Source organism: Lissotriton helveticus, chromosome 5_1 (genome assembly GCF_964261635.1).
Source record: "Lissotriton helveticus chromosome 5_1, aLisHel1.1, whole genome shotgun sequence".
In the NCBI taxonomy this organism is placed as follows: Eukaryota; Metazoa; Chordata; class Amphibia; order Caudata; family Salamandridae; genus Lissotriton; species Lissotriton helveticus.
Window position 1 is genome coordinate 832,548,765 of NC_136065.1, and position 72,089 is coordinate 832,620,853.

At 43.7% G+C, this 72,089-nt stretch overlaps 1 long non-coding RNA gene across 1 annotated transcript; it reads left to right on the forward strand.

Moving 5' to 3' along the window:
• Positions 1 to 30,662: 30,662 nt before the first annotated feature.
• On the forward strand, positions 30,663 to 36,325 carry LOC144754940 (uncharacterized). The gene is made up of 4 exons (XR_013594809.1): positions 30,663 to 30,819; positions 32,612 to 32,665; positions 34,778 to 34,831; positions 36,048 to 36,325. It is a non-coding gene; the product is annotated as an uncharacterized LOC144754940 (long non-coding RNA).
• Positions 36,326 to 72,089: the final 35,764 nt, after the last annotated feature.

Below are 72,089 nucleotides of genomic sequence, written 5' to 3' on the forward strand. Positions count from 1 at the left end.
CTCCGAGTTTGATTACCTGGGTATCCGCCTAAATGATTCTCTTTCCTGGAACCCGCATATCCAAAAAATGCTACTCGGTCACAAAAGGGTGGGAGGTGCTTTACTTAAGGAACAACGTTCCTCCACAAGCAAACCTATAGCCCCAGTTGTGGAAATATATAAAGCCAGAGGGGTCAGCGCTGCCCTATATGGGGCGGAGCTGTGGGGTACCTGCAACCTGGATGTATTAGCAAAATCGGAGAGCAAATTTTTGAAAGCTCTGATGGCTTTCCTGTGGAGTACACCTACCGTACCAGTGCTACTGGATCTAGGCTGCAGATCAATCAAGGACCAAGCGCAACTCCGCCCCCTGCTCCTTTGGGCCCGGCTGTGGTGGGTGCCTGAATTAGCCCCTTATGCGGAAGCGCTATCACAGGTTATGGCCATGGTAGGCTGGTCCAGGATTAAATGGTTGAGGGATGTTAAATGGCTACTAGCGGAGCTAGGGATAGGTGAAGCATGGGCTTTGAGAACCGCTCCACCCAAAGCCATGATTAAGAAGTTGTACTGGAACTGGGTTTCCTCCAAACTACATTCAGATTCATGTCATTGTAACTCCACTGTAGCTTTTGTGAGGATTAAAGATGCGGTGGCTTATGAACCCTATCTAGACATCATTTCCATCCCTTTTGACCGTGCCCTGTATTTTAAGTTTAGAGTGGGGACTCTTCCAGTAGGTGAACTAGTTGCCCGCTGGAAACCGTCCTACCAGTCTTCCCCGTTCTGCGCGCGTTGTCCCACCCGAGTAGAGTCGGTAGCCCACATTCTTTTTGAATGTCCGGATTACTGTGCACCCAGGAGCCGCTGGCTAAAACCCTTATGTAGACTCTTAGGCACCCGCCAACACAAAGTGGCGCTGCGTATTTTAATGTCTGATACATCCACCTTGATTGTTTGCGCTGTGTCAACATTTTTAAAGTGGTCATGGTTGATTCGTGCAAGAAGGCTTTCTCTGTCAATTTAATTCTGTTTTAACTGTTTTAATACTTTCCTTCCTGTCCTTTTTAGTGTAAATAGAATGCGATCGTTATAAATGTTGTGTTTTTTATTTGTTGTACACGCTTTTATGATATTTTTATATCGAAATAAAGCCTATCAATCAATCAACTAAATATAACATCCCTGAAACCTGTGGGTTTTTTCAGTGAATTTCTAAGGTTTTTTAAATACTAATTTCTAACTATAACGTCCCTGAAACCTATGTTTTTTTCTGTGAATTTCAAAGGTTTTTTTAATGTTAATTTCTAACTATAACGTCCCTGAAACCTATGCTTTTTTCTGTGAATTTCAAAGGTTTTTTAAATGCTAATTTCTAAATATACCTACATAGGTAGGACATGTGCAGAAAGAGGAAGAAAGGCGCAGAAAGAAGCAATAGAAGTGCGGAAAGAGGCAACAGAAGTCCAGAAAGAGGAAGAAAGGTGTATAAAGAAGCAAGAGATGTGCACAAAGAACCAACAGAGGTGCAGAAAGAGGCCGACTTTGACTGTACCTTACAACAGACTCATACAAAGTAGCATAATCACTAATCCATCTCCCAAGATGTCTTAAGCCTCACTTTTCTCTTGACATTTCAATATTCATTGACTGCTCAGAATGTTAGACCTATCAAATATAAAATAGCAGTCCTAAGCATATCACTGTTGTAAGTCTGGCCAAGTTTGTGAAGGTATGCATGCGTGTATCTCTGCTTTTACCTAGTGACACGTTACATAAAAATAAACATACAAATACTTGAATACCTGTGTTTCAAACAACATACTCTGTAAATTTGTGTACAAAAAGGTAGAAGCAAGAGAAGTGCAGAAAGAAACAACAGATGTGCAGAAAAATTTAAGAGGGGTGCAGAAAAAAGCAAGAGAGATGCAGAAAAAAGCAAGAGAAGTGCACAAAGAAGCAACAGAGGTGCAGAAAGGGGCAAGAAGGATGCAGAAAGAGGAAAGAAGTGCTGAAAGAAGCAAGAGAGATGCACAAAGAGGGAAGAAGGGTGCATAAAGAGGTAAGGGGGTGCACCAAGAAGCAAGAGAAGTGCAGAAACAACCAACAGAGGTGCAGAAAGAGGCAAGAGGGGTACAGAAAGATGTAAGAAAAGTGAAGAAAGGGGAAACAGAGGTGAAGAAAGAGGCAAGAGAACTGCAGAAAAAGGCAAGAGAGATACAGAAAGAGGTAGGGGAGGTGCACAATGAGGCAAAAGGGGTACAAAAAGAGGCCATAGAGGTACAGAAAAAAGCAAGAGTATTGCAGAAAAACACAACAGAGGTGATGGAAGAGATAAGAGAGGTGCAGAAACAGGCAAGAAAGGTGCAGAAAGAGGAAACATGGATGCAGAAAGCGGTAAGAGGGATACAGAAATTTGCAAGAGAGTTGCAGAAATAAGCAAGAGCAGTGCATAAAGAAGCAAGAGAAGTGCAAAAAGAAGCAAGAGAGTTATAGAGAAATAGGGAAGAGGGCTACAGAAAGAGGCATGAGGGATGCATAATTGTACAAAAGAGGTGCAGAAAGAGGCAAGAGCAATGCTGAAAGAACCAACAGAGATGCACAAAGAGGCAAGAGGGGTACAGAAAGAGGCAGGAGGGGTGCAGAAAGAAGGAAGAGAAGTGCAGAAAGAAGCATCAGAGGTGCTGAAAGAGGCATAAATGATGCAAAAGAGGCAAGAGAAGTGCAGAAAGAAGAAACAAAGGTATACAAAGAGGCAAGAGAGTTGCAGAAACAGGCAGAAAAGATGAAGAAATAGGGAACGGGGTGTAGAGAGAGAGGCAAGAGAAGTGCAGAAAGAGGGAAGAGGGGTGCAGAAAGAGGCAAGAGGGATGCAGAAAGAAGCAACAGAGGTGCAGAAAGAGGCAACAGAGGTGCAGAAAAACGCACGAGAGGTGCAGAAAAAAGCAAGAGAAGTGCATAAAGAGGTAAGGGAATTGCTGAAAGAAGCAACAGAGGTGTAGAAAGAAGCAAGAGAAGTGCAGAATGAGGCAAGTGAGGTGCAGAAAGAGGCAAGAGAGGTGCAAGAAAGGGAAGAAGGGTGCAGAAAGAAGCAAGAGAAGTGCAGAAAGAAGCAAGAGAAGTGCAGGAAGAAGCAAGAGAGGTAAAGAAAGAGGGAAGACAAGTGCAGCATTATGGTGGTGCTGAGGGTTTGTTCATGCATGTCTCTCATGAGAAGAGACTGGTCTCAGCTGGAGCTTTTTAGTTGTAACTGGTTATGGGACATGCAAGCTTCATCTCTGAGGTGTTGAGTGGGGAATGCAGGCTGTGCTCAAAGGCAGCTGTTATCTTCTGGTTGTCCGAGGTTCTCTGCCTCCTTTCCATAGGCCATCAGCCTGAGCCTGCTGCATTTTTCAGGTTCTGGAGGGGCTGCAAGATGTTTTTTCCCCTTTCCAACTCATATATTTCTTGGTAGCTTGATACCAGGCCCTTGCAATAGCAGAATCCATGCACAATGACACAAGCACCAGAAGCCACAAAAGGTGCCAGTTCAAGGTACATTTGTATTCTTTGCACTGCTCACAGTACACCCTTAGCCCCCGAATGTTCATTCATCTCTATCCTTCGGTGTAAGCAAGACTGCTGTCTGCCAGTAACAGGTCAGGATATAAACCCTAGAGTCCTCAGGGCATATTTAAAATGCCCCTGTGGCACTTTTACGTCGCCGGAGCATCACTTTTGTGACTCTCCAGAGGAGCAGTCTGCCGGCCCATTTTTACAAAGCCACCCTGCATGGCTTTTCATGCCCTTGTAAATATAAAGTAATGCAAAACATTACTCTGTGTGGAAGGGGCATTTCCATTTTCACTCCAAACCATGGTATTTGACACTTCCCCAGATTTACAACATAGTGTAAATCTGGGTCAGCATCAAAGTTAATGCCTTCCCAAAGCAGTTATAATGAGGCGAAATGTTTACATTTCTCCTCATTATTTCATTTTTCCACATGAGCTGCATTCTGCAGCACACACAGAATGAGGAAAATGCCTCCTTTGATAGTGTTTGTGCAGGAAGGTGTCTCTTCCTGCACAAAAACAATCCTGCCCACAACACAGACACCTGTGCATCATAGTGCAAGGGTGTCTACCTTGGTGCATGGCTGCAGTTTGTGCATTGAGAGAAGGGACATGAATGCACCGTATCTTGCAGATGTGGTACATTCCTGCCCTTTTCTTTTGACGTAGGGCAGTGCAGCTAGATGGCTTGCAGTGCTGCTCTGTGCCAAAATATTGTAAGAATGCCCCCTCATTTACAAAGAATTGACTTAGGGCAGCGCTGCAAGTCATTTTGCTGCTCTGCCCTACGCCAATTCGAAAGGACAGTAATGCACTGTATTTACAAAATATGGTGAGTTCCTGTCCTTAAAGCCGGTGCACAATTTGCAGCAAAGTACCAGCACAGGCACCCTTGCACTATTGAGGAAAAAACAAGAAAAAATGTAAACTTTTCACTTCATTACATCTGCTCTGGAAAGATGCACGACTTTGGTGCTGTCCCAGGTTTACACGATGTTGTAAATCTGGGGCAGTGTCAAAATCCATGGGTTTTGAGGGGGAACACCCACAGCAACGCTTATGGAACGCTTCCTTGACGTAGAGTAAGGCAAGGCAAAGCATTTACACTTTGCATTTTCTCCATGCAGGCTGCATTACAGCCTGCCTGGAGAACATGACAGGCTTCCAGTCAGCGTCTGAGCGCCGAACCATGGCGCTCAGACCACTCACAATTCTACATTGCAGCGTTGTGATTCTCTGACTGGGAGCCTGGGTGTTCTTCCTGTTCTGGTCGGAGTGAGGGACTACAGAGGTGAGACATGGAGAGAAGGTAAGTTTTTTATTTTTTTTATTTTTGTCCTCATATGTTTGATCAGTATAAAGATGGATAAAGAAGAGGTTACCGATTTATTTTCTTACTGTCCAGACAAAGGGATACCCACTCTCTCCACTTAGGAGGGGATGGAAACCATCACAGGATCCTTCTCTTCAAGGTTGGCTTTACTCTTTTCTCCTGTATTACAGGTTCTTGCTTAGATTCTCTTTCTAGGTTCACCAATCCGGCTTGGCTACTTTCCTAGATTATTGAGAACGCCCTGTATTTACTGATGCTTAATCATTCGATTAATAGTAATGATTTAATCGATTAAGAAATTAAATAAAAAAATACAATACATATTTTTATATAACGGGGTACCAATGTTACTCGAATAAGATCCAAAAAGTGAATTTTTTAAATTAAGTTGATTCCCAAGGATAATAGGTAAGAGTGCAAAGAGGAAGAAGAAGTTTAGTTATAACGAAGGGCAGACCCTCTCAACCCAGTTATCCCATATGCACCAGTGCTTCGTTCTCTTATTAGAGCATATTGCTCTGTACATTTTGGCTATTCTATGGATCGAATATATTCATTCAGATTCTAAAGGTGAAATAGGTAAGATCCACTTAATACATAATTATCTACGCGCTAATAGGATTAAAATGAATATAAGGGCCTTAATTGGTTTAGGTAAGTTACCAGCATATTCCTCTTCCGGTATCACCCCAAATATTACCAGTGCCAGACTCACCTTCACTTCTTGGCGCACCATTTCTGACAGGATTTTACCAACTTTCTGCCAAATGATTCGAATGGAGGGACATCACCAGAACACATGTGTTTCATCTGCGTTGGGTTCACCGCACTTTTGACAATTCTTCACCGTTTGCTGGCCCAACTTTGCCAATTTTTTGGGCGTCCAGTAGGCCTTATGAATAGTAAAAAGGTGGTTTCTCTTTAAAGGCGCAGATTTCACACAATACCACAAAAGAGATGTAGATACTTGCCATAGGGCTTCTAAATCATACTCTGGTAGTTCCCTCCTCCACGTCTCCATATGCCATGTACTAGAGTCTTCTGATGATTGAACCAGTAACAAGTACCATGTCGAGACCTCTTTCTGCAATCCAGGACGCAGTGCTATTTTAGCCTTGTATGGTTCATATTGTTTCCCGCCCTGTCTCAGAGTGTTTGTCCAGCTTAGTAACTGGCAGTATTTAAAGCGAGAGAAGGCCCCTTCTTTGATCTCTAGAAAGTCTTTCCAAGATTTTAACTGAGTACCTTCCAATAGCTGACCCCATCTGCAAATTCCCTTTGCCCTTATCGGGGTTGCTAAAGAGTCTTGCAAGCATGCGGGGGTTCCTGCAGAACTCCATATTGGGGAATTGTGGCTATAATATGGAATCTGTAGCATCTTCCTGGTTTGATACCACAATTTACAAGCCCAATAAAGAGACTTTAATATGATTTTTTTTTTTTTTATATTTGGGGTTTCCAAACTTATAGAGAAAGTGGTTAGATAAATCTGGTGGACCGTACATCAAGGCACGGAACATAGGGGTGATATTATTGGAATCCTTTAATAGCTGTCTAAAGACTTTCAGATGAAAGGCACTCTGATATTGAAGGAGATCTGGGCTTGCTATGCCCCCATTTTCCATTTTTCCCTACATTTCCTCCATGCAATCCTAGGTCTTTTTTTCCCAGATGAAGCAGGAAAAGGTTCCTTGTACTTTTTTAATCCATTCATTCTTAAATTCTAATTGAATTGTATTAAAAAGTGTATTTGGGTAAAATAGACATCTTTAATAAGTTTGATTTGCCCAGAACTGATAAGGGTAGAGAGTCTCACTGCTGCAGTTGTTTCTTAATTTTTAAAGTGGCTGAGTCACAATTCACCTTTGCTAAAGTTTCCAAATTTTGAACCACCTCGATCCCTAAATATCTGATCTTCTTTTTAATGAGCTCACTCTGGGAGCTGGTATTCCACTGCATGATCTCTGGTTTAGAGGGGTTTACCGCATATCCTGATAGTTTGCCAAAATTATTTAGAACTTCCCAAATAGCAGATATTACAGGATCAAGATGTGTGTGAAGATCATTAAGTCATTGGCATGTAGCCCTATCTTTTTCCCCAGTCATTACATGTAAATGGGTGATTATTTTTACATGCTCTTTTCTTGATGGCCAGTGGCTCAATGTATATGTTAAACAAGATAGGGGAAAGTGGACAGCCCTGTCTCGACCCTCTTCTTATTTGTACTTTTTTAGAAAGGGATCCATTTACTAATATCCGGGTCTTCGAATCTCTGTACAGAGCCTTAATTGCTGATCCGAATACTTCCCCCAAATTAAAGCGCTGTATTACTTCATAAAAAAAGGGCCAGCTGACCCTGTCGAAAGCTTTTGCAGCATCGCAGGTTATCATAGACAAGGGCCTTTCGTATTCTATGGCAAGATCAACTGCGCCAATTAACTCATGAGTTAGATCCTCTAGGTACCTCCCCTTCATAAATCCCTTATGATCGCTATGGATAATTGAACCAACCATTCGCTCCAACCTTTTATTCAGAATCTGTGTGTATATTTTGTAATCACTGTTGAGCAGTGATATGGGCCTGTATGATTCACATACTCTGGGGTTTTTGTTGGGTTCGAGAAGAATAATTATGGTTGCCAAATCCCAAGATGGGGGGAGGGTGTCTTGTTTTAGAATGTATGTTGAGTTAAAAAGATCCATCAAAATAGGGGCTAGCTCTTCCCTCAGCAAAGCATACAACTCATTGGGGATAGCATCAGGGCCAGCGGCCTTAACCTTTTTCAGGTTCATAATAGAGCTGTGAAACTCTTCCAACGTTATAGGAGCCGATAGTTCTTCTCTATTTTCATTACTTAGCAGCAGGAATTCAATGTAGCTGAAAAATGTGGCTGTCTGTTCTTTGTTTTGAATTAAGTCAGCTGTATAGAGTTCCTGAAAAAATCTAACAAATTCCTGCTCTACGGCTCTTTCCTCAGTGATGATATCACTCGTAACTTGATTTCTCAGGTCCTTAATATTATTCCTGGTTCGATCTGTTTTGGCCTTCCATACCAAAAGTTTGCCACTGCTCTCCCGGTATTCGTAATTGGCTAGTCTGCTCGCTTCCCATTTCTTTTTCACCCGAAGCTCTAAGTAATCTGCTAGTTTTGTCTTGGCCTTCACTAGATCTGCTTCTATTAGAGGTTTTATACTAGCATCCGAGGTTCGGGTTAGATTTCCTTGAATTTCTTTTATCTGATCTTCTAAAGAGGTAAGTTCTTTTTTCCTTTTCTTATTTACCATAGCATTTTGGCTAATGTGGATACCTCTAAGGTATACTTTATACGTGTCCCAAACCTTATTTATGGGGTCTGTATCAAGATTAAAAAGAAAAAACTATTTTGTTAGTATTATCACATTCTCAACTATCGGAGACTCAAGAAGGAGAGGTCGGTTTAATGTCCATCGCTGTTCTGGTGATTTGCTAGTAAGCTTAAACTGTAAAAAAAAATAGCAGAGTGGTCTGATAGGTATTCCGGTATCTTCTTGACGGAATTACTGATAGTGCTAGATGTCAAGAAAAAATCGATCCTAGATCGGTGCCCATGTTTTTTATTATGGAATGTAAAATTCCCTATAGAATTACTTGAACCCCCCCCCCCTCTTTTGCCTTTTATGCTCCAAATATCTACTAGGCCAAGATCCTGAATTATAGATTTCAGAGCAGTTCTCATTTTTGAAGTTGACGCATTGATTTTTTTCTAGGTCGTGTCTTTTTCTAAATCAAGAATAACATTAAATTCACCTCCAATAATAAATCAAAACTAATGAGCTCAATCAACAAAAAATTCAAGGATATTGTGAGAATATGGAGAAAAAAATGAATAGTCTAGTAGATAGGGTAGGGGAGATGGAAACGATACAAAACGAGATTTCAAACCAAGTGGCTACAAATCAAGAAGAGATTCTGAAACTCAAGAAAAATGAAAGAGACCTCAGAGATAAGCTGGAGTCTTTAGAGAATAACGCTAGAAGAAACAATATCAGAATTTTAAATGTTCCAGAGGGAAAGGAAGGAGGTGATATTAAGACCTATGTGATTACCCTTCTGAAAGAGTATAACTCGAACTTAGAGATTCTGATATTTTAGAACAAGATGTGCAGAGAGTTCATCGTGATCCCTTTGTGGCGCGCCCTGAAGGAAAACAGCGAGGAGGATATTGGTTGATTTTAAAATATACTCATTAAAAGAAACCATTCTCACGGCAGCTTTAAAAGCAGGAATATACAAGAAGAATGATTGGTCCTTTTGTATCCGATCAGATGTCTCACAAGAAACCTTAGACAGGCAGTGTGAACTAGGGAAACACATTCAAGACCTAAGAGATAGGGGCGCTTCGGCAAATATACGTTTCCCCACCACACTGAAGGTATTGAGGAATAACAAAAAGCACACTTTTAGAGACCCAGAAGATGTAAAAACCTTTATTGAACAGATATGGGCACAATCTTTATAGTAAAAAAATTGTCAGCTCATCAAGGAGCGAGAGAGCTCATAGGAGGTGTCAATATACCTCGTGTTAACAGGGAGGGTTCCCCAGGGAGGGCTGGGTCACTTGTAAAAATGTAGAAAAGTATTTAAGACACATTGGGTGAGGGAGCATATGGGAGAAAATCCCCCAAAAATCTGTCCTTCAATGTTGGATCAAGCTGCTTCATTTTTTTTTTGCTTTAATTATCTTAGATTATATGGGTTACCACCTGGTAGGGAGAGCTGAATAATATATGCTACTGTCAAGATATAGCAAAGATATAGCAAAAAGGTCACTTTAAATATACGATGGCAGGGTTAGATAATATTTACTCTTTAAGAGTCTTATCCTCGAATGTGTATGGCCTGAGAGTAACTCCATGGAGGAACAAAATACTGGAATATTTGAAGTTGAGGGAGACTGATGTTATATTTATTCAAGAATCTCATCTGTTAAAAGAGGAATGGCTTGATGTTCCTAAATCACAAACATGGGTAGAACATTGTTTTTGTGCATCGCAAATAGTCACAGTAAAAGGGGTTTCCATAATATTTAAAAATCTGCTCAGTGCACTATAGGCGAAGTTAAGGTTGACCCTCAAGGTAGGTGGGTGATTGTTAGGGCAAGAGTTCAGGGCACATAGTTGATTTTTGTATCATATTAAGGCCCTAACCTGGATGACCCTCTTCGTACATTAATGCTTCAACTACTCGAATTTAATGATACAATTATTATTGGAGGTAATTTTTATGTTATTCTTGTTTTAGAGAAGGTAAGTTATTGTCTTTTTTCTTTTTTTTACACCACCATCCCTGATCTGTGCCAGCCGCCACTGCTTATACTTGACTTCTAAGCATTACCTTAGGGTCTGTTGGCAACACTTGCATGAATGTATTGCCCTACACCTTAATTATGTTTGCTGGCATCCTGCGTATGTGCCCCCAGCGTGTGTGCACTTGTGTAAACTGTGAGTTTTTATAGGACGGTGATGACTACCGCAGATGGATATGTTGCAACCATTTGAAATTCAGTTGAAGACTTGGCCAAAATGTGAGCTCTGTATGTTATGTGGCAGTCCTCCTTCCTTAGAGATGTGTTGCTAGCAAAGATTGATTAATGCAGTATGTACCAACATAGATGTTTCTGCACTTGTGAAATGAAAAAGTGGGTCGGGACGTTCAATCGCCACTACAGCAAGAGGACAGGCAAATTGTTTGGTACTTCCACAATAGCTGGCGAACTGAGTGGCTGTGGATGTGTCTGGCAAATATAGCCACTTGGCTTCCATTACTGGATGTAACAGTATCACCAGGGGGACGAGAAAAATCTATCCATTCTGAGGTACGACCCAAGGTTTAATTTGGTAATGGAGAATAACCAGATTGATCATATTTCATGCAACCTATTTGCCGAATTATTCTTGATTGCTGGCCACGCACCCTTTCGTTTGCCCCAGGAATCCAGCTAATCAATCCAGCTGCAATTGCTATTGAAAGGTAATAGGCCTGTCGGTTACCAGCATTAATCATGGCCAATGGGTCCAGTAGCTCCTACTGCGGGACTCCTCAGAGATTGGTCACTCATTTTGACTCTTTTACCATCACCATGGCTCCCAGTGTCACTATGGCTCCTAGACGGTTCTTGCAGTTCTCATCAGTTCTTGATATTGAGGACACTGCGTTCATCTGGCTAGTGACTGTCTGCTACAAACGTCCCAACCATGCTACTTGTCTTGTTCTTTAGATGGCCATCCTCATGACCTCCAGTGCAAGGGTCTGAAGTCGAATCTCCATCAACTTTATCTTTTTTATCCACCTGATGCTATGAGGTTGGGTGATCGTGTTTAGGGTGCTGGATGCCAATTGGTCTTTGAGCATGGCAACTATATTCGACTCAAAGAGAGCACTGGATTTTGCCAAGTGGGGCACACTGGTCTCCTGCCGCACTAAGGACTGTGTACAGGTAATTTGATGCTAGTAAATGACACAACATGAAGTCTACTGTGCTGGTAGACACTTCCTGTAATTCATTTCTAGTTTATCATGGTGAAACAACCAAGAGTGGACTCAGTAATACCTGGTCCAGTTCTTTCAATGTCAAGACTTCAGTATTTGTTAATGCAGGTGGGATTACCAGCAGGTAACAGTGCAGCCGAAACAGGTACTTTATGTCTGACATACCACACAGCTCACGATGAGTGACAGATATCTCTCTTTTGACCTTTGATTTTCTTGGAATTTTTTTTACATTTGTTAAACAATGTTTATCCTCTAAAGGGTGGGTGAGGGTTAGGCTTCATTTCTCAGGTCAGTCAGCCTCTGCTACAACTTGTGATTTGGGTTACACATTTGGGCCCAGTAATACCAGGATTCTTTGCAGACTTGCTACCTGTGATGCTTCCTCAGTGACGGGTGCAGTAACAGTGAGACTTATAATTGTTGGGGCCAGAATTACCACTTGGAAACTATGTGGTAATCCCACAATGCACTACAAAAGGGGGTGGCAATGGACGGAGCATCTGAACCAATCAAACACTCACACCCAGTCAAAAGATCTGGGTTTAATCCATCACAGTTCTTTAGCCCACTCTGCCACCCCAGTTCAGACATGGCTATATGCAAATCAGTCTGACCCTGTGCCTCATGGGAACAGTCCAGCCCGAACTGCCAAGCCATGCCTTCCCTGGACCGGAAACAAGCTTCCGAGGACCGATTTCTGGCATTACAGCCGTCTTCAGCCCGGCTTGCTTGAATCCAGTGGCAAAGTGAGCAAGGGACTCACGTCTGAGCATACCCTGCCACACTTATGGCGGCCAAAACCGGTACAAAAGGGGGTGGCAATGGACGGAGCATCTGAACAAATCAAATACTCACACCCAGTCAAAAGATCTGGATTTAATCCATCACCGTTCTTTAGCCCACTCTGCCACCCCAGTTCAGACATAGCTATATGCAAATCAGTCTGATCCTTGTACTGGGGTGAATGTATGACATTGTTCTACATTCTGTCCATCAACTGTGTTTTTTGCAATTTCACCCCGAGTGGGCTGGGGATGCTCAGACGTGAGTCCCAGGCTCTCCACACCACTGGAGTCAAGCTATCCAGGCTGATGAAGGCTGATAGCCAGAAACCGGTCCTTGGATGCTTGATTCCGGTCTGGGAAAGACATGGCTTGGTAGTTCGGACTGGACTGTTCCCATGAGGCACAGGGTCAGAGCTGATTTGCATGTAGCCAGTGTCTAACCCAGGGTGGTGTGGAGTGTAACAAAAACTATGGATTTAGGCCCAGATCCTTGTACTGGGGTGAATGTATGACATTGTTCTACATTCTGTCCATCAATTGTGTTTTTTGCAATTTCACCCCGAGTGGGCTGGGGATGCTCAGACTTGAGTCCCAGGCTCTCCACACCACTGGAGCCAAGCTATCCAGGCTGATGAAGGCTGATAGCCAGAAACCGATCCTTGGATGCTTGATTCCGGTCTGGGAAAGACATGGCTTGGTAGTTCGGACTGGACTGTTCCCATGAGGCACAGGGTCAGAGCTGATTTGCATATAGCCAGTATCTAACCCTGGGTGGTGTGGAGTGTAAAAAAACGATGGATTTAGGCCCGGATCCTTGTACTGGGGTGAATGTATGACATTGTTCTACATTCTGTCCATCAACTGTGTTTTTTGCAATTTCACCCCGAGTGGGCTGGGGATGCTCAGACGTGAGTCCCAGGCTCTCCACACCACTGGAGTCAAGCTATCCAGGCTGATGAAGGCTGATAGACAGAAACCGGTCCTTGGATGCTTGATTCCGGTCTGGGAAAGACATGGCTTGGTAGTTCGGACTGGACTGTTCCCATGAGGCACAGGGTCAGAGCTGATTTGCATATAGCCAGTGTCTAACCCAGGTTGGTGTGGAGTGTAAAAAAAACGATGGATTTAGGCCCAGATCCTTGTACTGGGGTGAATGTATGACATTGTTCTACATTCTGTCCATCAACTGTGTTTTTTGCAATTTCACCCCGAGTGGGCTGGGGATGCTCAGACGTGAGTCCCAGGCTCTCCGCACCACTGGAGTCAAGCTATCCAGGCTGATGAAGGCTGATAGCCAGAAACCGGTCCTTGGATGCTTAATTCCGGTCTGGGAAAGACATGGCTTGGTAGTTCGGACTGGACTGTTCCCATGAGGCACAGGGTCAGAGCTGATTTGCATATAGCCAGTGTCTAACCCTGGGTGGTGTGGAGTGTAAAAAAACGATGGATTTAGGCCCAGATCCTCGTACTGGGGTGAATGTATGACATTGTTCTACATTCTGTCCATCAACTGTGTTTTTTGCAATTTCACCCCGAGTGGGCTGGGGATGCTCAGACGTGAGTCCCAGGCTCTCCACACCACTGGAGTCAAGCTATCCAGGCTGATGAAGGCTGATAGCCAGAAACCGGTCCTTGGATGCTTGATTCCGGTCTGGGAAAGACATGGCTTGGTAGTTCGGACTAGACTGTTCCCATGAGGCACAGGGTCAGAGCTGATTTGCATATAGCCAGTGTCTAACCCAGGGCGGTGTGGAGTGTAAAAAACATGATGGATTTAGGCCCAGATCCTTGTACTGGGGTGAATGTATGACATTGTTCTACATTCTGTCCATCAACTGTGTTTTTTGCAATTTCACCCCGAGTGGGCTGGGGATGCTCAGACGTGAGTCCCAGGCTCTCCACACCACTGGAGTCAAGCTATCCAGGCTGATGAAGGCTGATAGCCAGAAACCGGTCCTTGGATGCTTGATTCCGGTCTGGGAAAGACATGGCTTGGTAGTTCGGACTGGACTGTTCCCATGAGGCACAGGGTCAGAGCTGATTTGCATATAGCCAGTGTCTAACCCAGGGTGGTGTGGAGTGTAAAAAAACGATGGATTTAGGCCCAGATCCTTGTACTGGGGTGAATGTATGACATTGTTCTACATTCTGTCCATCAACTGTGTTTTTTGCAATTTCACCCCGAGTGGGCTGGGCATGCTCAGAAGTGAGTCCCAGGCTCTCCACACCACTGGAGTCAAGCTATCCAGGCTGATGAAGGCTGATAGCCAGAAACCGGTCCTTGGATGCTTGATTCCGGTCTGGGAAAGACATGGCTTGGTAGTTCGGACTGGACTGTTCCCAGGAGGCACAGGGTCAGAGCTGATTTGCATATAGCCAGTGTCTAACGCAGGGTGGTGTGGAGTGTAAAAAAACGATGGATTTAGGCCCAGATCCTAGTACTGGGGTGAATGTATGACATTGTTCTACATTCTGTCCATCAACTGTGTTTTTTGCAATTTCACCCCGAGTTGGCTGGGGATGCCAAGACGTGAGTCCCAGGCTCTCCACACCACTGGAGTCAAGCTATCCAGGCTGATGAAGGCTGATAGCCAGAAACCGGTCCTTGGATGCTTGATTCCGGTCTGGGAAAGACATGGCTTGGTAGTTCGGACTAGACTGTTCCCATGAGGCACAGGGTCAGAGCTGATTTGCATATAGCCAGTGTCTAACCCAGGGCGGTGTGGAGTGTAAAAAAACGATGGATTTAGGCCCAGATCCTTGTACTGGGGTGAATGTATGACATTGTTCTACATTCTGTCCATCAACTGTGTTTTTTGCAATTTCACAGCGTGTGGGCTGGGGATGCTCAGACGTGAGTCCCAGGCTCTCCACACCACTGGAGTCAAGCTATCCAGGCTGATGAAGGCTGATAGCCAGAAACCGGTCCTTGGATGCTTGATTCCGGTCTGGGAAAGACATGGCTTGGTAGTTCGGACTGGACTGTTCCCATGAGGCACAGGGTCAGAGCTGATTTGCATATAGCCAGTGTCTAACCCAGGGTGGTGTGGAGTGTAAAAAAACGATGGATTTAGGCCCAGATCCTTGTACTGGGGTGAATGTATGACATTGTTCTACATTCTGTCCATCAACTGTGTTTTTTGCAATTTCACCCCGAGTGGGCTGGGCATGCTCAGAAGTGAGTCCCAGGCTCTCCACACCACTGGAGTCAAGCTATCCAGGCTGATGAAGGCTGATAGCCAGAAACCGGTCCTTGGATGCTTGATTCCGGTCTGGGAAAGACATGGCTTGGTAGTTCGGACTGGACTGTTCCCAGGAGGCACAGGGTCAGAGCTGATTTGCATATAGCCAGTGTCTAACGCAGGGTGGTGTGGAGTGTAAAAAAACGATGGATTTAGGCCCAGATCCTAGTACTGGGGTGAATGTATGACATTGTTCTACATTCTGTCCATCAACTGTGTTTTTTGCAATTTCACCCCGAGTGGGCTGGGGATGCTCAGACGTGAGTCCCAGGCTCTCCACACCACTGGAGTCAAGCTATCCAGGCTGATGAAGGCTGATAGCCAGAAACCGGTCCTTGGATGCTTGATTCCGGTCTGGGAAAGACATGGCTTGGTAGTTCGGACTGGACTGTTCCCATGAGGCACAGGGTCAGAGCTGATTTGCATATAGCCAGTGTCTAACCCAGGGTGGTGTGGAGTGTAAACAAATGATGGATTTAGGCCCAGATCCTTGTACTGGGGTGAATGTATGACATTGTTCTACATTCTGTCCATCAACTGTGTTTTTTGCAATTTCACCCCGAGTGGGCTGGGGATGCTCAGACGTGAGTCCCAGGCTCTCCACACCACTGGAGTCAAGCTATCCAGGCTGATGAAGGCTGATAGCCAGAAACTGGTCCTTGGATGCTTGATTCCGGTCTGGGAAAGACATGGCTTGGTAGTTCGGACTGGACTGTTCCCATGAGGCACAGGGTCAGAGCTGATTTGCATATAGCCAGTGTCTAACCCAGGGTGGTGTGGAGTGTAAAAAAACGATGGATTTAGGCCCAGATCCTTGTACTGGGGTGAATGTATGACATTGTTCTACATTCTGTCCATCAACTGTGTTTTTTGCAATCCCACAATGCACAACAGGTGATATAGGCCGTTGTGCAGTGTTTTACAAGGAAACCTAAACTCTATCAATCGCTCGTTAAGCATTGCCTTCTGAATATGCCTCCTTTTCAACTTTAATCCTACTCTATTTTTTGAATCTTAGTCATGTGGCTGGTCAGAGCAACTCAAATATAGTTCTTCTTCCAATCACCTTCCTCTGTATTCTAATTTCACTTGATGTAATGTGAATAATAGCACCCTTCATAGAATTCCAGACCATAACAATCCCCGCATCCACTCACGGATGGGGTTTATATTTTACTACTCAAATCTCTATTAATTCGGTTAAGCAATAGGAGATGAGCCCTTGCTGCTCATTTCTTTTTTCTTCTTCTATTTTTCTGACGCTGACCTTTTAATTTTATCTTCAAATTAATTTCATTCCATTATCCTTCCTCCTGAGTATTTAATGTGACCTGATATTTTCAAAAGTCAGTTTTATGGCTCTGCCATACTACGTTTTATCTAAATATATTACATTAGGAGATTTATCTAGAGAGGAAAAACTTAGCCCTGGTAGACTTTGAAGTTCCATGTTTTTTACACATTTCGTTTATCTTTATCAATTGGAGGTGTAGAAGTTACATAGTTTCAAATGGTGACCTTTCTGCTCCCTTTCTCTAGATAATTTCGCATTCCAGGTTAATTCCCTTAGCAAATTTGCTTCCATTATCAGAAATGATCTGCATTTATGGTAGCAGTGAACATAAGTAGACTTAGTTAAGAAGGTAAATGTGGTTCTAATTATATGCTTACGACTCAAAAAGGCTTTGTTAGATATTGGGTCACTGGTTGACTTGGGTAAGAGCCAAGGTCAAGCAGCAAGCACAATCCAGGTCAGAGTAAGGAACTAGCAAATCCCAAATCAACCTGTGCTCAACCCCTGGCAAGTTGGTACAGAGCAGTCAGGCTTAACTTAGAGGGAATGTGTAAAGTATTTGTGCAACACTTCAAACAGTAAAAGATTGAAAACACCACACAGAAAGGAATCCACATTAAGTTAGAAAAGTAGAGTTGAAGTTAATAAATAAAACAAGACCAAAATGGCAAAAAGCCAATCAGTAGAACTAGAGTTATACATTTTTAAAGAATAAACTGTGAAATAGTGCCTAAAAGCAGAAATTGCCAACCGCGGCTATCTGGTCGTGCTGGACCAGGTCAAAGTCAAATGTCCAGGTTGACCATGATGGAGCGCTGGTCGCATACAGTCACAGATTAGTCCTGCTGAAGGTTTACCTTCTCAATTTCTGTGGCATTGGAGAAGGCTGCAGAGAGTGAGGAGAGCATCGCTAACGGTGGTGGGTATGATGTGATGGGTAGGCCTTGCATCGCAGATGGGTGGACTTGAGCTTTGCGTTGGCGGTCCCCGCGGGCTGTCGATGCTACTGTGTGGAGAGACAGACTGCCGGCAGCTCACACTGATATTCAGGGCTAGCGGCATGGTTCTGTTGCGAACTGGCCCTTTCATGGTCATGAAGACCCCAAAAGCTTGATTTCAAGAGCTCGAGAGCCACACCAAGGGTTTAAAGCCTGAGAGGCTTAGGGTTCAGGAACTCGCTGAAGACGGGTCCAGGAGCTGTTGGTGAGCCTTTTATGTACCCGAGGTTCAGATCAGAAAGCCATCAGACTAGCCCTTTCAATCACTCTAGGTTCCTGGGTTCGAGATGAAGTTGCAGGTCCGGTTCTTCTTTCCTAGGCAAGATGGCAGCAGGTCAGCCCAGCAGGTTAGCAGTTCCTTTAGAGAAGCAGTCAAGCAGAGTAGCAGTCCTTGTAGCAGCACATCAGTTGTCCTTCCTGGCAGAGTATCCAATGGTCCAGAAGTGTAGTGAAGGGTTGGTGTATGAGGTTTAGTGTTTATACCATGGTGCCCTGGTTCTGGAAGGTGGGAGAAGCTTATAGAAAGTGACTTTAAAGTGCAATTAATCTCCTGCCTGCCTGCTCTGTCTCCAAGCTAGCTGCAGTAACAACGTGAGCTTGTAAGGCTCTTTGAATAAAGGCAGAGCAAATGCTATTCTGTTGCAAGTGGGCTGTGCTCAGCTCTGCCCCCCATCCTGCTAGCAGATGGTCCATTCAGGCACACCTAATTCCTTTATTGTGTGACTGGCTGAGAAGAATTCACAAAGTCTAATTGTCAGTTACACCCACTCATGTGACCGAAGACAGACTACATGCACAAAAGGACTAAGGCCAGGGAAATGCCATCCTTCAAAAACTGCCATTTTCACTGTTGTAATTCCAGAGACACCCAGCATGAATTGGTCACCTATTCCCATTTGGAAAATATGCTTATAAAATGTAATAAGGTAACTCCAATGTTATCCTTTGGGAGAGTAGGCCTTGCAGTAGTGAAAAATGAATGTAATCATTTTTCACTACCAGGACATGTAAAACTTAAAAGTACATGTCCAGCATTTTAAATACACTGCATTATACCCTCTGGGTTGTCCACGTCCTACTCTACGGGCAACTGATTTACATTAAAAAGGAAGCTTTGGGCCAGGCAAAAGGTTTATTTTGCCAGGGCCTTCATGGTAGTTTAAAACTGCACACACAAGTCGCATTGGCGGACCTGAAACATGTTTAAAGTGCTACTCAAGTGGGTGGCACAATCAGGTCTGCAGGCTCACTCGTAGCATATCATTTACAGGCCCTGGGCACAGGTAGGTGGTAAGCCATTCGCAAATGGGAAGGGGTCCCCATTTTTAAGAGCAGGCAGTGCTCCCTACTCTGAAAAAATGGAAAGAAAACTTTGCATTTTTCATTTAGAAACGCATCCTGTCTTCCTTTAAGGAAAATGGGCTCCATTTACAAAGAAAACATTGCTTTATTGAAAGGCAATCACAGATATGGTGGTCTGCTGCCCCCAGCAAGCCACCTTCCCTGTGAATTTTGCGATTCCCAATGGGTCGCAAACCGATTCCTACTTCATAAATGTTGATGAGGTAGGTATATTTGCGACCCAATGGGAATCGCAAAATGTGTCAAAGACAAATTTGTACATTAGAGTTTTTGATTACCAAATAGCAAATCGTAAAATTCGATGTTTAGTAATCGCAAAGGATAACCTTTGTACTTTTGGCCCCTGGTGGTTGCTTTCAAATCTTTATGAAGGCTCAGTGCCTGGATACCCTGGCAGGTGATTAGCCATGCTTTACAAACCCTGTTTGATTGATTGATTGAATATTTGATTGAAGGAGGGCTCTGATTGCTGTCATTTGCCAAGGTTGCATGCCTCGGCCGCTATGACTTACTCTGTTCCCTAGTGCAATTAGGGACAGCTGTATGTTACAAAAAATAACTCTATAATGCTGTCATGACAACTGCCAGCGCTTTATTGCAATAGGGGCATGGTCCTAACCGATAATAATATGGGCATGAAGCATAGCACACAAATGTACCGGCAAAGAAACATGTGTCCATGACCTCCTCTGCAAAGCTCGATGTGCCCCGTCCTCACCTTTGACCAAATTCTAGGGTAAAGTGTTCAGAGCCGTGACATTCTGACTACAGCTACTCCCTGGGAGACCACGAACGTATAGGGGCTCCCCTGCAAACTACATGTATGGGGGCCCCTAAGGACTCAGTCAGGAGCTGTCATGCCAGTGCAAGGTGCTGAGGGGCCCACCTGGAGCTAGGGGCCCCCTTGCACCGTGGGGGCTTTGGGGACCTTTGTTTCACCACTGTGGTAGACCTATTTTGTGGGAAGTCAATAGCTCAGTGACTGAGGCAGTCTACTGATAGCCATGGACTGTCAGCCCGGATTATTATTGGTGAAGACAAGTACTGTACATTTACCTAAACTATCAATTGAGACTTGCGAGTTCATGGCCATTGTTAATCGGATTAGTCTGTAGTTGGAGCCATGGTTTGTTAATCAGCATAATGCATTTCCTATGAAGTGGAATCTGACGCCTGCAATTCAGTGAAATGTCCTAATCCCGAAGTAACCATAACACTGCAGTCAATTAGTATGAAGCATTGTATCAAATTCCTTCATGACATTCCACGGTTGGTGACAATGTACATTCCAGTCAACGCTTAACATGTCTAAAAGACGCCCTGTAATCATACATCTGTCTGAGTGCGCATATGGTAACTTACATTAAAATACCTAAACGTTTACCATTTAAATGCATTATGCAAATCCTTCTCTGAGATACAAGACTGATAAGCAATGACCCGCATCACCTCCTCAAAGCAACATCTGTAAATCTCCTCTCTTCTCATGTCTTTTCTAATTGGTCATCTTCTTTGTTCTAATAATTCACTTACGCCACCTCCTTCTGTCACAGTATTGGCTAATCATCTCTCTATACGTGCCAATACTATTGGTATGCTGCAAAGTGTTCCATTAGAACATGTCAAAAGATGCTCACTCGGACCTTCACACACTTCTGTCCAATTAGGTGTTATTGGTTAGCAGTTGCTGTAGTTACTCCAAATCTGAGCTTTAGTGAAGTCATTTTTTAAGTCAGTAAACCTCTGAATGAGTGATCGATGAGTCTTCAATCAATCAATCAATTTACTTATAAAGCGCACTACTTACTGTGAGGGTCTCAAGGCGCTGAGGGGGGGGGGGGGGCGCTACTGCTCGAAGAGCCAGGTCTTGAGGAGTGTTCTGAAGATGAGCAGGTCTTGGGTCTGCCGTAGGTGGGTAGGGAGGGTGGTCCAGGTTTTGGCGGCGAGGAAGGAGAAGGATCTGCTGCCGGAGGTCGTTCGTTGGAAGCGGGGGACAGTGGCAAGGGCAAGGCTGGCAGAGCCGAGCTGGGGGGTGGCAGTGTAGAAGCTGAGTCTACTGTTGAGGTAGGCTGGTCCGGTGTTGTGGAGTGCTTTGTGTGTGTGGGTGAGTAGCTTGAAGGTGATCCTCTTTTCGACGGAGAGTCAATGTAGATCTCTCAGGTAGGGGGTGATGTGGCTTTGGCAAGGGACGTTGAGGATAAGTCGAGCGGAGGCGTTTTGGATGCGTTGCAGTTTTGGATGCGTTGCAGTCGTCGCAGGTGTTCGGCCGAGATTCCTGCATAGAGTGCGTTGCCATAGTCCAGCCTGCTGCTGACGAGGGCCTGTGTCACTGTTCTTCTTGTGTCAGCAGGGATCCACTTGTAGATCCTGCGGAGCATGCAGAGCGTGTTGTAGCAGGAGGAGGTGACGGTGCTGATCTGTTTCGAGGAGTCTAGGATGATTCCTAGGTTGCGTGCGTGGTGGGTGGGTGTCGGTGTTGTTCCCAGCGTGGTCGGCCACCAGGGGTCATCCCAGGCTGAGGGGGTGGGACCGAGGATGAGGACCTCCGTCTTGTCTGAGTTCAGCTTCAGTAGGCTGCTCCTCATCCATTCGGCGACGGCCTTCATTCCCTGTTGGAGGTTGGTTTTGGCGGTGTGCGGGTCCTTGGTGAGGGAGAGGTGGAGCTAGGTGTCGTCGGCGTAGGAGATAATGTTGAGGTTGTGCTGGCGGGCGCCGTGTGTGAGGGGGGCCTTGTAGACATTGAACAGCGTCGGGCTGAGGGATGAGCCCTGGGGTACACCGCAGATGATGTTTTTTGCTTCGGAACGGAAGGGTGGGAGGCGGACGCTCTGGGTTCTGCCGGAGAGGAAGGATGAGGTCCAGTCCAGGGCCTTCTCTTGGATTCCGGCTTCTTGAAGGCATGACTTTTGTGTGCCGTGACTGACCACGTCGAAGGCGGCTGACAGGTCCAGGAGGATGAGGGCTGATGTTTCGCCGTTGTCTAATTGGAGCTTGATGTCGTCTGTGGCGGCGATGAGGGCTGTCTCGGTGCTGTGGTTCCTTCGAAATCCGGACTGGGATGGGTCTAGGATGTTGTTGTCCTCGAGGTAGCCGGTCAGTTGTGTGTTGAGGATTTTCTCAATGACCTTTGCCGGGAACGAGAGCAGGGAGATGGGCTGGAAATTCTCGAGGTCCTTGGGGTCCGCCTTGGGTTTCTTGAGAAGGGCGTTGATCTCTGCGTGTTTCCAGCTTTCCGGGAATGTGGCTGTCTCGAAGGAGATGTTGATAACCTTCCGTAGTTGGGGTGCGATGGTTGCATCTGCTTTGTTGAATATGTGGTGAGGTCAGGGGTCTGACGGTGATCCTGAGTGGATGGAGTTCATGGCCTTGCGTGTCTCGTCATCGTTGACGTTGGTCCAGGCAGTCAGGCCATTTATGCGGGTGGTGTTCGTAGGGCGGGTGGGGTCTGGCGTTGTTGGGGCGGTCGTGGTGTTGTAGCTGTCATGCATGTCAGCAATCTTGCGGTGGAAGGTGGCCAGCGCGTCGCACAGTTCTTGTGAGGGTGGGATGTCGTTGGCGTTGGTGCTGGGGTTGGAGAGTTCCTTCACGATGCTGAAGAGCTCTTTGCTGTCGTGTGCGTTGTTGTCCAGGCGGGCTTTAAAGGAGGATCTCTTGGCTAGTCTGATGAGGTGGTGATGTCTGCGGGTGGCGTCCTTGTGGGCTGCGTGGCTGTCCGGTGTTCGTTCGTGGAGCCATTTCTTCTCCAGTTTCCGGCATGCTTGTTTGGAGGTCTAGAGCTCTTCGGTGAACCGGGTGGCTTTCTTGCTGGTGCGGCTGTTGGCAGGTTTCTTGAGCGGGGCGAGGGTGATGGTGCAGTCGTTGATCCACTGTCTGAGGTTGCGGGCGGTGGCGTCTGGGTCGGTGGGGTCAGTGGGAGGGTTCTGGGCGAGGGGGGTGGTCAGCTGATCTTCGGTGACTTTGCTCCAGCAGCGGTGGGGTAGTTGTTGGGTGTGGTGGTGCTTGGTGGGTTTCTCGTAGGTGAGATGGATGCAGCGGTGGTCGGTCCAGTGGAGTTCGGTGGTGTGGCTGAAGGAGACGTGGGGGCTTGTGGAGAAGATGGGGTCGAGCGTGTGGCCGACGACGTGGGTGGGAGTGGTGATGAGTTGTTTGAGGCCGAGGTTGGCGATCAGGGTGGCGGAGTTGGTGTCGTTGTTGTTGTCGAGGTGGAAGTTCAGGTCCCCGAGGAGGATGTAGTCGGTGGAGGTGAGGGCGTGCGCGCTGATGAGGTCGGCAATGGAGTCGCTGAACTCTGCCCAGGGTCCGGGGGGGTCTGTAGATGAGTGTCCCTCTGAGGGTGGTGTTGGGGTCGGTGTGGATCCGGAAGTGCAGGTGTTCGGCGGAGTTGAGGGTGTCATCTGAGTGGGTGGAGACCTTGAGGGTGGACTTGTGGACTATGGCTATTCCTCCTCCGATTACGTTAGTGCGGTCCCTGTTGGTGATCTTGTAGCAGTCCGGGACGGCTATGGCGATGTCGGGTGCCGAGGAGTCGTTCCACCAGGTCTCGGTTAGGAAGGCAACGTCTGGGGCGAGGGTGTCGAGCAGGTCCCAGAGTTTGAGGGTGTGTTTGCTCGCGGAGCGTGTGTTAAAGAGTATGCAGCGGAGGTGGTTTGGTGACTCTGTCGCAGGTGAAGCTGCAGGTGCGGCAGGAGAAATGACCGTGTATGTGCTTCGGGGCGGCCTGGAAGCAGCGGTGGTCTCGGCCTGAGTTGGGTGTGTGGAGGGTGCTGGCGTGGTAGCGGAGTCTGTTTTTTTGGCGTTCACCGGGTCCAGGGGTTTTGGCACTGGGCGCGGTCCAGGCGCGGACGGAGGCAGACGGGCTTGCCTCTGGCACGCCAGGGGTGCGGCCGCACAGCGGCTGCCATAAGTAGGGGGTGTGGGGGGCGGAGCAGCTGGGAGGGGGATCGGCGAATGGGGATTAGGTGGGCGGGGACGCAGAGGCAGGAATGGCGAAGCGAACAAGGCGAGGGGCGGGGCCGCAGGGACGCAGCGGCAGGAAACAGGGGACTAAGGGGTACAGGAGGAAGGAAAAAAGGGAAACAGCTACAAGGAAGTACAAAAAAGTAAAGTACACAGTACAACAGCACAACACATGTACACTGGCAAGTACACACAATGAGCATAAGATACCAGAGCAGAGGGTCAAGAGCAGGCAAGAACTGGCAGCGGCAACTGGGCTAGAGGCACGGGCGCAGTAAGGTGGAGCTGCGCGGTGTGTGAAGCGACCTGCCTGCAAGCAGGGTCTTGTGCACTAAATCACTGTATTAACCTCCCAAAAGGCACAATGTAAATGTTTACAGCGCATTCATTTGATAGGTTTCATACATCACTTACTGTGTGTCTGGTGGAGACCCTGTCCTATTCTGACTTGTGTGTCGAAATGTCAACACATCATGCTATCCGATTAGGCGATTTATCATCTGTTTATTTTGTAGCCAATGTTGGTTTTGCTCTATCAAATCGTTTTTTTAAAAAACGATTTCTTGTATTAATGCTTTTCTTCACACCGGTTGAGACCAATCACTGGGCCTTATGCACTTTTTGATACCACTGTCTACCTCCTTTGTAATTGTACATGCAGCATACTTTTCCATCAAAAAATCTTTGAAAGTAAATTGGCACTTTTAAATCTTCCATATGCCTTTCTTCCTTTATATCTAGAATTATGGTAGCCATTCTCTGGCCAGCCACTGATGTTTTTCACAGTAACCTACTGAAATACAATTCAAATTATCTCAGTGATTATAAATATTTCCACGGGGAACATTGCTTCTCTGCAGGGATGGCTTTAGGGCGGTGCAACCGATTTCGAAAAATCATACCGGCTTAAAAGCACCTGCTGCAGGGTTTCTTGAGTATCCATCAATTTTCAGATACAAATAAAAATGTCAAGATCACTCTGGTGATTAATGTACCTGCTGGAGAGAGATTCGAATTTTCTGCAGTGGAAGAGTTCTGGCTCATCATAAAATAGGGCTGAGGGTTAATATACTTGCAGCAAAGAACATGAACAAATGAACAATGTACATTACAGAATTGAATTTTGTGTAGATAGCTCATTGGGTTACCGATTTTGTCACATTTCATAAATTCCAATCCTAATATATCAAAGTGAGCTATGAACTGTCATCAAATACCTGCATGCAAACTGCAAGCTATATGCTAGAACACTGTGTTCTGCCACCCCAGTCTTTCACCATAATAATGTTGCTAAAAAGGATTTGGTTGGGTAGAAATAAATATAGTGAGCCCAACCCTAACCACTGTGTTAATTGTAAATTCTGAGTATATGCTTCTCCAGACCAAGCACTCTTAAAATATGCTGCCTACCAGTATGAATGACATGTGAATCCTAAATCTGTTTGTCTTCATTGTCTTTTGTAACATTTTATATAAACTGGTTTACATACAAATTATTCATTGCCTCTGTATAATGTATGTGATTTAAGCCCCTCATATGTTCAATGAAACACATTCAGAGCTACTAATATTATTAGTGTTGTACAATCTAAATGTTTTATATGTATAATAATTCAGGCAAGCAAAAGCTTTCTAATTTAATAAGCTGGGCTGCACACATGTAAGTTACTCAGAGGTAGGTAGATAGCTACAGTAGCTCATGAGCTACTGGTTGGAGACCCCATTGGAGCTCAGCTGTAAAACAAATGAAATACGCGTGAGAGAGGGGCTTTGGAGAGTTGAGGGACACTGTTGGAGGGGGATAGTGATGGAATCCATGGAGAAGGAGATCATGGGGGCACCAAGAAAGATTGTCGCACTGGGCATGCACTGAAGCCGGCCCTATTTCTTTGTCATATGTCATGAGAGCAACACTTCTACATTCGCATTTGAAAGTCCTCAAAGCCCTTTTGACTATTACTGAGCAAACAAAACAGAGCAGCAACTCTAGGGCGCTTGACGGCTAGGGCGCTCGACCTCGGACATGGGGAACTGGTTTCGAGTCTCGGTAATGACGCTAAAAACATCCTGTGATTCTGGGCAAATCACTTAATCTCCCCATGCCTAAAAAAAATGAATGTGTGTCCTGATGTAACGTAACTGGTGCTATGTAAAGCGCTCTGATACCCGATTCGGGTCAAGTTCACGCTATATAAAACTCTGCAAAACAAACAAATTCAAATCAGTGAACATTTTAAAATTAGAAAGAGAAGCAACTTGGACATAGTTTAATGCTTGATCCTAATCATGGAGACTGCTGAGCTTGCAATTCCTGATTAAATAGTGCTTGTTGTATTGCCACAGAGCAGAAGATGGTTAGCTTGGTGTAGTGTAGTGGTGTGGCTCGCTCCCAGTGGCGCTGTTGCACGGTGTTCCTCGTTCTTACATGTTCTTGTGCCCGAGCTGCGCCGTGGCCTGTTTATGGTCAAGTGATGTTTACATTTAAATAATGCCATTGTCAACACTGTAATGTGGCTATGCTGGCAGGGAATAGTAGGCCAAGATTCCATCTGGCCTTCCCAGTTGAGGAGCATACAAAGTAAGCCCATACAACTATCTTTGCAGGGAATGTATTATGTGACTTAGTTCTGACGGGTATAGGTTACTTATGATTTTCTTTCTGTTTTTGATTTCATTTTTTAGACACCTAGGATAAACAAGGATTAGAACAGTCTATCCCGCTTTGTATCAAGGTAGGAGGCTTATGCACTGGTGTGGTGTTGGCATACCGCTTTATATTTGGTGGTATAAGGACCAGAATAGTAAGAGTATGTATTGTTCTTTCTTTTGTAGATTGTGTAGGTCCTGAGGAGAACCCTGCCAACTAATAGGGTTTGAAAGGCGTCAACCTTACCCTATGTGTAGCCAATTTGATTTTTGTACAAATTAAGCTGTTGTCTAAAAGGTTTCATGTACTGATATAAGTATACTAATCTTTTTCGGAAGACTGATTTTCGTTTAATTGTCGTTAGATTACTTTGTATAGGAGGCTACATGCGTTTTGTTTTTGGGTGGGTCGAACAATTGTTGAACAGTGGCTCACTGATGAATCTTGCGAGTGTGTGAAGCTGGGTTTGTTTCAGGGATGAATGATTGGATGAAAGAAAAGCTGGGATGTCTGTGGTGTCTTTTTATGAGAAGTTGTAATAGGGATGAAGAATGTATCCTAATTTAATTTGTATGATATTTATGTCATGTATTATCTGTTTGTATGTTTATAGACCTGTTGAAAAATAAAAAAAAACTTGAATAAAGATAAATACTTAAGAAATACATGTTTCCTGGTACCTTTGATGGAATAATGCTAAAATGATGTTCAGTATTGGCATCTGTTTTGTTTTATTTGATATTGACTCAGCCTTACTGAGTAGAGTCAAGGCCCTTTGTTGATCCTTGTACATTTGAATGATGCCGTTGTCAACACTGTAATGTGGCTATGCTGGCAGGGAACAGTAGGTCAAGATTCCAGCTGACCTTCCCAGTTGCTCCTGGGATCTGAGCCAACTGGTCACTGCCCGTCTTGGGTGAAGTTCTTCCTGAATAAAGGACGTTAATTTACTCACCTGCCTCCAGATTTCATTACCACACTTGGATAGATGGGTTGGGCCTGATGATTTCGAAGTATTAGGACATTTCATGCACAGCGATCTACTTCCACCTTGGATCCATTTGTATGGCCTACTCAAAGGTTCCTTTCTAGCAGGGTAGTCCATAGCTGATGCAGACAAGCTAGATCCATGAACACTTTGCAGAGTAGCTACATTTATTTATTTGTTTTGTAATTTATGGAGACTTTGTAAAGAGTTTACATTCACCTACTAAGGATATTTTGGGGCTAAAAACGCAAAACTGAAAACAATAGCTAACTATTAGGAGAAAACTACTGCAAAGAGAAAAATTAACAATACTAGTGAGGGATTCTATACAATTGGAAACAGTCACTTTTTAAACAATGTTCGAAATTTGAACAAGTCAAGTCAAGAGATACTTTATTTCGGCCTGATAAGGCTATAAAAGCACAGGTAAAACATATAACAATACAATACAATCGATACAGCTATTTCAGTATAAAAATTATGCGTACAACTTAAAAGGTTTGATCATTAAAAAGATTAGAAGGTATAGTAAATATCCTAAGAAGGCTACGAAATTTGAACAGATTGACATCTTGGAGAAGATGAAGTGGCAATCAGTTCCACCATGAGGCAGCAACCACTGAGAATGCAAATCCACCAAGGGATTGTAGACGAGTCTTGGATATTGTGAGCAGAAATTTGTGCTTGGAACACAAGTCTCTGTGTGGTCAGTACCGATGAAAATGTTGACTAAGATGAGATTGAGGAGAGTTAAACATGGCCTTGTTGATTAGACACATGGATTTGAATAGGGTGTAATTTTTGATAGGCAAATAGTGCAACAAAGTCATTGCTGGAGTGATAAGACCCCTTGGGCCTAAGCCCAATACTAGTCTAACTGCACAATTCTAGACTAACAGTAAAATGTTAACCACATTTTCAGAATGGTCAAGATAGACCTCATTACAGTAGTCAGGGCAAGAAGCAGTAAACAGATTTAGAAGATAAATCTTATGCAAAAATGCAGAATCCGTTTCAATGAATGAAGCCGAAAAAAAGGGGATTTGACATTAGCATCAATTTGAGAAGATAGAGTTAAGGCTAAGTCAATCTTTATACCAAGATTTTTCAAACTGTTCCTGGAACTGGTATTGGGCCTAAAAGTAAATTTACACACAATGAATCTAAAGATAACATTTATTTAATCAGTAATTATCCCGTAAAACTAATATGTTCCCGACCCTAATGGACATATGTTAGATACCCCTAGTGTATAGGTCGCTTATTTCATACTTTGCACCCCACTGGCTACCAGAAGCTTTCTCCGTTTAGTCCAACTCCTATGTGTACTCCTTTAAAAACCATCTAGGGGGCAGACTTACAAGACCCTTGAGACAACGTTACGCTGCTGTTGCATCACTTCTGTGATGCAGCGAAGCCGTAAACAATGCGCCACGATGCGATTTATTTACAACGTGACGCATCTAGGGAGATATGTCACTTTGTAAAGCCCTGCGCTACATTATACCTGTGTGAGGAATAATGTATGCAGGGTGGGCGTGCCGTCGCAAGGAAGCCTCGTAAAAATGACTCAGTGAAATGTACAAGATTTCACTGAGTGACTTTTACATCGCCACTGCATCAAAACCTTGCGCCTTCTTGAAGTAGGTGTAAGGAGTGATGCAGTAAGGGCGGAATAGGCATTCCTGACCATTGTTGGAGTTGCGTTGTGCTTACGACACGCCTCCAGCAATGTGTTACCTTTCCGGCAGAAGATGCGTCACGCTTCTGTCTGTCCTTGCTCCAAGATGCGGCGCATTGTAAATGCGGCGCATCCATGGCAGTGCAAGGATATTTTTACGTCACGCAATTGAAATGGCGCATCTCTGGCAATATGCAGAGATGCACCAGTTCTTGTAAATCTGCCCCTAGATCTCTAGAGTTTTCCCTTGCATTCAATCTCTCACTTAGCCCTTTCACTGTGTACTTAGAAATCCTTTGTTATGTGCATACTTAAACGTACCATTGTAGTTCCTTAATCCATAGAATTTACTTTACAATCTTATATGGGTGGATATAATAGCTGCAACATATCAGAAACTGTAACTTGGTGCCTGGAAATTGTATCTGGAGGATGCTAGGGTACTGCGTTATAGCGTACAGCCGAACTGCCTCGTGTGTATCATGGAGGACCAGAGAGATGCATTATGGGAGCTGGACTTCAGAATGGATCATCTTTGAGTATCACTTTTCTCCATATCCTTCTGTGTGGATACTTACCTTATGTCAGTAAAATGGCTTTCCGAGTTAAGCACTTTTGACCGTGGTGTCGACTGCATGGTGGTATTCTGAACCCCGGCATGGCCATCTCAGTCTTCTATGATCGATAAACTGAATTTCATTAATCTGGTTAATGTAAACAACCGCATTAAAAATGTTTAGAAATATGTAAAAGTATTCTAAATGATAAGCTTTTAAGTATAGGTCAGTGCTGCATTTCATGTACTTCACTGTGGCAGCCTTCTCAGATTCTGTTTTACGAGCATGTTAACAAGAGAAGAATCAGAGCAGAAAATGTGCCCTGGGAAGTTACATTTCACAATAGGTATGCAAGTGACAGTAGAACTGGGTTTCATCTTTAGTGGATTTTTGCCTGTTTGGGGGAGCTATTTTAGCACATTTTAATATTACTAACTCAGTCACCCAACTTAAAAACAAGCCAAGAATCACATTGACATTTCGGCGCTGAGAATAATTAGAGAAAATGATTATGATTCACAAATGAAAAAGCTTAATTGACCTGTGAACCACACCAGCAGAATAGAAACTTAAAAGAGTACCGTTTAGAAACGTCAGCAATGCGATACACCCACCCTGCCCCAGAGGAAGCAAACAAAGCAATTACAGGGCTGAGCGCAACCCCTTAGACCAATTTTCCTGGATTTTGAAGGCTCATTAAACACTCCTGAATGCTGATTCAAGTACCGGGCATGGCACCGACTCGTGTATATAAAGAAGACGCTGAGCCCACGAACCCTACATCACCGAAGCATACACCCTCCGCCATCTTCTTGACGCAGATTGTGCCACTCAGTGCCAACAGGAACCATGTCTGCTAAGGGCGGAGGATATAGCCAGAAGACCCAGGTCCAGGACGCTTGTTCTCAAGACCGTAAGTACCTTACATCCTGTAGAGTCCTCAGAGGCATAGCTTGGGGGTGGAGGGGTGTTTAGGGTGTTACACCCCCTAATAAATGTATTTTCCAGTAAATAGTTGGGTACAGGTGATTTCAGTGAGGTGTCTGTTGGAATTCACCAGGAATGTTTTTACATAAAAGCAGGCAAAAACACACACACACACGCACACACTCTCCTTTCTTTTCTCAAAAATGTTGGTTATTTTATCACTTTGCACCTCTACCAATCCGCATTCGTCTTTCTTTCCACTGCTCCTCAAGTCCCTCTCATGCACCCTGCCTGCTACATAATGTGCTTAAACTGTATACGCCAGGGTGATTGTTGGAAACTCTTAAACTCACCCCCATCTTACTGGCCAAGCAATGCCCCTGAGAATCATACGCCCTTCAAGAGAGGCTTGGAGGAGAGTTCACCAAAATTCAGCTTCAGCTTTCAAGGCTATGCGCTACTCTCTTGCTGAATCACGAAAGACAATACCGCCAGAAAGCAACAAGAAAATCTTTCCCTTGGTGAAGTTCCCAAGGCAGAGGTGGAGAAGTCTGAGATAAACTAAGAAATTATGGCTGGAGTGGGCAACGGTCAGTCTAATGTCAAGTGACATATATGTCTTAAAAAGGAAAGTTTAGGCTTGTCAAAAGGTTTTATTTTGCTAGTTTTGCCAGGTGGAAATGGCAGTTTAAAAATGCACACAAGCTGAAATGGCAGGGCTGAGGCATGTTTTACAAGGCTACTTAAGTGGATAGCACAATCAGTGATGCAGTCCCCCCAGTAGCATTTGATTTCCAGTCCCTGGGTACAGGTAGTTCCACTTAACCCCTCACTGGAGAAAGCCTAGCTATTTGTACGCCTTCCCAGGTTTACTCTGGGAATGCTCCAAAATCCATGGGTGAATCCATGTTACAATGTAACGTGACACAGCATATGCAGTTGTGTTGCCTTTTCTTTACTAAGCCATGCAAGGCGGCACAAATTGTTCCTTGCGTGGCTTTGTAAATATTACTGAAGCCTTTGGGTTGTTGTTGCATCGCCTTGCACAATCCAAGGACAACACAAAGGGTTCATATATCTGGGCTATAGTGTCTGGTCCTCTGTAAATCTGCCCATCTCGGGGCTAATCTCAAATGTCGCCACACCCTCATCTATTGTATCAATCTAAGAAGAGGATTGGCGCAGCATCCGCCAATCATATCAGTTTGTCTTTAGACACTCAACTTTGCCCTTCTCCACTGCCATGAACGTGCACAATGTTTTGATGCATTCAAACCGTTTAACGGGTTATTGATTTGAATGTGCTTTGCTTTATTGCGCTGTTAGAACGCTTGTTTAGTTAGCTCAACATGAAAACTACTCAACATTTTCTGTCTTATGGGGATTTACATGCTATATGGTGAATTGTTTTTGCAGTGTCTTCATTTATTAAGTGGTTGGCCTACATAGCATCAGCATTCTATATATTTAAGGGAGGATTGAGGGCTGATCCTCCTTTTAAATGTTGGTTGCACAGAGAGGGAGGAAGTTAACACAACTGGTTGTGCTTGTGTGAGATGGCACCATAAGATTGGTGAACAGGTGAGGTTTGAGCCCGAGGACTTTGAAGATGCACCTTGATTGTTGTGTGCTTCCACGAAGAACTGAATACCGTAGCACAAAAGCCAGCCTAAATGGCTGTGTATGACTCGGTTGACCTCAGTCTACAAGCCCTATAAACAATGTGTGGAACAGGGGTAAGCTTACTTTTACTAATATACAGCTTGCCTTCCTTTTAGCATGCAAAGCCGCGGACCCATGCCAAGGTCAGCAGTCTGCAGGAAAGGGCCAAGGTAAGACAATTTGCCCTAAGTATGTATGTTTGTGGTACTTAGCCGAAAGACAGCACAACAGTGTACAGGGTCAAAGGTAAAGATACAGTCAAAAAATGATTGATAGTGTAGCAGGATTTCGGAAGCGAAAGCAGACTTTTACTGTGTTGTGATGTAGTGTTCTTTAACCCCTGCGCTGAGGGGCTGTTTCCCCCCGCTGTGCTGGTGGGCGCGTACAGCACCCCGGTGCTCATGACGAGCTCAACTCTTCATCAGCCACGGTGCTCCGGTGCTCATGACAAGCCGAGCTCGTCATGACCGCGCCCGTTTCATGGATTGCTCAGCACAGCAGGGGAATCAGCCCAGCATGCGAGCGTTCCAACGGTCATGACGAGCTCAGCTCGTCATGAGCACCAGAGCGCCGTACACAGAAGGGTTAAAGAGGTGTGCTTTCAGTTCTTTACTATACTAGTGCAGGTTTTGCAGATCCTGGTAGATATAGGGATGTCGTTCCAGATCCTCGTGCACAGATGGATGCCGATTGGGTACATGGAGACCGCTGGCAGTTCACAGCTGCTCCAATAAATGAAGCCACGTACAGGTGGCTGACCAGCAGGATCCCCCAAATGCCTGGTATTAGAGAGAGGGGAAATATCATTTTATGTCCAGAAAAGTGTCCAAGATCGACCTATTTACCCACAAAACAACTTGTTCTAACTTAGGCAGCCATAATGCAAATTGTACCATAACAGCTCTAATCTATTGTGTGAGATATTAAAGCTAAATAAAAACCTGGCGGGTCAGAGTGGCAGCAAATGTCAAAATAAGTTAAAGGAAAAGGAAACAGGCCAAAAGTGCAATTGTAATGTGTTTAGATAATGGCTTTTGTAAATATCATTTCTCATTTTCCTATGCTGTTTAAAGCACTTTTCTACCTGCAGAGGTTTGTTATTTTCTTAAATGTAGAAGGATTTGAAATCCAAACGATATATCACAAACAAATAAAATAGTGCCTTTTTTGCCAGTTTTGCCAGGTCGAAATGGCAGGTTCAAAATGCACACAGGCTGAAATGGCAGGGCTGAGGCATGTTTTACAAGGCTACTTAAGTGGATAGCACAATCAGTGATGCAGTCCCCCCAGTAGCATTTGATTTCCAGTCCCTGGGTACAGGTAGTTCCACTTAACCCCTCACTGGAGAAAGCCTAGCTATTTGTACGCCTTCCCAGGTTTACTCTGGGAATGCTCCAAAATCCATGGGTGAATCCATGTTACAATGTAACGTGACACAGCATATGCAGTTGTGTTGCCTTTTCTTTACTAAGCCATGCAAGGCGGCACAAATTGTTCCTTGCATGGCTTTGTAAATATTACTGAAGTCTTTGGGTTGTTGTTGTATCGCCTTGCACAATGCAAGGACAACACAAAGGCTTATATATCTGGACCATAGTGTCTGGTCCTCTGTAAATCTGTCCATCTCAGGGCTGATCTCAAATGGCGCCACACCCTCATCTATTGTATCAATCTAAGAGGATTGGGGCAGTATCTGCCAATCATATCAGTTTGTCTTTAGACACTCAACTTTGCCCTTCTCCACTGCCATGAACGTGCACAATGTTTTGATGCATTCAAACCGTTTAACGTGTTAGTGATTTGAATGTGCTTTGCTTTTTTGTGCTGTTAGAACACTATGTTTAGTTAGCTCAACATGTAAACCACTCAACATTTTCTGTCTTATGGGGACTTGCATGCTATATGGTGAATTGTTTTTGCAGTGTCTTCATTTATTAAGTGGTTGGCCTACATAGCATCAGTATTCTATATATTTAAGGGAGGATTGAGGACTGATCCTCCTTTTAAATGTTGGTTGCACAGAGAGGGAGGAAGTTAACACAACTGGTCTTGCTTGTGTGAGATGGGACCATAAGATTGGTGAACAGGTGAGGTTTGAGAGCGAGGACTTGAAGATGCATCCTGATTATTGTGTGCTTCCATGAAGAACTGAATGCCGGAGCACAAACGCCAGCCTAAATGGCTGTGTATGACTCAGTTGACCTCAGTCTACAAGCCCTATAAACAATGTGTGGAACAGGGTAAGCTTACCTTTACTAATATACAGCTTGCCTTCCTTTTAGCATGCCAAGCCGCGGACCCATGCCAAGGCCAGCAGTCTGCAGGGAAGGGCCAAGGTAAGAGAATTTGCCCTATGTATGTTTGTGGTACTTAGCCGAAAGACAGCATAACAGTGTACAGGGTCAAAGGTAAAGATACAGTCAAAAAATGATTGACAGTGTAGCAGGATTTTGAAAGGGAAAGCGGACTTTAACTGTGTTGTGATGTAGTGTTCTTTAAAGAAGTGTGCCTTCAGCTCTTTTCTATACTAGTGCAGGTTTTGTAGGTCCTGGTAGATATAGGGATGCCGTTCCAGATCCTCGGTGCACAGATGGATGCCGATTGGGTACATGGAGACCGCTGGCAGTTCACAGCTGCTCCAATAAATGAAACCACGTACAGGTGGCTGACCAGCAGGATCCTCCAACTGCCTGGTTTTGAGAGAGGGGGGAAATATCATTGTATGCCCAGAAAAGTGTTCCAAGACCGACCTATTTACCCACAAAACAACTTGTTCTAACTTAGGCAGCCATAATGGCAATTGTAGCATAATAGCTCTAATCTATAGTGTGAGATATTAAAGCTAAATAAAAACCTGGCGGGTCAGAGTGGCAGCAAATGTAAAAAAACAATAAGTAAAAGGAAAATGAAACAGACCAAAAGTGCAATTGTAATGTGTTTAGATAATGGCTTTTGTAAATATCATTTCTCATTTTCCTATGCTGTTTAAAACACTTTTCTACCTGCAAAGGTTTGTTATTTTCTTAACCGTAGAATTATCTGATATCCAAACGATATCTCACAAATGAATAAAATAGTGCCTTATGTGCCAAGAGGATGATGGTATATGGTCGGTCGAGTGTGGAGTTGCCAGTTTACACAGGATTCTTTGACAGCACTCAGCCCATACCAGTAAATATAGATTACAGCAACTTTAGGTGTGGGCTCTGAAAACTATCTTCACTTAATTATAATCAAGAATGTGTTTATTGAGGATTGCTGCTTAAATTGTAAGCAGCATAATAAGAGCAAGAGTCCTAAATATTATAACAAAAAAGAGCACAAAATGACTACTCAACTACTAGCTTATAAAATATACCTAACATCAGCGAGGTGTACGTGTGAAAATAGAAGGTCAATGCATGTGTGATTTCTTCGAAGGTTATGTCATGTTTTGGATTCTGCCTAATGCTTCTGTAGTAGTGAAAGAGTCCAGCATTGACACCTTCAAGGGAGTAAAGCTGATGTGCTATGGCTCAATGTTTGCTTCACCTCTTTGTACTGCCTTTGCAGATGCTTGCATGCCTGACCCATGCCAGGGAGCTCAGACTCAACAGTCTCAGCAGACTCAACAGCAATCAGGTGGCTACAAAAAACACTGAGAGGCTGCCGGCGTGCAGCCGACCATGCACATGTGACATCAGACCCTTGTAAAGGAGACATTGAAGATATACAGAAATCCCAGCTGCTGCTTTCTTCATCTCAAAAATATCATGTTACCTGGAATATCTGAAATTACCTCTGGCCAAGAATGATGGTGTTAAGGATGTATTAAATTAATGTAGACTAGAGGATTTGTGGTCTTGTTCTTTATTTCTACAATGTTGGCATTTGTTGTTGAATAGGTATTCTCTTGGAATTTATATTGTGATCCATTATGTTTCAAAAACTCTGGTTTGTTCTCAGCCTGATTCAGCTTTCATAGTCCACTGTCCCACTGCATGCATCATCACACCTTGCCTTCTATAGCAGAGACTTGAAAATGACATGAAGGTGATTGTGCTACTGAACAACCACCACCCGAATATCATGTTATAAGAATATCGAGGACAGAATATTGAGGTTGAACAGTATTGGAAGGTAAGTGCATTCAGGGAAGTATAGATTTACCATTCCTAAATCCACATCTACATACCTCGAAGATACATGTACCTCCCAGGTACATTTATGTGAGGTATGTGTAGAAAATCTAGACTTATTCGCCTCTCAATATATTTATTTTGATGTATGTCCTTGATATTGTGTTCTGTGGTCGATATTCAGGGTGCACGCCCCAGAAGGAAAGCTCTGTGTAGCTAAAAATAATTGAGCAACTACTAAATCCTATTAGTCTTGAAAAGCAAAGAAATCTAATACTGGCACTCCTTTGCTACATTCAGCTTAAAAGAGTTCTTTTTACTTGCAACTCATCTGCAAATCATACACCCATTGGGTGGTTGGAGCTTGGGAAACATCTGTTGTTCTCTGTCTCATCCCAGCATGCATATATTCGTTCACGTTTGTTTTTTCCACCTCATCCTCTCACACTAGTTTTATTTAAAAAAGCCTTAAGTGTAACCTTCAACTTTAGTTCACTTAGTCCAAAGTGATTAGTCCATTCTGGTTCAGTACAACCCCCACACGTTTCTGAACAACTCATACTAAGAACCGATCAAATCCAATTGTCTTCCAAATCTCACAAAGAGAAACTCGCAGACCAAACACTAAGTATTTACCAAATGTCACCACAGGAACACTACAATCAACTCCAAACCTTGACTTCTACTTAATCCCCATCATGTCAATCACTGCAAGATCTTCATAGAAGAAAACAGCACATCTATAATCCAGTCATGCTTCTTATCAGAGATACTTAGTTCAATTGGTTAATAACCACCACATACTAAAAGCCCACCCTGTACCTATGCCTTATATGCTGTGTAAAAAATGTTGCACAATTAAGTGTACAGTTTACTGTCCACCTTGCAAGTGAACACCACCACCATCAACTCTCACTGTGTTATGGTAGCAAGGGTTTGTAGCAAGAGTATGGACTACAACTCTTATGGAGATCCAACATGTCTGTGAATTATACTAACTCATGTTGAGCACTTAAATATCCAGAACCTGGACATAAATTCACCCTAAATCTACACTTGTATCTGAGGACTTGAATAGAGGTTGTTTGACCACATATACCTGATAACATTTTGCTTACTCCAGCCCTTCACTAAGCATGCTGTAAACCTTTAACTGCTGGGCCTCGCCCAACAGCCCCCTCCCCCAACCTGGTGCTCAGACCTTTTTGGGCTACTTGGGGTTGTTTGTCGTTATTCCTCCATAACTTATTGTCCACATAATGTATCCATGTCAAGTTTGCATCCTTTTTTCCAACATCCTGGCAATTATAAAGATACCCAGGGTTTGGGGAATAAAATGGTCTGTTTTTTCCCCTACAAATGGCCTAAAAAAACGGGTTGTTGTGCTAAAGTCACCATCTTACCAGCTTTCATGAACATGCACAGCTGATTTAAAAAACCGAACTATTTACCATAGTTTTGGCATTTTTCAAAGAGGTAGCCCATTTTTCCAATTGTCTGTACTTTCCACCCACTTCTAGTTTGTGGTCAGTGTAAAACCCATTGGTGATCAAGGAAAGCTACATATTTCATAAACAAGATTCCACAAAGCTTTACCAAAGAAACTGCTGGTCAAAATGAAGAAATATTAAAAATGAGTTGGAAAAAAACAGCCATTTGTTCCAAAGTTTTCATCTGTAACCTTTTGTCACAATCCTAATTTACAAAAGCAATGTACCATTACGTTTGCTAGATCCTTTTGTTGCAGGGCTATATAGGGCTCTTAGGTTCTCCAAGAACCGAGATACCCAGAGCCAACAACTGAGCTGCACCATACAATGGTTTTTCACTGTGTACTAGTATAGACCAATTCCTATGGTGAAATATGAGTGAGTGAATGAGTATTAAGGAAACCTAGGTATTTCTGAATGGGCACAAGATATGGAGTTTAGGAGCAACGGTTATTTGTGCATCTCTGAATTTGTGGGTACACTTAGAATCATATGATTTAGAGGGTATTTTAAAAGGTCTTCTTTCAAACACACTGGCTTACATTTGGAAGACAAAAATGCAGTGAAATCCAATTGGTAATAACAAATATTCTATTATTCTAAACTCCCACATCTATTCTGATAAAAATTGTACCATGTGTGAGTAGGCCTAGTGCCTGCAAAAGGAAACTGCCCAAAACACAACATAGACACATCACTTATTTCAACTGACATAAGACCCTTTTTTAGCAAGTGGGTAGCTGTGGATTCTTGGCAAAACTTAGCTGGAACCTTGGGGATACCTAGTGAACCTGTACATTTTATTAATCTAGACACCTAGGGGAATCCAGGATGGGTGACCTGCATGGAGCTCACCAGGTTGTTGTACCTAAAATCCATTGCAGAATGCACATTTTTATTAAGAAACACATTTACCTCACATTTCTATGACAGAAAGTTATGGAATCTGTGGGGAGCCCAAATTTCCTTCCCTCCTTCATTTCCCTAAGTCTCCCGCTAAACTTGGTTTCTCACCTGTGTGGGTATCCCTAGTACATGCAATAAGAAATATCCTAAAACATGGATACATCACTTTTTCCACTCAAACCTGACCCTTTTTTTGCAAAGTGAGTAGCTGTGGATTTTGGGATCTAACTCTGACGGCACAAAGGGAAACCTAGAAACCTGCACATTTGTAACAAGTAGACACCTGGGGAAATACATGGTGGGGTGACTTGGGTGGCTCTCACTAGGTTGTTGCAGAAACCCTTGCAAACCTAAAACCTGACTAAAAAACATTTTTTTAGCATTTCTGTGATGGAAAGTTCAGGAATCTGCGGGGAGCCAAAAACGTCCTACTACCCAGCATTCCTCTAAAGCTCCCCCAGAAAATGTTACCTCACTTGTGTGGGTAGGATTCGTGACTGCGACAGGAAACAACCCAAAACGGATTACGGACACCACATTTTTCCACTAAAATATGGCCCTTTCTGGCAAAGTGGGTTACTGTGGATTTTTGGCCCTAGCTCAGCCTGCACCTAGGAAAACTTAGAAAACCTGTACATTTTTTAAAACTAGACACCTAGGGGAATCCAGTATGGGGTGACCTGTTTGGCTCTCACTAGGTTGTTTTACCCTGAATCTCCACAGACAGCAAATTATGACTAAAACACATTTACCTCACATTTCTTTGACAGAAAGTTCTGAAATCTGTGGGGAGTCACAAACTTCCTTCCCTTCTGCATTCCCTTAAATCTCCTGATAAACACGGGCTCTAACTTGTGAGGGTAGGCCTAGTGCCTATGACAAAAAACAGCCTATAACGCAACATGGATGCATCAATATTATCACTCAAAATTGACTTTTTCCACTCAAACTTTTTGCAAAGTTGGTAGCTGTGGATTTTGGTGCCTACCTATGGCGACAACTAGAGACCAAGAAACCCACACATTTGAAAAAACTAGACACCTGGGGGATTCCAGGGACGGATGACTAGTACGGCTCTCACCAGGTTGTTGCAGAAACCCTTGCAAATCTGCAACATAATAATAATAATAACCTTGAATTTGTAAAGTGCACAGGTACCTCCGAAGTGGTTTCTCGGCGCGTGGGGCCCTCGGGAAGATTAAGCAAGCTATTGTCCAGAGTCACATGGTGCTGGGCTGACCTGCCGCTGGCGATTGAACCGTGAACCCCGTGGTCCGGAGTCAGGCACTCTGGCCGCTACGCCACACCTCTTCCACATGACTAAAAAATTTTTTTTTTTGCATTTCTGTGATGGAAAGTTCCGGAATCTGAGAGGAGCCAAAAACTTCCTTCCACCCAGCATTCCCCTAAATCTTCCCAAAAACCTTTGTGGGTAGGATACGTGATTGCGACAGGAAAAGCCCCAAAATGCAATATGGACACATCACATTTTTCTACTAAAATATGACCCTTTTGGTCAAAGTGGGTAACTGAGGATTTTTGCCCCTAGCTCAGCCTCCACCTAGGGAAACTTAGCAAACGTGTACATTTTTAAAAACTAGACACCTAGAGAAACCCAGGATAGGGTGCCCTGCTTGCCTCTCACCAGGTGGTTTTACCCAAAATACCTTGCTGACAGCAAATTGTGACAAAGAAAAAATTGACCCCAAATTTCTGTGACAGAAAGTTCTGAAATCTCTGGGGAGCCACAAAAGTCCTTCCCTTCAATCCTGTATTCCCCTAGGTCTCTTGATAAGCATGGTTTCTTACTTGTGTGTTTGGCTTAGTATCTGCAACAAAAAATGCCCTAAAATGCAACCTGGATACATCACTTTTTCCACTCAAAACTGATTTTTTCTATTCAAACTTTTTATAAAGTTGGACGCTGCGGAGTTTGGGTCCTAACTCTGGCGACAACTATGGAAACCAAGAAACCTGCACATTTATGAAAACTAGAACGTGGTGGAATTCTGGGTGGAGTGACTTGTGTGGATCTCACCAGATTGTTTAACACAGAAATCCTTGCAAACCTCAACCTTGACAAAAAAAAGAAAATTCTCACATTTCCATGATGGAAAGTTCAGGAGTCTGCAGAGAGCCACAACTCCCTACCACCCAGCATTCCCCAAAATCTCCCAATAAAAATGGTACTTCACTTGTATGGGTAGGCCTAGTGACTGCGATAGGAAACTGCCCAAAATGCAACATGGACAGACCACTTTTTTCCATTGAAATATGACCCTTTTCGGCAGAGTGCGTAACTGTAGATTTTTGCCCTAGCTCAGCCAGCACCTAGGAAAACCTAGCAAAACTGCACATTTTTAAAAACTAGACACCTGGGGGAATCTAGGTTGGTGTGACTTGTGAGACTTTCACCAGTTTGTTGTACCCGGAATCCCTTGCAAACCTCAAACCTTGACTAAAAAAACAATTTCCTCATATTTCTGTGACAGAAAATTCTGGAATCTGCGGGGAGCCTCAAACTTCCTTTCACACTGCATTCCCTAAGTCTCATGATAAAAATTATACCTAGTTCCCGCTACAAGAAATGTCCCAAAACGCAACACGGATACATCAAGTTTTTCCCCTCAAAACTAACCCTTTTTTTTGCAAAATGGATAGCTGTAGATTTTGGGCCCTAACTCACGCAACACCCAGGGAAACCTAGCAAACCTGCACCTTTTTAAAAATTAGGGGGCAGATTTACAAGCCCCTTGCCCCACTTTTGCGTCACTTTTCCCATGTTAAAAGTGACACAAAAGTGGCGCAAGGGCCTTGTAAATCTGCCCCTAGATGCCTGGAGGAATTTAGAGTGGGGTGACGTGTCTGACCCTTACAGGGTTGTTTCACCCAGAATCCCTTACAAACCTCAGACTGAAATTATTACTCCTAACAAAGCCAATGGGAGCCCTTGCGATAGGACTCACATTGACTGGGTTTGATCCGTTCCTGTCCTAGGCCCTAGGACCAACCACACAAGTGGTGCAGCAATTTTATCGGCACAAGTTCGGCAAAGCTGGATGGTAGGTATTTTGTGGATTCCGGAAGTTTCCATCACAGAAATGTAGGAAAAATGCATGATTTCAGGCAAAGTTTGAGGATTGCTGGGCATTGTGGGTATGCAAACCTAATGGGATTCATGTGAAGCACACCACCCTGGCATCCCTAGTGGTCTAGTTGTCAAAAGTGTCTGTGGTTGGTAGGTTTCCATGGATGTCGGGCTTCCAAGGCCCCAAATGCTGCAGCTACCCCAATTGCTGATCTCTATATATAGCCCTTTAGGGCCTTTTGTGTCAAGGGATCTTGGCCCACCCAGACAAGTGAGGTACCATTTTTATCAGGAAACTCGGGGGAATGCTATGTGGTAGGAGATTTGCGGCTCTCAACAGATTCCAGAAGCTTTCCTCTCAGAACTGTGATCAAAATGTGCATTTTTAGTAAAAGTTTGACGTTCGCATTGCATTGTGGGTAGGAAAATTGTGTGGGATGCATGTGAAGCTCACCTTCCTGGACTCCCCCGCTGATGTCTAGTTTTCAGAACTGTCTGGGTCTGGTAGGTTTTTCTAGGTGGCATTCTACCCAAGCCCAAAAAGTGCAAGCAGCTCACTGTTGTAAGTGGGATGACATTGGGAGCTAGCCACAGTTTCCTAGCCCATATGGAAAAACAACACCCAAAAGAACCAAATGTCCTCTTGCTCGCCATTGGGAACGGATGCTTTAGCCTGCAGTGGAACAGAAAGACTGTTGAGGTTTTAGGGGTGAGGGTGGGGCCTGATTTCAAGATGGACAAGACCAACCCAATTATTTAAAAAAATATATATATTCCTGTCATATATTGAGCTTTCTGTGCACACAGGGGCAAATTGGGGGTACACTTCCTGTCTGCCCCTGGGGGGGAAAAAAGGTCAGTTTGTCCCTTTTGTGGTAGGGCGTGGCCAATACCTGTGTGCGACACTCATACAACTATCATTTGCCCACAGACTAAATCAATGGTGTCAGGTGGATTTTGTACCTCACCCCCAGAGACAAGTTTGGGAAAACGTTCCCAATTGGGACAATGCTTCTATCCACTCCGCCCCCAGGGGACAGCAAGGCACTATTGACCCCACTGGGGCAGGGGTATGGCTTGATGCCAGGGTAAGGTGTCCCATCCTTTTGCTTGTTTAGGTGTCATTTTGAAATCCCTACTGTCCACTGGGGTTTCAGCCCTCATGAGTAGGGGGGAACAGATTGGCAGCGAATACCCCATCGACTCCCAAGGAGGGGGAGAAAGTCTATTTGGTCTCGGGCAGTGGGGAGCACAGGCATTCCCTGAAAAAAATATTGCATGAATTCAATCTCTAGTATCTAGTTGACTTTTTGACCCTCAAAATAATTACCCATATAATTACAGCCATTTGTAACCAAGGATGGCAGAAAGACTGTTGCCCCATTTAGTTGGGGTGAGGTATTATTATTTTTTTTTTTATTTATTTATTAAAGTTTTGTATAGCGCTAGCTGGACCCGAAGGTATCGGAGCGCTTCACAACACGTACAAAAAGGCATTAGAGAGGCAGTGAGGAAGGAGAACAGAGCAGGGAGCACATGGGTGAAGAGAAAGACTTTACAATATTAACAGGAGCGCAAACCCCCACCATTAAAATAGTTTTTTGAAAAAAACATTCCCTGGTGTCTAAAGTGCTTTCTGCACCCGGGGGGGGCAGATCGGGAGTAATTACCCAATCTGCCCCACTTTCTAGTGGGGGCAGAAAGTGCTTTGCCGCATTTACTTGGGGGTCAGGCATGGACAAGCGAGCCTACACTTATATTTTGTATTTAAAAAAATCTCTGGTTTCTAGTGGTCTTTTTGCCCCCACCGAGGTGGCAGACTGGGGCTAATTACCCCCATCTACCCCCCATGGGGGCAAAAAGACTGTTGTTCCATTTAGTTGGGGTGGAGGCATAGCATGCCCATGGTGGAAAGCCCCAACTTCTGTATTTTATAGAAAAAAACCCTGGTCTCTAGTGGCCTCTCTGCCCCCGTCCCCCGGGAGGAAGATCGGGGTTATTTGCCCAATATTAAAATTGTCAGGAGAGAGCAGCACAAGCCTTTGCCCAATGGGACCGCTCCCTCTATTCCGGAGTGCTAGTGAGTGGATCCCTGCTTGGGAATTTCTCTCCAGTAGTGTCCCTCAAGCAGGGATCCCCTGGGCATAGGTACCATTGGAAAGGGTAGAATCAGTGCTCAGCGGGTTGAGAGACGCCCCAGAGCATTGAGTCATTAAAAATAAAATTAGCTCATTGGATCGTTTGAATTTCAGTTTACTGTAATGATATCAGCGCACACTGTGGGCTGGTCATAATTGCAGTAAATTATAAAAAAAACATCTGGCTGCTTGGAAAGCTCTTCTCAAGCATACTGACAAAAACAAAGATAAAGAACTTTCTCTGGTGCAGAGCACCACCAATGTCGGCCAATGGCCGACAGTCCCACTGGGGAGGATGTGCGAGTGTCAGCCATTGGCCAACACCTACACCAAATTGGTTAAGTGTGCCCCAATTACCTACATAAGCCCCAGGAGAATCAGGAGCCTGGATCGATTTTCAGGATCTTTGGGATACTCTGTCAATCATTAAATGGCTGCATAGCTAGTGACCGCGTGGCATGACAAGAGCGTAACCCTCTACTGATCCATTGACAACCAGGCTTCTGAAAATATATCCATGCTGCAATGTCATGTACAATAAGGATGTTGCACACAGGAGAACCTGTGAGAAAAGAAGAGTCAGAAGGCATAGGAGGACTTGTCAGTGATTCTCCATACATTAACTTTACAGTCTTGCTAAGTTCTGAACAAGGAATGCAACCAAGGCTCATTACGAGCCCATGCTCTGCAGAAATGTGTGTCTTAGATGGTCAGCTGTGCTTTTTTCTATCACTTTGTTTTCTAAAACATTGGGACCAGATTTACAAACACTATGCATTACTATTTTAACGCAGACCTGACGCAGTATTGGTATTTACAATCCAATGCAAATAACTATATTCGTTGGATTGTGACCCAAAGTAATGCACTGCAGTGCAATGAACAGCCTTGCACTACTTTGTGTGAAGGAGGTATACCACCCTTGGATTTTGACACAAATCCATATTTATGTAAATATGGAATTGTAAAATCCGGACACTCCCTGAGGCTGGCATAATGAGGGGAAATATTTTTATATCTCCTTATTTTTTTCACTTTGCATATGTGCTGCATTTTTCAGGAAACATGCAAAAATACAAAGAGGAAATTACCTTTCAGCATAGTTTTCCTCACTTGCACAAAAACTAAGCTGATCACAATGCAGGTGCCCTGGCACTACGGTGAAAGGGTGTCTGCATTGCTGCATGCCAGCATAAAGTACGCCATGAATGAATTAATGAAGACGCATTTCTATAGCGCATGGTTACTCAAGAGCATCCCAGCCATCACAGGTAGACAGAAGAAAAGCATCACATCTTTCTAGATATTCACTGTTCTGATCTTTATCATTCATGCAACTTAGTGCAGGTACTTCACTTGCTGCGCTCTTCACTTGGGGCCAGATGTAGGTAAATATATTTTACAGACTCATAAATACCGAATGTTACCGATTCGGTATTTATGAATCGGTAAAATATATGGAGGGAGATGTAGGTAAATCCAGATGTGGATTTACCGAATCTGTAAAAGTCGGTATTTACCGATTTGGTAAATACCGACCGGTAATGCCCTTTCATTCCTATGGGCTTTGAATCCCATAGGAATGAATGGGCATTACCGATTCGGTATTTACCGAATCGGTAAATACCGATTTTCACAAGGGTGCAGGGGGTGTCACTTTGACACCCTCTAGCACCCCCAAAACAGGTTCGGGTGCCATGTGGCAGGCATACCTGCCCTAAGGGCAGGTCTGGCTGTCATATGGCACAGGTGTGCATGCACACATGTGCATGCACACCGGAATCGGTATTTTACCATCAAATTGAATTTGATGGTAAAATACCGAATTTGTAGGGCTTGTGGGACTCAGAAGAGTCCCACCTACATATCATATTTACCGAATCGGTAAAAATACCGATCGGTAAATTTACAGAATCGGTAAATTTACCGAACGGTAAATTTATCGATTCTGCCCCCTACATCTCAAAATCCTTTTACCGGTCGGTAACGGCCGAATTCGGCCGTTACCGACTGGTAAAACCCTACCTACATCTGGCCCTTGATGTGTTAAAAATGTGGGCCTGAGTTCATTAAAGCCTCATTGACTGAGACCACAGATGCCCTCCCAAAATCCTGTACAGTAAAAGAGCAACGTGAAAAAACACACAGCAACTATACCAGCACCAAGCATCCGATCTGAGATAGATAGCTCAGATGTAATACGTGTTCTAGACAACAGGCAGTGACCACCCTGAAGTGTCCAATGCCATCTTTTCTGAGTCACCTACAGTCTTTATCCACTTTACGAAAGTTGCTCAACTTTGCTGTAGGATGTTTATCTTGCATTCTTTCACCCTGTTCCCCATGTGTCTTTTTCAGGACATTAGATCAAGGGGCACTGCAATACGAGCCCAAGAGCCCTATTGGTGTGCTTGAGTTGAGCTTAAAATCCTTAAAGTGAAGGCTTACTTCGTTCAGTGAGAATAACTTCCATAAAATTGTAATGCTGATTGAAGGATATATCACATTTTCATATAATGACCTTGATCCTAAATAATTGGCAACAAGCAGGTTTAAGCCATGTGACCCTTCTAGGTAACTGATATTAGAGAATATTATTTATATAAATATGCTTCTTCTCAACATGGATGTTAAATAAAACTCCATGTACAGGTTGAGTCACATAGAGGTACTTTAGAGGAGCTAATTTTCCAGAAAGTAAAAACGAAATTGTAATGCACTGGATTTTGTTTAGCGGGTTTTATGCAAAAAGGCATTAAGGAATGAAAAGCCAGTATCAGGACCTTCGTGCCAGCTTCCTCAGCTGTTTCTACCTTGCTTGTTTCTTCTGTGAATATTGTTATTTTTCATTTTCCTATACAGCAAACAGTACAATGGGGAAGCATTACAAGTTAAAAGGAGAAAACCCTTCTGAGATGTAATGCTTCCCCACTGTACTGTTTTGCCCACCGATGTAGTATTTTGTTGTCTTTTCATTTTATTGCTGTTGTTTAATACTAATACGTTCTGCTGTTTAGTCCACTGTTGGTCTCCTTATTCCACTGTTGTTTTTATTTTTGTTGCCACTCCATGTTGCCTTTGTTTGTTCGGCCCGCCCTTTGTTGTCACTGTTTTTATCCCTCCTGCTTCCCGCCTCATACCAGCCCAGCCCAGCCCACTGCCACCCACTGCCTCAACCTATTCCCTGGACCTACTTAATAGAGGCGACAGCACAACCCCATTGAGCAGGTCCTTCACGGCAGTTCCCTCTGCCGCTTCTGCCTCACTTGTTTCTTCTGCGAATATTGTTATTTAGCATTTTCCTTATCTCTTGCTAAGTTGTACTGGTTTCCCACTGTACTGTTTTGCTCTCTGTTGTTGTCCTTTATTGTCTTTTCATTTTACTGCTGATGTTTAATTGGCACTAATTACTGCTGTTTAGTCCACTGCTGGTCCCCTTATTCTAGTGTTGGTTTCTATTTTGATTGCAACTGCATGTTAAATGTGTTTTCTGTGCCCCAGCAATCTGCTATTTTTTTCCTGCAATTTTGCCACTGTTTTTACCCTTTTGCTTTCTGCCAGCCCTGAACACCGCCACCTAGTGCTCCTCCGCAGACACATGGAACAGGAACGCTATTGGTGTGCCAAAGGCAAGCCCAACTGTGCCCGTCTGTGCCCATCTGTGCCAGGACCATGCCCAGGACCAGGAACCCTGGCTCTCCCACTACTCGAATCTACACCGCCACCTAACTCTGAGCTCTGAACCCTGTACTCCACAACAACTGCTGTGGTACCTCACCTCGCTGTAAAGTAGGGACCTTTATCTGCTGGGCCACCACTGTCTCTACTCCTGCAACATCAAAACACCTGCACGGATGACAACCACCACCACGCCTACTCAGACTGCTTCAGAACAACTCCGCTGCCTCCTGCTCAATGCATGATCACTCTGCAAGCACGCCACCAATATCTGGGACACAATCAACTTCCTCACCGCAACGTCATCTTCCTCACCGAGACCTGGCTCAACCCTGCATGTGTGCCCGACACTGCTGCAGCAACATCCAACTGATACATGGTAGCAGGCCGGGGCCACATCAACAAACATAGAAGTGAAATCACCATCATCCACAAAGAAACCATTCTCTGCACAACAGTCGCAGACAACACCACCCGATCATGGAACACTCCATTTACCAACACTGAACTAAGCAAAAACACCATCAGAGGCACCCTTGCCTACAGGCCTCTAGGACCATGCCCCAGTTTCTGGGAGGCATTCCCAAATTCATCGCCCTGCTCGCCATTGACTCCAATCACTACATCTTCCTCTGAGACATCAATTTTCACCTCAACTGTCTTAATAACACCAACACCGCCAATCTCCGCGAAAGCATGAACAACATCGGCCTCACCCAACTAGTCACTGATCCCACACACAACGCAGGACACACGCTCAACCCCATCTTCATGGACAGTGACAGAGTCAAGTACAGCCATGCCACTGAACTGACCTGGACAGATCACACCATCATCCACTTCACCATCACAGGATACCCGGAACCACCACCAAGCCTTCCAGCACCTCACACCACTGCTGGAACAAAGTATCAGGGAGCCAGTGGGATGGCACCCTCAGTACCTCTCACTCTGACACTGCAACCAGCTTATAACAGGCTGTCAAGTACTTGTCCGCCTGTATCACAGATTGTGCCGACAGAGTCGCCCCATTAAGCCCGCCAAACCCAGGAGATCCAACAAGCAGGCCAGTTGACATACCACATAACTGAGAACCACCAAACGCAACTGCAACTTCAAGCAACTAAAAAAAGGGTGCATCTGCAAGGAGCCACAGACTGAGGAAAGCTTCAAGACAATCCGCATCAATACCACCAACTACTGAAAAAGATGAAAAGGTTTGCCCTAGCCATCCCCATCACAGCCAGTGCTAACCACCGCAAAGAACTCTTGAACATTGTCAGAGAGTTCTCCATCCCCGCAGCCACAGAGAACATCATCACCCCTTCTACGGAACACTGCAAAACCCTGGCAGACTTCTTCCATGACAAGGTCTCCACTATCTACCAAAATGTCGAACCCCAACCCACTGCCACAGACATCCTCAGCCTCCTCGCATCCACTCAGGCAAACCCTACCCTGACCACCTGCTCACCACCTGGGACTAACCCTGGGCGGAGTTCGTGGAGTTGCGCTACGCGAAACTCCGCATAGTGGTGAAAAACTTTGCCGCACTATGAGGATCTCCGCGATCGGCGGAGTTCGATAAAAAAATGCTGTTTGCGGTGATTACACAGTGACAAATGCTTGTCCACACTGTGCAGTGAAATCATTGTGAACGACACAATGCACAGCGCAGGCTTTCCTTTTCTGCCGCTCGAGTAGATTTTTTCTCGAGCACCAGCATTCTCAACGCGAACGGGCAGTTTCTCAACGTGAACGGTCGCCGCTTTTGCGACCATTCGCTATGAGAAACCTGACCCCCCCCCCGCGTTGAAAAATCTCGCCGGGAGTTTTATTTTCCACGCTCTCGCACGCCAACTCGATGTTGATGATCAAGAATGAGGAAAAATCTCGCCAGGAGATTGAGTCTCCTCGCTCGCGCTCGCCAACTTGATATTGGTGAACGGGAGCGAGGAAAAAGACTCAGCAAGCTCTGCAAAGCAGAGTTTTTGGGAACTCCACGAGCTCCACGTAATGTGGAGTGCGGAAAACTCTGCAAACTCCACGAGGGGAGCGGAGTTCACCGCCCAGGGTTACCTGGGACCAGCTCACCACCCAAAATACCCCAGCCATCATTAATTCCATCCACTCAGGAGCTCCCACCGACCCCTGCCCCCACCACATTTTTTTCTTTGGGAGCAAGAGGATCAGCACCAAGCTCCCCACCATTTTCAATGCATCCATCAACTCCAACCGTTCCTGAAGAACAGAAACACGCAAAAGTAAAACCCCTTCTTAAGAACCAGCAAACTCAAGAACTACTGTCCCATCTCTCTGCTCCTCTTCCCTGCCAAAGTCCTCGAGAAGGACCTCAACTGCAGACTGCAACCAGGAACTAAAAGCTACTGCTTCACAGTAGGAATAGGACCCATACGACTATTATTTACTCCTCCCTTCAGACAGTGGCAGTGGTACAATAGCAGTTCAACAGGAAAAACACATTCCCTGTATAAGACAGGACATAACATCCGCCTACACACAAGAGTGATGCTAAGAAGGTAAGACTTGGGAAACGCATATATAGGAGAATCTGTCTAAAATATAATTGGAGATGACAGAAATTTTAAGAACACCCTGTATATTTCTTCTCTTTTTACCCCAGAACAATGAAATAATACTCTCCCAATTTGTGGGGAGGTTTTGGCATTATCGAAAAAAGACACAGGTTATACTTGATCGTTTTTATATACTGGATACACATCACCAAGAGTGGTGAGTGCCATCTTTCTAAATGTATACAAGAATAAACTCGAATATAGGGTGAGCGTGAATGAAAGGGAAAGGTCTATCCCATTACATAACAAGGGATCCTGGGTAATAAGTAACCACAAAAAAAGAGATCATGCACCAATGGGCTTTTTCAGAGGGGAACAGTACCATGAGAAGTTAGAGTATGAGTTTGAGATATCTGTGCTATAAAGAAGCGTAGAGGATTTAAGACAGGAGGGTGGAACAGTGAATTAGAAAATATAGGAATTAAAAATCCATTTTTGTATGTTTTCCTCTTTTATAGATCAAACACATTGTTAGTACTCTGAGGAGGGAGACAAAATCCCTTATTTTTGTGTCCTGAGGAAGGTGGTTTGTAAATAATGTTGTTTACCACCGAAACACGTCGATGCTGAGCACTCCTGAATCCAATCATGATGAATCAATAGAATGAATAGATTTTAATATTCACCATGATATGAACTTGATGTAAATTGTTGGATCAGTCAATGCAACAGCTTTCTTAGAACTGTGCAAAAAGGGTTCCCCGTTAGGACTTTTTCTCTTCTTTCTTGTCCCTGTACATATTTTGACAATTTTTTAAAATCTACACATATTGTTTTTATCGCATATTGCATGCTATGTATGAATTTTATACCTTTTTATGTCTTTGATGACCATAAGTGAAATGTGATATAACGTGTTCCTTTTTAAGAAATTAAATAATCCTTTGACGCTATATCTCGATTTGGTGGTATATCAGTCTGTGCAGTTGGCCTTATTCGACCTCAGTTATTAGTTTATGTATTGTGAAGATCCAGTGTGAGTGAGTCTGAGAGTGAATTTGTCTGATATGTGGTTTCCAAGGGGAATTCTTATTTTCTCTTCTGCATCAGCAAGGAGCCACAGACTGAGGAAAGCTTCACGACAATCCTCATCAATACCACCAACTCCTGAAAAAGATAAAAAGGAGTGCCCTAGCTAGCCACATCAAAGCCAGTTCTAACCACAGCAAATAACTCTTCAACATTGTCAGAGTTTTCTCCATTCCCGCAGCCACAGAAAACATCATTACACCTTCCAAGGAACTCTGCAACACCCTGGTGGACTTCATCCACAACAATGTTTCCACCATCTACAAAAATGTCAAACCCCAACTCACTGCCACATACATCCTCAGCCTCCTTGCATCCACTGATGCAAACCTTACCCTGACCACCTGCTCACCACCTGGGACCAGCTCACCACCCAAAACACTCCAGCCATCATTAACTCCATCCACTCAGGAGCTCCCATGGACCCCTGACCACACTACATTTTTTACTTTGGGAGCAAGAGGATCAGCACCAAGCTCCACACCATTTTCAATGCATCCATCAACTCCAACCTTCCCCGAAGAATGGATACACGCAAAAGTAAAACTCCTTCTCCAAAACCAGTTAACTCAAGAACTACTCAAGAACTACTTTGCACCAGGTTAGTGCAGGTGTTAATTTTCTGCTGCTAACGCGCCTTATCGCATGTTTTGTGGTCATATCACCGATCTGGCTGGTCGTTGAGAATGTTGCGGAGTGGTGTTGTCGTGGCTTTTGGCACAGAAATGCCTACTCTGCATCTCATAGCGATAGTTGCAGGGGGTCATCTGTGGTGATGTTTTTTGCGGCTGCTATCGCTGGTAAAATGGTCCTATGGGCTGTTTGCCCCAGGTTGTGAATGGAGTGATAAATTTATCGCGACTTTGGCTGCGATAAAGTGCTGTTAATCCAGCGATACTCCTTGAGAATATGCCCCAAGGGGCCCGATGTAGGTAATTTAATTTTACCACTTCTTAAATACCGAATCATACCGATTCGGTATTTAAGAAGTGGTAAAATGGAGGGGGGGGGATGTAGGTATTTCAGAATCGGTAAATACCGAATCGGTGAGATTCGGTATTTACCAATTCTGTAAATACCGATTCGGTAATGCCCATTGATTCCTATGGGCACTGAAGCCCATAGGAATCAATGGGCATTACCGTAACGGTATTTACCGATTGCAGCAAGGGTGCAGGGGGTGTCACTTTGACACCCTCTAGCACCCCAAATACAGGCATGTGTGCCATGTGGCACACAGACATGCCCTAAGGGCATGTCTGTCTGTCACATGGCACAGGTGTACATGCACAGATGTGCATGTACACCTGTATTCGGTATTTTATCACCCAATAGGATTGGGTGGTAAAATACCGAATTCTGAAGGCCTGTAGCACTGTAAACAGTGCTACCTACATCTGGAATTTACCGAATCGGTAAAATTACCGATTCGGTATTTTACAGAATCGGTAAATTTACCGATTCGGTAAATTTACAGATTGTGCAAAATATTGCCTCCTACATCTCAATCACCGAATACCGGTCGGTAACGGCCGAATTCGGCCGTTATCGACCAGTATTTGGTGACCTACATCGGGCCCAAAGTCTCTTATTCCATAGATCTGTTAATATACTGCATAATGAAATATGTCTCCAGTGCCACACCGTCGCAAGACAGCTGCTGGACTTTGCGATGAAGTGTCCTGAAAACAGTTCTGTCTGTAAAACCCAGATAATCACCTATGTGGAGGGAGAAGCAGGGACCCCAAATTATGAGAGCCCCCCAGGTCTTTCAGTAAAGATGTGGTCTGCATCATGATGTATTTTTTCTACCACTGAGTAATATTTTCAAGGTGGTTAAGGCAAGCAGGACAATTGGTGCTACAAAAACGTACCTGGCTTGGGCCAAAAAAAGAAGAAAAACGAAAAAACAATATAAGACAAAGTGCGAGACATTAAAGCAGAATTGTTTCTTATAAAACAAAACCCTAAAATAAAAAAAGAGAAAAAAACCTGTTGGTAGCAGGAACATGGAAGTGATTATATGAAGCTACAGTGACATCCATGATTAATGATCAATCTGAATTCTGACTTTCAATGCAAGCCTCAGTATAGGGGCAAGCAACGCCAACAGCAAACCTGGGTGACAGCAAAACAGATCTTGCGCAACAAGAAAGGGATTCAATCTAGGTTCTGTGCAAAATGACACCTTAGAGCGTACACGCAAGATTTTATCTTTCAAATTCTTTAATATCTCGAATACTCAAAAATGTAATTATGTGACACTATTCACTAGGACTACTGACACTAGTTGAACTCACTTATACGTGTACTACATCAGTGTGAAGCTGTATATAATGGATTGGGTACATGAATCATTACACATTCAGTTGAATGAGAAAAAAATATTATTACAGAAAGCACCCCCCCCACCCCACCACCACCAATGCTTGCAAAGACAGAAGAGTTGAGCTCTCGATTTCATCTTGAGCAAAAGGAAACTATCTTGTACCAAGGTCGATTTTTATTCAAACTGATATTTACTGAGAAATGTGGAATTGTATCTTCATCTCTATGAGGGGAAGCAATCGCCGAGCTGGACTTGACAGAAGAAGCTGAGGAAAATGCAAACCCGACAAAGAAGCAGACACAAATGGTTCAATCGGACTTTCAGTCTACAAATAAAGTGCAACACTATAAACATAAACATAGGAGAGTACCTCTAAAATTACTTAGGACAATGAGGCTCAAACCAAGCAGAATAACTGTTCACATTGACTTAATCAGACCATCTAGGAACTTTCAGAATATATTACAATTGACGTCTCGTTTTGCAGAGGAACATAATAGTCATAGGTAAATTTTCATTCTAATTTGAATGTTCTCAGTTTGTGGCTCCGTGGCAGTTGGAGTGGTGTCTTAAATGATTAGACAGTTTTCACACTCGAGTACTGCAGACTATGGGACTTATTTACAAGCCCCTTGCACTGCCGGTGCGTCAGTTTTAATATGGGAAATAGTGACATACCGGCGGCGCAAGTGGCTTATAAATAAGCCCCTATGTTCCCAGCAGATGGCTTGAATTGCTCTCATTGTTACTGGAGGTGAGACACCTACGATCACACTCCCATATTCTCACTTAACACTCTTATAATGGGAGGGGAGCATTTTAGATTATATAAGATGGAGAACCATAGTATATTTTTGTTTTTGGTTAAGACTGGGTGGTAGTGTATATTGTCATTTTGGGAGAGGGCCAATGCTACTATAAGTTTGAAGAGAATGCCTGAGGAGGGGGGGAGTAAAATTAAAGGCTTCCATAAAATATATCAGAAGTTAATATTGTAGCATGCTCTTCAGGGTCTCTGCATTGAATGTAATATGGAAAAAACAGGTACCTTGCCATATAGGCATGTATTTCACACATTTTTGTATAATGGGGGTGATATGCCCAAACTGATAGCCATGTGCAGCAATGGTTGGACATCTGCAGAGGGTGGAGCAAACCATGCCCTGCAGATCACACCTGCAGCAGATGTGTGACAACCACTGGGCATGGAGGTTAATTGCCAGTGGAGGATTTAATGCAGGACCTGGCCAGATGCCAGTCACTATGACCCACCATCTCTGTACATGGCAGAAGGCCATGTGTGGTGTTGTTCAGGTGCCCACCAAGGGTGGGGCACAGATTCTGGCCAGAGAAAGAATAGTGCATGTAATCTAACATGTTTTCAATGCAAGGAAAGAGGTATTGCAATCCTGTTTACACCCATAGTTAGGTTCTGCAGTATGTGCGGGCGGTTGGCTGCTCAGTGTCAAAGGTGCAACATTTGTCAATTTTTATGCCACCAGTAATGGTCGAGAAGCTTTATTGGAAGAATGCAGTTCTATTTCCTAGGATATCTGCCTTTATATCAGAGCCTTATTTGATTGAGTAGACATACATTTATTACTTACCTCTTTCGAGGATTCATTTAACTTAAATGACGCCGGCCACAGGATATGTTGTAGGTGTTCTATATAAAGCATAACACATTTTGCTTTAATCAACGTGTGTTATCACATTTACACACATAAAACATATATTCTACTCTTTACATTTCTATATAGCGATTCTAGGCTATATGTACTTCTGGTTACAGGCGATACAGCAAAAAGGACGTCTACATCAGAGCTAGAAGCTCTAAACAAATATGAACACAAAGGTATAGATGGTAGCTCAGGATCCTAAGGGGTCAGAAAACAGTGCTAGGCAAACAGGGTGATGAACTGCATTGGGTCCCATTGGAAGCTGCACAAGTTCCAGTGAAAGCAGCCCTGTGTACAAAGGTATAAGGACAAAACAGTATTCAAAGGTTAGCAGGCGGCATAGCATTCAACGGTGGACTGGCCTCAGTATTTACCAGCGTTCTCCATGAGCATCACATCGCTACATCAAGATCTCCTAGGTCTTCTGCTGCAAGATAACCAGCTTATATGACAATTTTGATAGTACAGAACCTGCTGTCATTGCTGCCACATATGACACCGCATGATCCTAGACAGAGGAGACACAGCATCACTCACCCTCCTGAACCTCTCTGCAGCTTTTGACACAGTATCCCACACCATCCTCATCTGATGCTTGCATCAGATTGGAATCCAAGGACTCACTCTCCATTGGATATGCTCCTTCCTGATGGGAGAAATTCAGGCAGTTAGTCTGATCCCCTTCTGCTTGGACACCTGCAACTTAATCTGTGGAGTACCATAAGGATCCTCCCTCAGACCAACCATCTTCTGTGTATACATGATCCTGCTCACTAGCATCGTTCACTCCCAAGACATTTATGTCCTCTTCTACACCAATGATACTTAGCTCATTTTCTCCTCCTCAGATAAGACTTGGACAACACCCGGACCAAATTCACTACCTGCATGACCAAAATCATCAATTGGATAAAGACCAACTATCTCAAGCTAAACACCGACAAGACAGAAGTCTTGACCTTTGGAAGAATCCAGCACCATGGGACTACACCCATCGGTTGGCTGAACTTGGATCCACTTTTAACACCTTTTACCTATGCTAATAACTTTGGAATTGTTATCAACAGCTAACTCAACATGATAGGCCAAGTCAATGGTGTCACTGCTTCCTGCTCCCATACCCTGAAGCTGCTAAGGAAAATATTCAAATTGCTCTCAGCCAGCACCCGCAAAATCATCACCCATGCTCTTGTCACAAGCAAGATGGAATATAGGATAACCCTCTATGCTGGAATTAGCAAACAACTCATCATACAACTCCAAACTGTTTAGAATTAGGCAGCCACGCTCAAGCTACCACACTGAATTCTCATCACACTGCACCTAAGAGAGCTCCATTGGCACCCTATACACAAACAAGTCCAATATAAACTCCTCACAAATACTTTCAAACCGATACACTACACAGGCCCAGCTTACCTCAACATCCGATCGCCTTTACACAAACCCACCAGACACCTTTGCTCAACTTGACTCCTACTCGCTAAAACATCCCACACATACTTAGATCCAGAGCTGGCGGTCACGCCTTCTCCTACATTGCACCCAAAGCCTCTAACAACCTGCCGTAATACATGAGAGCCACCTCTTTCATCCTTGATTTCTGCAAGAAGCTGAATACCTGGCTCTTCGATTAGACCCACTCACCAGCCCTTAGCCAGGCAAAACTTGCACATGCTTTCAACTCCTGGTATACCCTCCCGGGTGATACACATACAACTAACATAGCACTACATAAAAAGATCTAGGGAAATGTAGATCAATGGGATGGGAGTAGCGCTGAGTAGGGAGGAACAGCAGAGAGTGCATGGAGCAACAGGACAACATTCAGGAAGTGGTTTACCATATGATGAGAGAGCAAGGAGAGCAGTGCAGGGTTGAATGAGTGTCCGCACTAGGTCCACAGAGAAGGAGCAGCATAGTGTCTGGAATCGAGCAGTGCACAGTCCAGGAGGGAAAAGCACAGGGCCCATGAGAGGAACAGTGCAGGGCTAAGTGGTGGAGCAGCATGGAGTTTAGGAGTGGAGGAGATGAGAGAAGTACTGGTGAGTGGAGCAATGCACGGTCTGGGGGAGGGGAACCTACTGTGGAGAGAAGTCTACTTACCAAGAGCAACAGTGCAACATTCCCTTCCTTACAGAACAGTTACTGTACGGCAGCTGTAGTTCAAGTTTTTCTTTCTCAGAGTAAAAGTACATCTCACTCAGGAGCAGTGTAAGCTTCCCACTCACATAATAGATACTGATCAGCCTTCAACAGAAGTAGAATAATCAGTTAATTTTCAGAAGAGCGACAAAATAGTAGCAGTAGGACCACTTTCCCCCTTCTCATTTAGGGTTATTTCCTCACAATGTAGTTATATTTCTCTTTTTTAACATCACATTGGAAAACACCATTTTAATCTGGGAAATGCATCTCTGCTGCAGATCCTCCCTCTCACTCACCATGTACAAAAATGTTAGGCCCTCACAATCACATTCATAGGGCACAACAGAGGGCTATGCAGCATACATGGTCAAGGCAGGAGGTAAGGTCAAATAGCAAGCCTATTACGTGTCAACTGCAGTGGAGGTAACATGGACGTGTTCCTAGTCACCATGAAGTAAATTCCCCCTCACATAGGGAACTCTCAATAGGTCATATTCATAGTGTACATGGGTTTGTGTGGTACAAACTGAGTGGGTCTTTGGAGACATTCAAGTACACTCCAGTTTAATGGACCTGGCCAGTGATGGGCAGGGTCCAAGCAGAAGCTCATGGAGAGAGGGAGACAATCAATTAAGAACAATTAGATTGGAGTTAGGCAACATATCAAGGTGGACGATGCTTGGGATAACATGGAAGATGCGTCTCTGGCCTGACAGCAAGTTGCACTATGTGCATTTGGTCATGGCTGCTTCCACTCACTCTCCTTGCTATAGCAAGCTACCTCAAAGGACAGGGTTGAATATGGTCCAGGGAGGTGGTAGAGGCTAGGACAGAGAGCCTGCAAGTTGGGGGCCGACAGGCAGCAAACTAGAGCAAAGGCAAGGTGCCTGGGAAAGGGAAGAGAGATTCAGTAAGCTCTAGTCCGTTTGGGATGTCGGCATTATAAGCAGCATCTTTTTCACCCCTAGCAGCTCCAAATTCTGACAGATAGATGCTGGTAGGTCTGACTACTATTGCAAGATGGAAAAAGCCATTTACATAAAGCTAAGTAATGAGCTCTTCAAGAAAATAATGGATGCTTCACCGCCAACACATTTCAAAAGTGGAAGCACTCCCCCGTACAAAAAATACTTCGGCCAATCCCATGCAACTAGAAAATTTGTGCCCTATCACTTTACTGCCATTCTTTGCAAAAATAATAGAGAAATGTGTCAATAGCCAACTCACAAGTTTTATCACTTCAAATGACCTCCTTCACCCAATGCAATCTGGTTTTATGGCTTCCTACTCCACTGAGTCTGCCCTCCGTCTTGCCACCGTAACTTTGAGATGGTGCGCTGATCAAGGGCACACAGCCGCTCTGGTGTTATTAGATCTAAGTGCTGCTTATGACACCGTATCGCACAGACTACTCCCTCGGAGGCTTAGGCTGCCCTGTGTCAGTGGTACAGCACTGTGCTGGATCTTCCAATCCCGTAGCTTCCAAGTTGCCCAAAGCCCGCACATCTCAGATAGCATTTCTTTATCACAAGGGGTACCATAGTGCTCAAAATTGAGTCCTACTTATTCAACTTATATATCTGCCCCTTAGTGGAAATTGTGGAAAGGAACAATGTCAAAATTGTGTCATATGCAGACGATACGCAGCTCATAGTAACCCTATCTCAAGATGCAGATGGTTCTGCAGCCACTTTTCTCTATGTCCAGGAGAACTAGCCTCCTGGATGACGCATACTTGCCTTAAATTAAACTACAACAAAACGGAGGTAATGATAGTGGGCAAAGCCTACTGAGAGAGTAAATTGCTAGAAAGTGACATCACAGAGGACAAGATACTTGGTCATAGTTTGGAGGTTGTAACAGCTTTAAACAACATTTGTGAATATATTTGATTTACTTTTTATCCCCGAAAACATTAATGTGTTCATAGTTCATAGTTTGCACGTTCTCATAACCTCTTAGTATATGACGGAAAAACAACATTTTGATAATGGGAGTAAGAAGTCTTAAATCTCCCAGATCGTGGTTCCTTAATGTGGGGAAGTTAGAGGTGGTAAAAGAGTATGCATTTCTGGGAGTGATTATTTGTTACACCTTGCCATGGGCTCTGCATGAACAAGCATAGGTCTCTAAAACAATGTCTATAGGCATTGGTCTTGTGCAATTATTTAATGCACTGTAAGAGAGATGGGCAATCGTGTTTAAAGGTATATATAGCAAACATACCCACCATAGCATTATATGGCATTGAGGCAAGATCAATGACCTCCACCAATAATGTTCTGTGGATTTAATCTGTATGTCACCAGCTGGGTTTGTGTGGGATACGTTTATGCCGAAGTTATTTGCTTTCAATAGTTTTGTAGTCCGGAAAACACGTACAAAAAATCATATGGAGGGAACTCTATGGGGATAACAACGAGATTTATACATTTGGCAATAATTGCTTGCATAGCCTGAAAATGTTGAATTTGAAATGAGATGATGTGATATCATGTAAGAATAATAGCGTTTTTAAAGTTTTGTAAAAAAAAAAAAGCTGCTTACAAAAGGTTTTACGGATGATTGCATCATTGTTTACAGATAAAAAGACTTCACTTGCGCTGTATGTTTGTACGGTGTGATACGATGCAATTTTATCTAAATGCTAATTTATGCCCCTATGTTTGATTTTTTTTTTATCACATTTAAGTTTGGTCAAATACCAATTGGCGAAAATACATGGATCAAAAAGAGGGGATGTCCTTTCATCCGGGTTGTAATTGTGTGGTGCCAAGAAACAGAAAATTCATCATGTTTTAATTTTTTAGTCGGATCTTTTATTATTTTCAGGAAAAATAATGTGCCCTGATATTTCTAAACATTTCATTGCAGCGAACGAGGTAGCACTTTATTTTTTGTTGACTCCACCTACGGGCGAAAGTTTGCTATTCTTTTCATCATTATTTGTATTCGAATGTGTTATTTATATACATGAGAGTTCTTAAGTAATTATTTTATACTGTTGTATTCAATTCCGCTTGTGTAGCTGTTTTATCTTGTATTGTACTTATGCATTTTTATCGTGTACTGTATGCATACATGCTTCTTATTAAAAATGTTCTCGGTGGAAGCGCTTTATTGTTTACATAAATAAATAAATACATATATAAATATTGGTTATGAGTCCAGGCAAAACGCTGTTAGTCATTTAATTAATGATTTTCAACACTAATATTCTAATATTTGAATGACTTGCATGGCTTAGGGTGCCAAGCAAAACTAAACACCCCACACGTTTTTGAGGTGTACCTGCTCTAAAATATTTGGAAAACAGGTTGATAAAAAGTTGCTTTAGTCAGTACAATTTCCCCCCCAAAAGTCCCTCAATCAAAGATGTTCGCAGTTTACAAACTGCAGTTTTAAATGGCCTATCGTTTTTCATATGACATTTTCCATTATGTTTGATAATTTACATAATCAAAATGATTTTACATTAAAAATGACAAAATAAGAAATTTCAGATATGTGTTACCGCAGGGGACTGGTTCTTTGTCATTCATTATGCCATTTCTTATGTTGCAGTCATGCTATCAATGATACCATAGTAAAGTACTATATTAGCAGTGCATGGTGAGGGCGCAAGTATGCTTTAACTGACATTTTCACCTAACTATAAAATTACTTTAATCTTTGTTTTTTTCCAGCGAATTTCTAGTATTTTTTTAATGTAAAGTAAAATTTGATTACCATATGTAAAGCCAAACCTCAGTCGCGCACAGCCTGTGGCCAGTCCCTTGCTGCACTCAGGCACACATACTGTCTTTGTTAAAGAGTCACAACACCAAGAGATAAAATTTGGGACACTAGCTTTGTCAAGGGGTGACAATATCAATATATATGAAGCAGATGTATCATCTTTCTCCAAACATCACCAGTATTTTTAATCCAATGTATATTTCAGTAATTTGTTTAATATTATGGATTATAAAATGTGAATTAAAGTTATAATTAAAAAAACAACATGTCTCTTGGTCTTTCTTTTAATAAGGGTTTTATGATTGCATATTGCGGGCTGAAAGGAAAGACTCAGACATGTTTTATTTTTTTATTTTAAATAAGACCAACATGTCTCTGAGTCTTTATTTAAAATTTTTTAGCCTAGAACATGCAATCATAAAAATAACCAAAAGAATGGCTTGCGTTCCTGTTGAAGAGCATAGAGCTCCAGCTCTAAGTGTCTAACAAATATGGAAAGTTTTCCTGGGCTCATTGTTTTAATGACCCAGGGGACTTACTGTTCTTATAAATATTTTCAGGTGCTGCTATACTCCCTGCAGTACCCAATTACATTTCTTTTAAAGTGCTTGTTGTGCCCCGTCTCTTCTAGGGGCACCACAAACATGACAATATGCTATTTTAAAATGCCCTTGGGATTTTGGGGCACTCCTTCCTAGGATCAATGGATAATAAATTAATGAATTATTGATTCTTTTAAAACGTATTTACCGGGCACAGGGAACACCCAGATCCTTTTTTCAGGTGAGGGTGGCCAGGGAAGCCCCAGGGCCCTCGCAGCCCTGCTGGGTCGCTTGCCAGCACCCATTGTGGCGGGAGCAGGCAAGTCTTAGGAGGGCATGCATGGGGCCACATTCCTTGAGCCTTTAGGGCCCCAATGACCACATCCCCGGGGCCATTTTGTTTAATTCGGTGCAGCCCCCCTCCTTGAGCTAATATGGGCCTCAGGCACCCAGTTCCCCGGGGTCTTTTTAATTTTATATTTAAAGGGAGAGGGCACATGGCCCCATCCCTGAACCAGTAGGGGCCCTGTGACCCCACCCCTTGGGGCCTTTCCCTTTTTAAAAGGAAAGGGCAAGTGGCCCACTTCCCCTAAACACTAAGGGCACTGAGGACATCATCCCCCCCAATCCAGGAAAATTACTGTAAGGGGGGCACATGCCCACTTTCCCAAGCCACTAGGGGACCCAGGGATGCTATACCCTGGGGCCTTAGGTGGCTGCCCCGGTGCCCACTCAATGCACCCACATCATACACCAGTGGGAGCTGTAGGGAGAGCACCAGGGCCCCTGCAGCCCTGTCTGCTCCCCGCAGGTACCTATTCTGCGTGCATCGGGAGCCGGCATTGCTCCTGTCTGGTGAGAGATACTGCTTTTGCTTGCTCCTGCCGCATGGGAGCAATCTGATTTTTCCTGCTCACAAGTGCCTGAGAAACACATGTCTGCTCCCACCCTGTGGGAGCATTTTTAAAGCTCCTGCCAGGTGGGAGATTTCCTTCCCACACTCCTGCAGTCAGGGAAACTGCATCCCTGGACTCTTCAGGACACAGTTAGTCTGCTGGCCCCAGGGGATGAGAAACCTGGATTGTTTACAGACTCAGGGAGGTGGGGCACATGCCCCCTCCCCTTTCAGTAATTTTTCTGGCCCAGGGGGGTGGGGTATCCAGGGCCCAAAAAGTTCAGGGAGGGAGGCCACATGTCCCTCCCTTTCTATTTAAATAATGGTCCATGAGGATGGGGCCCAGAGGGCCTTATCAGACTCGAGGAGGGGTGCTGCATACCCCTCCCATTTTTTTATATATTGGGCAGGGGGTGAGGCCCCTGGGGCTTTCACAGGCTCAAGGGGGGGGGGTGCGTGTCCTCTTCCTTTTCTCATTATGTCAACCCTGGGGGATGAGTCTGGGGGGCTTAACAGACTCAGCGAGGAGGGCTAAAATGCCTTTCCCTAAATATTATTTAGCGTCTCTATGTAACATTAAAAAAGCAAATGATACATTATAGTTATATAATTATATATATGTAGGGGAGTTGGCCTAGCGGCTAGGGCGGTGGACCTCGAAGCTGGGGAACCAAATTCGAGTCTCGGCAAGGACGCTCAGCATCTTGTGATTCTAGGCAGATCACTTAATCTCCCCATGCCTAACAAAAATGAATTCTGTCCTCATGTAACGCAACTGGTGCTCATGTAAAGCACTCTGATACCCGATACCCTCGGGTCAAGCTTGTCCTATATAAAACTCAGTAAAAATAAATAAATAAATAATTAAAATAAAATAGTTAGGTATCATAATCAGTGATGTCATCAATGATGCCATTTAACATGCGATGAGTGGTGCAATTTTTGAGGTCATAAAAAGTGCATGATGAGGCTGCAGGTTATACTTAGCTCAGTAAACTATAACTGGCAATTTCTTTTTTTAGCGGTGTTGGAAACTACCATCTTTTGAGTGGTATTTCCCAGATATTTACCTTCTTTGTTTGAACCAGTTTTTTGCTGGTCATAGGAATCCGCTGGTTTTACTCCCGCTAACTAGTGTTAAAGTACTGGTACTCTCCTTCTCTATACATGTTAGCATTGGCATATTCTGAATTGGCATGTTTAATTTAGTTCCTTGTAAATGGTACTCAATATACCCAGGGCCTTTAAACTAAATATTACTAGGGGTCTACAGTACTCATTGTGTCACCCACCAAAGTAGCCATGTAAAACATGTCTCCACTCTCCAGGTCTGCCACTGAAGCCTGTGTCTGCAGTTTTCAACTGCCATTTGGGCCTGGCAAAACAGACCTTTCTCCAGGCCTAAATCTTCCTTTTAATACTTGAAAACCACACCTAAGTTTCGCCAGTGGTAGGATGCATGGTATTTAAAATGTATGGCGTGTGTATTTAACGGTTTACACGTCCTGGCAGTGAAAAACCCCCAAAGTAATTTTTCACTTTGGAAAATCTGCTTCTCCCATAGGAAAACAGTGGGTAATACTATAACAACTTATAGTGCTCACTTTCAGTTTAGAAGCAGTTATAAAAATTATTTAAGGACTCATTTTAATAGTACTTTAAGATACAATTAATGGTCAAGTCAGATCTTAACCCCTTCCATGCGGCGTACGTTCAGCAGACGTCGCGTGCACTACCTCGGTAGTGCTGCGCACGTCCGCTGAACGTTCCGGCCCCGCCCGCGCAATAGAACGTTCCGCACCAGCGCGGAACGTTCGGCGCAGCGGAGTGGTTAAATTTCAATTTTGTAAATTACACTTTTAGAAGTTGTCATTTTCATGTCTGAAGCCAAAATGGTCTTTCTGCAATTATCCAGTGTCACATGATGTCTCCACTGTGGTGAGATGTGGATTGATTCCAGACAGAAGACAAAGGACTTGTATGTTGGGAAGTGTTTATCTTCTTTAAGCAAAATGCACTGATGGCCTGACCAGACCATTCCTGAGCTTCAAAGGTGGCTACCCCCTCACTGGCAGATACAGCTGATGTATCAGCTTGCCTCCCATTGGTGCTCCTGGGCAAATTGGCCCCAAACCCAGAGGGAGGGTAAGTTGCCTCAGAACTGGCTTGGCGTTACCCCTAGGGAAGGTTTGCCCATTATCATAGTCACACCTCTGGGTGGGAACCAGGAGCTTTGACCAGGGGAAGCAAGGTTCTGCCGTTATGGATTTAGGGAGAGAGGGATACTGTGGGATACCTTAGAGCCAGTTTAATTTAATTTTAGAGGAAATGCGGGAGCTTAAAGCCTCACAATCTATGGAGATAGCAGCTATACATTCCCGGCTTACCAAAATCGAAGATACTATGGCTCGAATTCCAGAGTGACTAAATGAGGCTGAAGCTGGAATATCGCAGCTGGAGGATCAGATTGCCATAATGAAGGATAAGGTAGCTGCTTTCCAGAGCCAAAAGTCCACTATGGAGTATAAGTTGCAGGAGTTGGAGAATCTTTCCAGGTGCTCTAATCTTCGTATTTTCGGTGTTCCGGAGGGACTCGAGGGACAGCAGACACTCCAATGGTTTGACTCCTTTATTGAAAAGTATGTCCTCCCAGATTTTACCGGGAATCTGACTCTCTTGAGGGCCCATAACGTACCGGCACATCTACCTCTAAGTCCAAATTTCTATGGACAATACCGGTCAATTTTGGAGATTATCGCGTAAAATAACACATTCTGTCTAAAGCAGTTAAGGAGCAACTGTTCAATTCACTTGAAGTCCCATTGTGCCGTATCTTTTCAAACATGCGGAGTACCTTCAGAACGGCCTGCCTAACCCACAAGGCCCTCCACACCGGCAAACCGGAATACCTGGCAAACAAGCTCAAAAAAGCAGGCCAAGCCAGAAATTTGAGAAGCTCTAACTCCCTGCTGCTCATCCTACCAAAAACCAGAAAGAAGAGAACTGAGGACTGCTCTTTCTCAGGAAATGCCCCCAAAATATGGAACGCCATCCCCCCGCACATCAGAACTATACCGTCCTATGCAGAATTCAAGAGCCAACTCAAATCCTTGTGCCTTATCCGCTCCCTTGGTTGTGGGTAACTTGGATCAGCAAAAGTCCCAGAATCCATGCGGTAACGTTGAATCCTGTACCAAGAAGTCCTGCTGTCCGAACTTTTCCTCATTCCAAATTGTCATTCGCTGATTGCTTTTATTGGGTTTGTGTCATGTTGTTCTCTTTTTCATTCCCTCTACTGTAAAGCGCTCAGCTACCTTCGGGTCTTGTTAGTGCTATAGAAAACTTCTAAATAAATAAATAAATAATGTCAGCTGCCAAAAGACAGAAAGAGTTTGTTAAAATGCTTCATTTGTTTAAGGAACAGGGGGCAGAGGCAATAATTGCACAGCAAAGTAAACTGAAAGTGCTTGTAAAAGGACAATTTCACATCTTTTGTAGCATCCCTGAAGCACAGGAGCTGCTACAGGAAATATCTAATAAGTCCTAAGCCCTAATCCCAGTGCTGCTGGTTGACCGTATGATTATCCACACATTTGTTCCTATTTTCTACCTTTCCTTCTTTTCCTCTTTCGTGGTCCTCCAACTCTTTTTCAGGTCTTTTATTTATCTCTTCCTGTCTTGTTCGTTTATTTTTCTTCTTTTTAACATCCTGAGGTGGTGGGAGATGGGGTGCACAGGCCGATAACCCCTGGCTTAAGGTCAAGGTGCCAGTTTTGGGAGTGGGATAAGTCTGTCAGGTGTGAGTGAGAAGGTGAATCACTCACCATGGCTTTTGGGAGGGAGAAGAGGGGGGATAAAGGGGGGAGGTTTGGTGGTGGGGTAGAGGATTAGGGAGTATGGAGGTAAAAATCGATCCATCTTCACAATTCACAATTATTTATCAAACTCAATTCTACGAGCAGAATCCTATGCATAAATTGGTATGTGTACCCAGTTTTTATTGATTGGAAGCACCACTGTTGTGCTGAGTGCTTTATCAACCAACAAAGTGTCCGGGGGCCTGCTCAGCACAGTCAAGGGTTTACTCAACTTAAATGTTCAATCTATATTGCGAATTTCAATATTGAAGTAATATATTGCATTACATATAAGATAAGTTAAGATAAGATGACTAAGACTCTTAAGGTGGCTTCCCTGAATGGTAATGGCCTTAATAATGAAAAGAAAATGTGGGCCATTGAAACTTGGATTAAAACAGAAAGTCTGTCTGTGGTTTTAATCCAAGAGACTCATATACCAGTGGGGAGTGGGGAAGTTAGCGGAATTTTCCACGTTTCTCATCCTGGGCAGCATATCACAATATTTCCTCCTCCCAGGCAGTGCTTTGGGGCACTGCGATCTTTATGGGTAAAACATTTGAAGCCGACGTGGTAAATTTCAAGAATGATGACAATTGAAGGTGGTGCTGGGTGACCTGTATGTTGGGATTAAGGTGTTTCACTTTTGTCAGCATTTATGCCCCTGTTGAAGATAACGCCAAGCCTCATGTAGAATTATTTCAAACTTTAATACAGATTCCCGGGGAAGTAATTATAGGGGGAGATCTTAATTTCCTACAACATGCTAGGATTGATTCCTCAGTTAAAACCAAAAGGCAATAAAATAAAAAAAACTTTAAAGTTATTCAAAATTATAGTAAGACCTTGGGGTTAATTGATCCCTGGAGGGAAACTCTCCCTACTAAAATTGCTTATACCTGTTTTTCAAGTAGATTTTGCACTCTTCTTGTATAGATTACTTCTTTGTATCTAAATCCGTGACTTTTTTAAATCAACTATTCTTAGAAAATGGATTCTCAGACCATGCAATGATTGTTCTCGTGGTCGAGTTAGGGAGAATCTTAGTACAGCCTAGGTGCTGGATCTTAACAAACAGTTCTTACAGCAAGAAAAGTGGGTGCAATATTGTAAAACAGAGCTAAAGGAGTTTCTGGCATTAACCATGGTACTGCTCCCCCTCATATTGTCTGTGAATCCTTAAAGGTATATATATTCATGGGCTGGGAATAGGTAAAGATGTGGAAAATCTTAAAAAAGATAACGTTCAGAAGCAAAATTTAGAAGGAAGCGTGCAGCAGGGCTAAGAAAATGTATTAAGAAGCCCCACGACTTCTAATCAAAGACATTTTTTATCAGGCTAAATGGGTGTTATTTGAGGTATTTTATTTAAACTCTGAAACCTTTAAATGCACCTATTTGCAAAAGGTTTATGAAGAAAGATATTTTACTGGGAGGTTCCTTGCGTGGCAGTCATGGGAAAAAGCTGCAAGTAATCGGATAAATGCGTTGAATTGTCCTGTTACCGGCATGCGGAGCGAGGACCAGATTGGCATTGGTGGAGTTATGTTGGAACATTGTAGATGTGTTTATGGACAAAAACAATCGATTAATAATGAGTCCCTTGAGACGTTCCTGCAGGAACAGAATATTCCAGTATTGTCAGAGATCGAGCGGGTAACTATTAGGCACCTCTTTTCTAAAGAAGAACTGGCCGAGGCTATTAGTAACCTCCCAAATGGCAAAGCTGCGGACATGGTCTACCAGCAGAATGTTTTAATGCTTTTTCTGGGGATCTACTTGATTATTTGTTATTGGTTGCCAATACAATGCTAGAGGAGGACCCAGTACCAGAGTCATTCTACAAAGGGAATGTGGTGAGCATTTTAAAAAAGGGGAAGGACGGTGAGGACCCCCAACTCATATCGTCCAATTACACTATTGAATTTGGATTATGAAGTTAACAAAAAACGTCTAGCTAACAGATTCAACGTAATAGTGCCAAATCGGATCCATACTGATCAAAAGGGTTTTATTGCAGGGAGACAGCTAGGGACAAATACACACTATTTTGCCAAAGCCCTAGATTACTTAGAGACTAAAAATATACCGGACCTGGTACTCTTGCTGGACGACGAGAAGGCATTTGACCTTGTGATCTGAGAGATCGTATTTCGTATCTTGTCCAGATTTGGCATTCCTTCCCAGATCCCAGATACAAAGAATGTACCACAATGCAGAAGCCAACATTATTGTCAATTCTGCTGAGGTAGGAAAAATTGGTGCTAAGCGAAGGGACCAGACAAGGATGCCTGTTGTCCCCATTCTGTTTGCTTTTTTTATTGAGCTACTCGCCATTGCAATCCGATATTGATTTTTAGATTTTTACATATTATGAGGGTGTTGGTGGGTATCAAATTAATAAACTGAAAACAGAAATGATATTACGTGGATGTAATCTGCCGTTTTAGATACAGATACTGCCCCATGTGTGAATTCTTATCCAAAAAGATATTTAGGAGTTAAGTTCTTGTCATCGATTGCAGACTTATATGATTTTAAATTCTCTCCATTGTTTTTAAAAGTACAGGATTTATTATCACGCTGGAACTCTCTTAAATTAGCTATTATGGGAAGGTGTTCCATGATTAAGATGTCTGTACTCCCACTATTCAATTTCTTGTTTTCCGCTATTCCGTGTGTTTTAACTGCATCTTTTTTTTAAAAGGTCGAATCTATGTTTACGTCCTTCATTTGGAAGGGAAAAAAACTCGAATTGCATTAAGCACTTTATATGAGGATCTGGAGAAAGGTGGGCTGGCGCCCCCTAATTTCAGAGACTATTATTTTGCATACTTTGTACAACATATGTCTAGGTGTAAATTAGAATCTTATACAGGAATATATGATAATTACTTTATGTTGTTAGTCTGTACAGAGCACCAGATTCGTTATCCGATAAAAATAACAAAATCTCCCCCAAAACTCTGAAATAAGAGTATGCAGTGTTTTTTTCGTAGGCACCAGGATTTTTTTAGGAGATATGCAATCCCCTTTATTAACATTGCAACATAATTATCTGAATTCACTTTCGAATGTGAGACTAAAATCTCATTTGAAAAAATTCAAAAATTGGCTAAAGATGGGTTTAGGAAAATCGCTGACTTAATTGTAATGGAAAGGTAGCTCAATATTTCCGAAGTCAATGATTTAATCAAAAACGATTTCCTTCTTCTTGGCTCTTATAAAACGCTGTATAAAACTCTCATTAATTTGGATCTGGTGCAAATAAACATGAGTATAAATATCATGCTCACTCTGAAGTAGATGTAGACAGGAGACCGGGGAATAGAAAACATTTTTGGTCTTGATCAGAGGTCTGGACCTTACTCGGAAAGCAAAGACAAAATGGGAAAAACATGATATATATATATATATATATATATATATATTCTCAACCAGAAGGGGATACCGCACACCATTACCGGTAGCATCACCGGCAGTGTTCTTTCAAGCCTCCCATGACACAGCCATACGCGTTTCAAGCATTTGTGCGCTCTTCATCAGTGGCTGAAAACAGACATGCAACTGCAGCATTTGGAATCCTGGGTATTTATTGTGAAAAGTCCCGCCTCAATAGGTGCAAAGCATCCTGGCCACAGTAGTCCAATAAAATGATCGCTAGGACTCTTAATTCTCGTTTAAACCCCAGTGGGTGCAGTATGCAGACTGATGGTTAAACTAAGTGGAAAAAATATACAAATAATGTCCCCCAGGTGGGTAGGAGTCTCTGAAAAGAAAATCTGCTGTGGTGCCATATTCCAAGCCGGCAATGAGGCCCTCTTCCGTCCACAATGGTGCCGCGGTTGCGTGCACCTAGGATCCGCGTTTGAAGCAGCGGGACATCCTCGAGGCTGGACCAGCCGCATAACACACAAAGCCAGAGGGGTCCCTCAATGAGGATGTCTCAACCAGAAGGGGTTACTGCACACCATTACCGGTAGCATCACCGGCAGTCTTCTTTCACGCCTCCCATGACACAGCCATACGAGTTTCAAGCATTTGTGCGCTCTTCATCAGTGGCTGAAAACAGACATGCAACTGCAGCATTTGGAATCCTGGGCATTTATTGTGAAAAGTCCCGCCTCAATAGGCGCAAAGCATCCTGGTCACAGTAGTCCAGTAAAATGATCGCTAGGACTCTTAATTCTCGTTTGAACCCCAGTGGGTGCAGTATGCAGACTGAGGGTTAAACCAAGTGGAAAAAATATAGAAATAATGTCCCCCAAGTGGGTAGGAGTCTCTGGAAAGAAAAGCTGCTGTGGTGCCATATTCCAAGCCGGAAATGAGGTCCTCTTCCGTCCACAGTGGTGCCACGGTTGCGTGCCCCTAGGATCCGCGTTTGTAGCAGTGGACATCCTCGACACATAATTGATAGCATCCCTTATGGAGAACTTCTGCGTCTCAAAAGAATTTGCAGCACCCCTGAAGGTTTTGAAAAAGCTGCACAAGAAATGGTAGGGCGCCTCAAAGCTAGAGGGTACAGGGAGACTACACTAGCAAAGGCCCTTGCAAAAACTCGGGAACGATCTTGGGAGTCACTGTTAACAACAACAAACATTGATGAGCCGATTAATGATGATACTCCACGCTTGATATTATCATTTAGCAAGCAGGAAAGAAAAATTAAATCTATCATCAAGAATAATTGGCCAATCATATTGACAGATGGCATCCTGGGAAGCAAGTTACCTGATACCCCGACGATCACCTACAGGAGAGCAATTAGTATGCGCAGCAAATTAGTGAAAGCCAACCCAGAACTAGGTAGAGGCAGTACCTGGTTAAAATTAAAAAAATGTTTTTTTAAATGTTCTACCTTTCGGGCATGTAAATTCGGGACCAACACAACTCATTTTAATACCCCCTTCTCCAATTAGAAAATTGCAATTAAGGGTAATTTCAATTGCCGGACTGAGTATGCTGTATATGTCCTGGCGTGCACCTGCGGCTTACGTTATGTGAGAAGCACTAGGCTGCAGGTGCATGTCAGCATTGTGCAGCATCTCAGAGCAATCGTCAATAATGACAACGCTTACCCGGTTGCACGACATTTTAAATCTACACATAATGATTTAGCTTGCTTATCATATTTTGTGATAGATGCAGTGGCTCCTCTAAGAAGCGGAGGTAACAGGGACAAATTGCTTAGGAGAAGAGAAACGAGGTATATAGTTGAATTGGATAGTAAATATCTTAATGGATTAAATACGACAGAAGATATGCACAACTTTTTATAAATTATGTGTCTCTACAATAACGCCATTTGACCAATTTCTGATAACTGATGATGACATTGATTTCCGTAGGAATTTTAGACAAT